At 39.6% G+C, this 72,089-nt stretch overlaps 2 protein-coding genes across 3 annotated transcripts; one reads left to right on the top strand and one right to left on the bottom strand.

The window, feature by feature from the left end:
* Nucleotides 1–2,987: 2,987 nt before the first annotated feature.
* Nucleotides 2,988–11,871, bottom strand: GPR65 (G protein-coupled receptor 65). Its single transcript, XM_032228774.1, has 2 exons — nt 11,789–11,871; nt 2,988–4,581 (listed from the first exon to the last, which is right to left on the bottom strand). The coding sequence occupies exon 2, from the start codon at nt 4,432–4,434 to the stop codon at nt 3,433–3,435; it is 1,002 nt and encodes a 333-aa protein (XP_032084665.1). The 5' UTR covers nt 4,435–4,581; nt 11,789–11,871; the 3' UTR covers nt 2,988–3,432.
* A 14,392-nt stretch (nt 11,872–26,263) lies between these two features.
* GALC (galactosylceramidase) lies at nt 26,264–69,309 on the top strand. 2 transcript variants are annotated; one of them, XM_032232692.1, is made up of 17 exons: nt 26,264–26,536; nt 27,914–27,982; nt 31,314–31,377; nt 32,346–32,459; nt 37,677–37,816; nt 40,885–40,923; nt 49,147–49,277; nt 51,578–51,733; nt 52,355–52,479; nt 54,241–54,368; nt 56,385–56,474; nt 58,348–58,437; nt 59,450–59,594; nt 60,222–60,402; nt 63,404–63,564; nt 67,015–67,091; nt 69,033–69,309. In XM_032232692.1, exons 1-17 carry the CDS (start codon nt 26,405–26,407, stop codon nt 69,174–69,176), a joined length of 1,986 nt encoding a protein of 661 aa, XP_032088583.1. In that variant the 5' UTR covers nt 26,264–26,404; the 3' UTR covers nt 69,177–69,309. The 2 variants fall into 2 exon arrangements, with proteins under 2 accessions (XP_032088583.1, XP_032088591.1); XM_032232700.1 differs by lacking the exon at nt 49,147–49,277 and adding an exon at nt 45,351–45,478.
* The last annotated feature ends 2,780 nt before the right edge of the window (nt 69,310–72,089 follow it).

The raw sequence follows: 72,089 nt of genomic DNA, 5'->3' as shown, positions 1-72,089 counted from the left end.
CCATCATTTGTTGCTCTATTTCAAAAGTGGTATTTCCACTTCTGCAAAACAACTCTAATGCTCCATTCCAGTTCGACAGTGCACTCTGCTGCAAGCATAATTCCCCCCCCCCCCCATTCCATTCATTGCTGGCTGCCCTTGGCAGCCATTTCATCTTGGACCGTTGGCATGTCTGCTTATTTTTTTCAGGATAAATCCTTCCGAAGTAAAGTCTAGATGTGATTCACTTTTCATTAGCAAAGGGCCTGCAGATGTCTTTTTACAAAAAAATGTTCTGAGAGTCCCGAACACTCTGACCCATTTATATGTTTGAAAACACTCTGTCAACTCTCAAAATGACTTTAGCTGAAGCCATGTTTTTTTTTTTTTTTACTTCATTTCTTAGTTGCCATACATATGAGGTAAGGGGGAACTATGGGGTGTGGAATAATTTCTTCCCAGGTGCCAGACACAACAATGATGAGGCCCATGGAAATCAAGGTCACCTCAATGAGAGCATATAACGGCCGGAGGGAGTAGCTGAGCAGCCTGCCAGCTACTGGTTGGTTAACGTGATGAGTGACACTAGGGTTGTGTGGGTGATATCAATTCCTTTTATTATAAAAAAACACAGGAAATATTTAGAGTTGGTTTCACATTTGAACATGCCGATATCAGGTACCCAATAAAATGGATCTTTGAGAAAATCAACCGCCTCAGAATCTGGAATTGATTGGGCCCATTATTCAGAACCATGACACACTTGTGTTTTGCAACTCTGGCAGGTTAGGTCCTATATGTGCCACAGGATAATTCAAGAATTTCATTCTCTGTACATGGATAATATGACAGTTGCTTTCACATGATTGTCCCTTTGTGTCAATGCAGAAAGGCAGAATCATTCTGCCTATTCTAACACAATTTTGTATACTCCAAGGGATACCTCCTACTGTTAGAGCCACTTTCTGTCAGCATTTCTCCCAATATTTGAGATATCTGGGAACTGGGATGAAATTGACAAGAGGTTTGCTGGTCAGTCCTCCTAGTCCAAATGACAAAAAAGAATGGTAAACCTATCTAGCAGTCTGCTAGATGACTGATTAACCTTTGGCCAAGAATATCTCAGCTGACAGAATAACAGATTGGATAATAGCTGGGAGATTCATCCACCACAGCGATCTTTCAGATGAGATAACTTGGGGCAGAAGTTTATCAGTGAAGATTGGTAGATAGATTTACTGTTCTTCCTATCACTTTGGGTTACAAAACACCAGTAGAACTGAGTTCAGAAATAGTTGAAATGATACATTACTGGTGTGGAACATTTCTATGCCACCATTTGAACAACTTGTCACTTGAGGAACCTGTGTACTTGGGTACTTATCACTTGAGCAACTTGAAAATTGCCCCCCTTTGGGTACCCTTCTCAGACACCCACTCTCTGTCCTACTCATATTTGGCCATGGCAACTTTGCCAGATTTTAAAAACAGTGATTAGTGTCCATTTTTCTGCAAGCAGCTGCTATTGCAAGGGAAGAGAAATAAGCTGGAGAATCTTGCTACAGGTGACATGAAGGGAGGAGAGAAAGATGAAAATGGTTTTAGTAGTACCAGTGTACTAATTGTACAGAGTGATAACTCTGTGGGAGAAGGAACTGAGACCCAACAATTTACTAATCTTCTACTGCCAGTACTAGAGGCATTTCTCATCTTGTTTCTGTCCTCATCCTAGCTTCTTGTCTGTACAGTAGCCCTGTATTCTTACTGGATAGTCGAATTTGCACTCGCTACTGATATGTTTCAAAATGTTACTCAAAGTGCTGGCTATTATCTATATGACTTATATGACTCAGGGTATCTCTGAGATCACCAATTCCATAAATGGGACACGGTGGCTCAGTAATTAAGATGTTGAGCTTGTTGATCAGAAAGGTCGCCAGTTTGGAGATTTGAATCCCTAGGGCCGTATAATGGAGTGAGCTCCCGTCATTTGTCCCAGCTTCTGCCAACCTAGCAGCTTGAAAGCATGTAAAAATGCAAGTAGAAAAATAGGCACCACCTTTGGTGGGAAGGTAACAGTGTTCCATGCACCTTTAGCATTTAGTCATGCTGGTCACATGACCATGGAGACGTCTTTGGACAGCACTGGCTCTTTGGCTTTGAAACGGAGATGAGCATTGCCCCCTAACACATACACATTTGTGCGAGGAGAACCTTTACCTTTACCTTATCCCATAAATTCGAATCCAGGAGCACATAGAAATCCTCCTGAAGGACTCCACCTATCAAGAGGTGCAATGTGACAGGGGGATTCTAAAACAAGCAACTTTTGTGAGGGTCCCTTACTTTAGAACAACTTGCCCTCTTTGACAAAGATAACTCCTATTTTTTCTAGAAAATGGTAAAATTGGCTGATCTAGAACAACATAGGGATTTGAGTGCTGTAGAGTTTCTGGAGCTGGGAATGTATTAATTATAATTTTTGAACATAATTATATACTGTATTTTTTGCAATCTAAGTACCCCCTCACCCAATTTTTCTGCCCCTCCCTCTAGCTGTCTGTTGCTCTTGCATGTATAGATCTCAGAAAGTAAGGATTAGTGAGCAGTTCCTATCTTCTCCACTCACTCTTGTGACAGCATTATAGAGCTACCCTCCTTGGGAACTATAGCATGGCTGTTTGAAATGTACATATAAAGGTTTTTCAAAAAGTTGTGCATTTAGGAATTGATCCTTCAGTGACATTACCAGCATGTCTTTAGAGAGGCAGATATGGCTCATTGCCATTTTGCATATTGAAATCTACATACCTGACAAGGCATTCTTTAAAAAAATATTAAAATATTGAAATGAAGGGAATTTAATTTCAAAGCATAGGCAAAATTGTAGTCCACAATGTCTGGAGGTCCCTTTGTTGGAAAAGCCAATTATGCCTCAAAATAGTTGAATATTGGAATATCTTTCAATTTAATTCCATAATTTTTTTAACACAATGATGTAGCGCAAGATCTAAACCAGCCTTTCTGAAAGCCAAATAATTTAGTTTCACAGCATAAAAAAAATGCAAACCATAAGTCCATTCCAAAGCTATAGCCTGGGTTTACAATTTATACAATGGTTTCTAACAAAATGGGTGATGGAATGGGGCTTTCTTCGTATTCAGATTCCTTCTTCCTGACAGAAAAACAAAGGGGAAAAAAATGCAGAACTCAATAATTTTAAAAAAATGTGCGGCAAATCCTCATAAGCAGTCCCTGTGTTGATCTGAAGATGGATCTGGCTCTTGGTTGATGTCAGGACAAATAAAACTTCCCTTGCATTTTATTTTGGCAGAATGCAGCATTAAAGATATATTGAGGACAGAAACCGTTCGATACTCCACATGTTGGTGAATCATATCTCCCAGTGTAGATCAGCAACACTTGGAAGACCGCAAGCCACTTACTTTTGGATTATAAGAATTCTGCAGATTCTGAAACTTTTATGGTTTTGTTTTGTGAAACACTGGATTGCTGTGCTTCTGTCCGGCTGACAAAAAAACTGCATTTGAGTATGTTCCAGATATCTGCTCTTCCAGTTTCATTCACAAAACAGTAAAGAATTGGGTCGGCTATACAATTTATGCTTGTCAAGGCTGTTGTAATTCTATACGGTGCAAATAGATACTTAACAAATTTGCAGCTATCTGGCTCCTCCAAGATACTGCGCAGAAATAGGACGATGTGATATGGAGTAAAGCAAAGAAAAAAGGTTATGATGATGCCTAGTAATAAATGATTGATTTTCTTCTTGTCACAGCCTTGAGTTGCTTGATTATGCTTCACAGCCTGGTATATTTTGAGGTAGCAGAAGATCATGACAGCTAATGGGAATGCATGCCCCACACAGATGCGGTAAAAATTGAAGTAAGCTTGCCATTTTTGTAGAGGATATGTGTCATAGCAAGAAATATGTATGGTTTTATTTGAAAGTTCATAGAAGAAGTTAGTTCTATATAAAATCTGAAAGTTTGACATTATTTCAAAAGCCCAAACTAAAAAGGACATCAGTAGGGCAAATCTTCTTGATCGCAAAGTCTGGAACCTCAAAGGATGAACTATGGCTAAGTACCTATCCAGGGAGATGCAGGTAAGAAATCCTGAGCTGGTGTAATAATTTAGGTATTGAAGAAAAGCAGATAACCTGCAAAGCTGTAGGGAGAAGGTCCAGTCATCCCCGTTTTGAGCATAATAAATCCATAATGGTAGTGTCATTGTGTATAATAGGTCGGATAATGCTAAACAGAAGAGATAAATGCCCAGCTCATTTTTTTTCTTGATTTGACAGTAGGAAATGTAAAGTGATAATAGATTAGTAGGAATGCTGATAATCATCAGGATGCTGTAGAAAGAAGGAAACAATTTTGCATCTAGTTTCTCATAAAAGCTGCAGTTATGATTATAGCCAATGCTCATTGTTAATACTGGCTGACTCAACTGGGAAGGAAAAGCACAGGAGTTTATGTGTTTTTCATGGCTTTCATAGGTGGAGAGCAAGAGAGACGATCCGAGATTCCCATTCTTTGGATTATAACTGTTCAGTTAAAAATTCCACCACTTAGCCTGCAAGATAAAAAGAAAACATTTAATAGGTTATTGAGCTACTTTGAGAAAGAGAATTTTCACAAAATTTCAAAGCATTTTTTAAAGTGATGAAATAATAATATGTCGTCCCCTCCATCCCAACCTGGCAGATGAATTCAAATCCATTTCTTTCCTTTAAAAAAAATGCATTAAGCGAACAAAAGCTGGATTGATTATTGAACTACATAAAGGATTGGCTACATAACAAGGCAAGAAAAATCTCTGAGGAAAAAAACCTAATATACTATATTCTCCTATGCTTTGGCAGTACTCAGAACCATATATAAGAAGAATCAGAACAGCAATGAAAAGCTTTTTAGCTGTGTTGAGTCAAATGGGAGAAGACATACAAGCAAAATAGTCCCATAGGCTGCAAGTTCTTCTTTCTTGAGCTAAAGTTTCTGATGATAAAAGAATACTGTCACAACTATCTCTATAAATAAATCTGCTATTGCTTTAATTTTGACTTCTGCACTAAGCAATGTTTTGGATGATGGCCTAAATGTTTCTTTTCCAACTCAAGGGATACAATGATTCAACTAACTGTTGCTGTACTTCATATACAGGAAATAAAAGAAAGTGTTCAGGAGGGCCAGGAATGAAGGTGTGCAAGGTTTGTAGACATCAATGTGAAAGCATTTGTCACTCCAGAATTGGCCTATTCTGAAACAAATGTACAAATGGTCAAACAAATGTACAACGGGAGAAAAATGGTCATTTCCAAACAGCTGAATATTGTGAATTTGTTGAAAAAAGTTGGCTTTGCTAGGGTAGCATCAATTAATGTTATCTGGAAGCAACCTTGAAATATTAACACAATGCTATTATGGAGAAATACTACTTGATTTGGCTTCTAACAACTTTCAACCTAGTAAAATTAGTTCCACTTAATATAAGCATAGTATACTTTTTCTGGTACTTCCCACCCCTTCAAATCATTGAATCATTGAACAATTAAACTGGAAGTGACCCAAGAGGTCATCAAGTCCAACCTATCCCAAACTAGTGCAGGATTCACTACATCATCCCTGATAAATGACTATCCATCCTTTGTTTGAAAACATCCAGTGAAGAAAACATTCCGTGAGTTAAACTATTCCACTATAGATATGACTATTAAGAAGTTTTTCCTAATATCTAATCTGCACCTACTTCCTTGAAGTTTCATCCCATTCATTCTAGAAGTGAGAGTAAGCTCAAATCCTCTATATTTTGATAGTCCTTCAATTGTTTGAAGAAAGCTATCTCCTCTCAATCTTCTTTTCTGCAATCTAAACATACCTAGTCTTTTAACTCCTCCTTGTAGATTTCTAGTCATCATGGTAGGCCTTCTTTGGAGTTACTCCAGGTTATCAATGCCCCTTTTAAAACAGGGGTGTGCAGAAAGGAACACAATACTCTGTGCAGTCTGACTAAGGCAGGATAGAGTGGGATAAGTACTTTCCACAATCTGAATTGTGTGATACTCTTGATGTTCTTCAAGGTGTTGCTGTGCAACTAAATCCTTCTCACATGTTCAACCCTTGAGAAGATTATCCTCATTCTGTATGTTTCTTTTGTTGTTCTAACATAGTTGCATGATTTTATATTTCTACGTATTATGTTTCATTATATTTCCTTCCGCTCATTGTCCCCCCTCCACCTTGCCAATTATTAACCAATCCTCCTAACTTTGTATCATCAGCAAATTGGGTAAGCATTCCCTCAAATCCATATCATCAAGTTTATATAGAGCAGCTTTAGTCAATTTAGTTGAGTTTCTGGTCTTGTTTTCTTGTTTATTCGTTTTAGTAATCGTTGGAAAATTATTGCATATCGCTTGATACAGAATAGTCTTTCACTTACGACCACAATTAAGATCTGAATCTTCAGTCATTGACCAAAGCTGTCATTAAACAAGGTGTCATTTGATGTCATTCCGGTTGAGGTTGTTAAGTGATCTTTTGGGTCACTAAATGAACGGAGCCAAAGAATTGCCTGCTAGGGGGACTCAGTTCCACCACAAAACCGCGGTCGACTAAAGCGCGCTCGACGAAACCATGTACCTGACATCATCACAGCGTGACGAAAAAAGCACGCTGTGAGCGGTAAAGCTAAAATTAACACGTAAACCTAAACCTAACCCCCCGAAACCTAACCCTAAACCTAACCCTTAACGTAACCCTAAACCTAACCCTAAACCTAACCCTTAACCTAACGCTAAACCTAACGCTAACCCTTAACCTAACCCTAACCCTAACCCTAATGCCTAACCCTAACCCTAACCCTAACCCTAACCCTTAACCTAACCCTAACCCTAACCCTAACCCTAACCCTAACCCTAACCCTAACCCTAACCCTAACCCTAACCCTAACCCTAACCCTAACCCTTACCTTAATGTGAATCGGCTTGCTTTAAAAGCGCTTTTTAAAGCGCACTTTTTTCTCCGCGGTCGTATTTGTCGCGCTGCTGCTGATGTCAGGTACGCGCTTTAATCGGGCGCGCTTTAGTGGACCACGGTTTTGTTGTGCCACAGGGGGACTCAGTCCTGTGTGGAGCTGAATCCCTCCAGCGGGCAACCCTTTTTCTCTCAAAGGGGCTTCCTGGAAAGCTCCATCCAAAATCCAACCAGGATTTTATAAATAGTGTTTGAAGCATGGAATGTTTAGAGCAGGGGTAGTCAACCTTTTTATACCTACTGCCCACTTTTGTATCTCTGTTGGTAGTAACATTTTCTAACCGCCCACCGGTTCCACAGTGATGGTAATTTATAAAGTAGGGAAGTAACTTTATTTTATAAAATTTATAAAACAGATTACATCAAACCTCTACCGCCCACCATGAAAGCTGGAATGCCCACTAGTGGGCGGTAGGGACCAGGTTGACTACCACTGGTTTAGAACATAGGGTGTTTGGAGCCTGTCCCCGGAATTAAAAAGTCTCCTCCTGGTTTGAGAAGGAGGGGTTGGTTGCAAATGCCCTGTGTTTCAAATGCTCCGTGCCAAAATCCTGCTTTGAATTCAGCACGGACCTTTTTCAGCCAGTCCCCAGAAACCACAAGGAATCCTCTCAGCAGGTACCAACCAGCTTGCAGCTTTCAGTGCTAGCTTCCCCTTTTCTGGGGACTTTCTGCTATTCTAAAGAATAGCAATAGTACTTATATTCAGCTTCATAGTGCTTTTACAGCTCTCGCTAAGCAGTTTACAGAGTCAGCATATTGCCCCCAACAATCTGGGTCCTCATTTTACCCACCTCAGAAGGATGAAAGGCTGAGTCAACCTTGAGCCAGTGAGATTTGAACTGCTGAACTGCAGCTAGCAGTCAATTGAAGTAGCCTGCAGTACTGCACTCTAACCACTGTGGCACCTTGCACTGCCCCAGCACCCCGTTTTGGGCCTGAAAAGCCTCCTGCACCAACCTGGAAGCCAAAATGGGGCATGGACGTATGTTAAGGTGACCAGATTTTCAGATTGGTAAAGAGGGACACCATTGACCGGGGGGGGGGGGCGGAGGAGCTAGGCCGCGGTGGTTACTGCCAGCCCGCGGCCTCGCTAGGGACGTCTGGTCACCTTAATTATACATATCCTCTCTCTCTCTCTCTATCCATCCATCCGTCTGTCTGCCTGCCTATCTGTCTATCTAGTTATGCTCTCTCTCTCTCTCTCCCTCTCCCTCCCTCATCTCATTATCATCTACCTCAGTATTTCTCCACCTTGAAGACTTGAAAGTATGTGGACTTCAACTCCCAGAATTCTTTCAAGTCTCCAAGGTGGAGAAACACTGATCTATCTAATAAATATAATTATTTCTCCCTCTCTTTTTCACTCTCTCTCCAGCGCACATACGCAAATGCATAGGACATCCCACCTCACACACAGGTAACTCCGGGCGGCTTACAACATTATGATGCACACCCAAAGTGAATAGAGTCAGGTGCCTGTGATCCCAACCCTCCTTTCCTGAGGGGGGAAGGCCGTGGAACACTGCAAAACTCTTCTTGATTGCGTCACTCTCTGGGGCTTTCACTTTCGCTTGTGACCCCCCCACCTTTCCAAAGCCAAGCTTCATCCGATTCTAACTAATCCCAGCGCCTCTTGCATCTCTCCTTTGCAAGCGTCACCCTGGCCTCTGAGCATGTGCATCTTTTCCCTGGCTTTCCACCTAGCCGCGAGTGGCCCGGGAGCCACCAGCTTTCCTGCCCAACACCTACTCTCCCTGGACCTGTTTTGATGAGCGTGGGGCGACTGACGGTAGTTTGCGCTGGCCGCGCCCAGTCAAACTATCACCAATCACCCCGTGTTATATAGCAGTAGACTTATAAGATTAAGATCTCTTGAATTAGATTCCGGCTGATGCGGCAGACGGCGCGGATTGCAGCAGGGACAGCCGCTGATTGCAGCCTGATTGCGCCAGGAGCTGCACTGGCGGGGACGGGCGGGGCGGATTGGACTGGTCCTGCTAAGGGTGCGGAGGACATGCCTTTTGTCGGTTGAGGCATTGGCTGCCCTCCCTTCTTCTGCCTTATCTCTCCGTCCGTCTACCTTTGCGTTGGGAAAGAGGAGCGGAGTGGGAAAGCAAGACGGATTGCCATTGTCAGTTGCCAGGCTTCCAGCAGGTTGGCTGGATGCCACCCCTGCACTCCCGCCCAGTAGCAGCAGCAGCAGGGCTGGCTCCTGAGTGTATGGCGGAGACACCCACAGCCTTCTCTGGCTCACTGATTCTCCCCAACCCCGCAATTTTCCTCCTTTCCAGCTGAGTGGCAGGAGCGCCTGGGATCTCCCTAGGTCAAAGCCGAGAGGAAGGGGGGAGATTCCATATGAAGGCATCCCGAGGCTCTACTTTAACCCATGCAGGAAGTTTTTTTTTGGGGGGGTTGCATCTTTTCCCTGGCTTCTCCGAGCTTCGTTCCTCCCGCTTCCGCTCCTTCAGCTGGAGACAATTACACACACACACCCCAAAGAATCCCAGGCACACAAACAAGCAGCTTCCCCACCGTGGGCTTTGTTCTTAACAGACAGGGGGATCTTTTGAGAACGGCCCAGGATACGGGAAAAATTATGAAAAAGCATGCCTGTCCTGCCAAATGCGGGAAGTCTGGTCACCCTAACGTATGTGTGTTCCCCCACACCCCGTTTTGGGCCTGGAAAGCCTCCTGGATCAACCTGAAAGCCAAAACTGGGTGCAGGGGCCCTGTGCAAGGTCCCAAAATGCAATGTGAATGCTGCACCCTCTGTTCATACATGTGCGTATCCCCCACATGCACACCACCACCATGCATGGGTGGCAGAGACCCGAAGACCAGCTGGCCAGAAGGAGGCGTGCACACATGCGCAGTGGAGCTGGGCTGGGGCGATGGCTGGCGTGCCCACAGAGAGGGTTCTGCATGCCACCTATGGCACGTGTGCCATAGGTTAACCATCATGATATTGGATAAAGGGAGAGCTGGTTGAGAGCTGGTATGTTTTATGGTTTAAATTATGTAAAAAGGATCTGGGTGTCCTAGTTGAACATGAGCCAAGAACATAGTATATATAGTACATTATGAACAACATAGAATGCAGATCATAGTAAGTAATCAACCCATTCTATTCTGCCTTGGAATTTTGCGTCAACTGTTGAATCAGGTGGTTTAAACTACAACCCAGTAGATTCAGGTTAGATAACAGAAAGAATTTCCTTATAGCAGCAGCTGTCAGTCAGTTCTGTGCAAAGGTGGTTCCTCTTCACTGGAAGTCTTCAAATAATGGATGAAATATTTTGATAGTTTCTGAGCATTGAGCATGGTGGGTAAATATAGCAATAGCATTTAGACTTAAGTACCACTTCACAGTGCTTTACAGCCTCTCTAAGCAGTTTATAAAGTCAGCATATTGCCCTCAACTATCTGGGTCCTCATTTTACCGATCTTGGAAGGATGGAAGGCTGAGTCAACCTTGAGCCTGGTGAGATTTGAGCTGGCAAATTGCAGGCAGCCGGAAGTCAACAGAAGTTGACTGCAACACCACATATCCATTCCTAATTAGGAGGACACCAGAATAATGAAACATGTATTGTAAAGTCATGGCACAAACATGTTGGGGGTAAAGTTTGCTTCGCAACACCACATCACATATTTTGTCACTGCCTTCCTCCTTCCTAACCTCTAAGGTTTCTTCCAAATTGATGAGGTGGATTTTATAGACCGTAAATCAATGTCAGAATACAAGGCTTGCATGATGACAATCTCAGGATCAACCCCTGACATCAAAAAAGAGACTTGGCAAAAATCTCTGACTGGAATCTTAAACAACTGTGCTATTACTCTAAACCAGATTTGTGATCATGTTTCTATGTGCTATTTGAAATTAAAAGAAACTAATTTAAATAAACACATTGCATGCATTCAGTACACATATTTTTAAATAAAATGGCTAAGATTTTGAGATTTTAGCAATCCTATATAAGTGTGAAGTTATCATTTGTCAAATTCACAGAGGTCTTGCATGAAAACTCAGGAATGATTTCAGAATGGAGAGTTGCAAATTCTGGGATGATTTGAGGCCACTTTAAACAAGAAAGTCACGTCTCTTAGAGCTTGGCTCAGATCCTGGGTCTTTGAAATGACTTGCTACTGCCTAAAGCCCTGGGATTTCCTGATGTCCAATCAAGATAGATCCTAATTTCTAGATTTCTTATAGAGCATCCAAATTTGGCTAGGTGCTTCTTCCATTCCACACTCTTGTCTGCTGGGAGACACATGGAAACTCACATGCAGCTTTGAAATAGGTGTAATGGGTGCATTATTTAAAAGAAACCAAACTAAGCTATTGAAAAACTGCCTCCAAGCCAGATGACCACAACGACATAGGTCACAACTGTAGTCTCAAACCTATGATCACGAAAAATTTCTCACCCCTACTTTAGAAAATTTGATGAAATACAATCTGTCTGCTTGACTCCCGGCTCAAAAAAGAAAAAGAAAAAAAAGAAAGGCTCCATTCGCTCCTTATGTTACAGTATATTATTTTATAGTTGATAGCAAGATCTCTTAACAATGCAAAACTCTGATGTGGATTCTGAATCATCAGTGAAGTATGACAAACATAATTATATTTAAAAGTCACAGTTCCAATTAAGGCAATAATAATAACTATACTATACTATAATGGTATATAATGGAGTGAATAATTTTCCTTTTGAACTAAAATTGACTATTGTATCTCTCACCTTTTATGCAGATTAATCTTCTTGTTCCAAAATTTCAGGAAACCATGCTGCAAAGTACAATTTGAGAAATGTGGTTCTGTTTCTTTGCCTGTTTGAGGCTTCTGATTAAATTTGATTCTCACAGAGAACAGGAAACTGTTGTGGGCAGAAAAAAAAAGGGAAGCCATCTAGGGAGGAGAAGTTAAGCTCCCCCATCTCCACCCCCATACTCTTCAACAAATTTTCCATTTTTGCTCAGGAGATTTGAGATTTGTGATTTTGCTGTATAGAGTTCTCCTCATCCAATTTTTTTTACTCACATATTAAAAATAAAGCAACAATACACCCTGTAGCACAATATAGAGTTTTATCAAAATTAATTTACAATTAAAGCTTCTTTATCTACATCCTCTAACCTACAGGATGTTCTTGTGCAATAATAAAACATAAAAACCTTTTTAAAAAATAAAGTTTTATTAATTTTCTATTACATTAAATTAATAAACATCGTATTGTCTGGGTTATTTTGCTTGCTTAATAATACAAATTATATTCCTAACCTTTACCCCTTTTTTCCAGCCATTGATAAAATAAATTCCATGTTTGTTAGTATTCTGTATCTTTTCTCTGTTTAATCTTCAATGTAAGTCCGTCCATTTCTGCACAGTCCAATATCTTCTTAATTATTTCTTCATCTAGTGGCACTTCTTCATTTTTCCAATGCTGTGAAAATAAAACCCTCGCTGCTGTTAATACGTGCAATATTAAATGTACACTTTGTTTATCATTTTTTTTCTGGTACTACACCTAATAGAAAAAGTTCAGGTTTAAGATCTACATGTTTTCCTTACATCTTTTCTAACCTCATGCATATTTTTGTCCAGATTTCTTTTGCTTTAGCACAAGTCCACAATAAATGATAATATGTGCCAGGTTTTGGTTATATTTCCAGCATTTACTAGACATGGTTTTAAACATTTTGGCTAATCTAGCAGGTGGCAAATGCCACCTATAAAACATTTTCTTTCCCATATATTTTGCCATTTCTCAAATTCTATATTATATCCAAAGTTTTTTGCCCACTGTGTCATTATTTCATTTACTTGTTTATTTTCCATTTTCAAATGTAATAGAAAATTATAGCTTCTTGATCAAATTTTTCATTGGAATTCAACAATATCTAATCAAAGATAGTCTGTTCTTTATAAAGGCATACATTTTCGCATCTTTATCATATCTAGATTGTATTTGCAGTTGGGGCCACCATGATAATTAAATACCCTGGTCTTCAAGCTAATTTTCCTTCAGTATTCAAAATATATTTATGTCAAAATTTTCTTAATTTCACCAGATCTGGATGGATAAACGCTTCCATCATTGACAGCTATCCTAGGATTCTCAAGTAGATTTTAGCTTTAATCACCCTCCTCCCGGACGATAATGAATTTCTTACATAGTGACTTTCGAAATATCTGTGGCTTTTATTCTCCTTATACCATAAAAATACCTGCCATCCAAGCTGTAGGTCATGTCCTTCTAAATATAGTAATATTTTGCATCTAAGGGTTATCCATTCTTTCAGCTGTGTTAGAACACATGCTTGATAATATAAAAACCAATCTGGTAATCCAAATCTCCCATTTTCTTTGGATTCTTGTAACATTTTCAGTTTAATTCTAGCTTTTTTTCTTTGCCAAATAAATTTCACAATCAGTTTATTCAGATCATCAAAGAATTTCTTAATTTTTATAGGTACTGTTTGGAACAGGTAGAGCAGTTTTGGTAAAATATTCATTTTCACAGTAGCAATTCTTCCTAACATTGATGGATGTAAGTTTTTTCATTTTTCCAGATCCAGTTTTATTTGGTTAAATAATTTTGTATAATTATCTTCTTTCATTATTGCACATATTGCTGTTAAGTATATTCCCAAATATTTAACTTCCTTGACTATTTAAAAGTTCACTTTTTCTGACAGTTGTTCTTTTTGTTTCTTTGCAAGGTTTTACAATAGCTTTAGTTTTTCTCTAATTATCTTCAAACCTGCTATTTCTCCAAACTCCTCAATCCTTTGTTTGTTTACCAAGGTAAAGAAAGTTTGTTAAATGCTCCAATGCATAGTAGATTACAATAATATTCCAGGATTTTTAAAAAGTTCATTTTCCCCCATCTATTCCCAAGGTTTCTCATTTACTATATTATTCAAAAAATTGTATTTGTTCTGACCAAGGCTTCCTGAGAGCATGAAGCAAACTCCTTGTCCTGACAAAAAAACCCTTTTCTTAATTTATTGTGAATTCTGCTCATTCATATCCAGCAAAGTCTTTGAAGGGAGGATTTACAGTCACAGACCTTGTCTGGCTTGGAGAGCTGACAAGCCGATATCTGCAAAATATGCCAAGGAGTCTGAGAGAGTCACGAATCAATTAAGCAAATTAATTGTCTCCTGCAAACTCCACTCCCTTTTCACTCTTCTTTTACTTCCTCTGGGAAGTAAAAGTAAAAGACTTCCAAGCTGTTCCCTTCATTTGGCTACTCTGCGCATGCACACACTGGGAACAGGCTCCAGCTGTTCGTCTGCCTCACTGATGTCCGATTCTGAAGGCAGCTGATAACTGGCTCTGGCTCCCTTTCTGCCTCAGACACAGAGCCCTCATCAGAGCCTTCCCCAGATTCCAGGACTGGCCCATGTTCCTTCCCAACCTCCTCACTGTCCGAATCTGCTGCCAGCTCTGCTGGCTGCTGACAGGCCTCAACAGTATTGTCGCTATTCAAACTTGGTTTAATATCAAGTTCATCCTGATATCTTTTAATATATGTATTTCTCAAATAGGCTATTATCTGGCACAGTGACTTCTTTAACTGCAGTCCAACACAGACAGATGTGCTTGCTCAATAATGCTCATTGTTAAAGGTCCTACCATTTGTAGGTAAGTCTGAGACCATTTAAAGGAATTAGAATACTATTATTTTACCACAGTGTATGACTAATATGGAAACAGCTTAGTTCTGCTTCAAAGACATTAGCACAATGCCACCCAATTCACAGAAACCAAAAAGAAAATGCTCCACTTCTTTTAAACAATGCAAAGCATCAAAGTTTATATCTGGGGAAAAAAGTTTGTAAAAATCATAGTCTGCTTAAAGCTATTATCAGGTCAAGTCCACAATGAAATATGCTGTTGCCTGGAACATTCCTATTTATTATACTCCATTCCACCCCTCATTCTCTCAAGTCATTCATCATTTTGTAGGCTTTTCCTAACAATTACATTAAAAAAAATGTCCTTCCATCCTTTTATGTTCTCAGCTCTACAAAACCAGTGGAAAAGATACTAGTATTGATTATTTTATTTACAGAGGTTATGGGCTTCTCCAATTACCCAGATGCTGGGTGGCACAATATTGCCCATATCGATAATTTGGATAAAAAAAATACATAACATGCAAAAATTTAAGCCAAGTACAGTATAAACAATTATTTGCACCAAAAAAAAAAAAAAAACCAACTTGAGAGACCGCCTTCTGCCAATTACATCCCTGCGACCAATAAGATCCCATAGACTAGGCCTCCTCCGTATTCCATCGGCCAGCCAGTGTCGGCTGGCAACCACAAGGAGGAGGGCCTTCTCAGCAGTAGCCCCGGCCCTTTGGAACGAGCTCCCCGTGGAGATTCGTACCCTCTCCACCGTCCAAGCCTTCCGCATAGCCTTGAAGAACTGGCTCGCCCGTCAGGCCTGGGGATAAGGATAGTTACCCCTCCCGAATGATGAATGTATGTTGCCTACCATTTTATTATATGTTTCTTTCTTGATGTTTGTATTCCCCCCTTCCCAGTTTTATGTGAGCCGCCCTGAGTCCCCTCAGGGAAAAGGGCGGCCTACAAATTCTAATAAAACTCAAAAAAAAAAAAACTCAAAACTCAAAAAAAAAACAACATTGTGGCACTGTGGTTAGAATGCATTGTGGTAGGCTAATTTTGCCGATTGCCAGCAGTTTGATTCTCACAGGCTCAGCCTTCCATCCAGTGACGTGCGGTGAGGATTACGGTTGGTGAGGCAAGAGCATGGCAGCGGCGAGAAGCACGTCCCCGCCACTGTGTCTGACAGGCGTCTTGCGTTTATGGAGGATATATACGCGAGACGCCTGTCGGACACAGCGGCGGGGATGGAGGAGGCAGGGGGGGGGTTAGGTGGCAGCCTTCGAAGAAAGGGGAGAGGAGGAAAGGGAGAGGGGAGCAGGATGGGGCTCCCAGTGGCGGGGAGAGGAGCACGTCCCTGCTTCCATCCTTCTGAGGTCTGCAAAATGAGGATCCAGATTGTTGGAGGCAATATGCTGACTCTGTAAACCAATTAGAAAAACCAATTAGCTGTAAAGCAGTATGAAGCGGTATATAAATCTGCTATTGCTATTTTAAAACTTGCTCATCCAGAGGATAGTCATAACAATCCTGTCAGATGTATATATTTATTTATAAAATTTATATGGCTGCCAATCTCAAATACATAATTCTGGGTGGCAAATAATTCTTAAAAACAGAGTAAAAACAATATAACAAAATAGCCAAATCATCACCAAATTCTTGAAGATCAGGAGAAAGGAAGCCATCCAAATATGCGGTCCAATGTTCTTATGTATCAGATTAGAACAACAAAAAAAGATTTTAACTTGGAATTTTGTGTAAATGTGTTAATGTGTGGAGTTAAAAAGTAGGAATTAGTTTCTACAAGGAATAGAAAGGAATTTGGGAAGAGTTGGGAAATTTGGGTGCTGCATCTTCAAATTTATGCTGCAGATTTATATGCCATCAAATTGCTTTTGACTGCTGGAAACCACATACAGTAGATAAATTTTCTCCATGACGACATGAAACCCAGATTAAGATCTGTCTTCAAAGGTCAAATTTTCGACAAAGAACTAATTTCTGTAGCTTTCAGCAGAATGCAGATTGCTTCACTTCTTATTTAGATTGCCTAAGACTTGATGATTCATAGTTGTAATTGTGTGAACTGACTTTGTGGCCTAAAAGTTAGGAAAGGGAACAATCATATCCTTTGTTCTTGAAGACTGAGCATTAGGGACGTGCAGTCACTAGAGGCAGGGGAGGCGGGGCCTCACCAGTCTCGTAAGGAAAAGGAAAGAATTTTAAAGAATTTTTTTAAAATAATTAAAAAGGCCAAGGTAGTTGCTGCCAGCCAAACTCCAAGTGACAGTGACTTTGAGTCTGCTTAGTGTTAACTGTAGGGGGAAGCGAGAGAACTATGGGCCTTCTCTGCATAAGGAATTTTTCGCCTTTTAAGAGTTAAGCAAGGGTTAAAAAGCAAAAAATTTCGTATGCAAAGGAGGCACGTGATTCTCCCGCCTCCTGATTTGGGAGCAGTGAATCATGCCTTGCAGTTGAGCATGCTTACGTTGGGCGGGAGGAGTCAGTTCTTCGAGCAACTTCAGGCTTGAGGGACCGCCTTCCCTCCTGCCGCTCGGTTTATTTTTTTGCAAAGGAGCCGGTGCTCCTGGAGGCTTCGGAGCAACAGCCATGACTGCTGTGGGATTTGATTCAGCTGGCTGGGTTTGGGATTCTACCACCCCGGACGGGGCGGAGGGGGAAAGAGACTCTTGGGGCTGAAAACGCGGCATCCTCCCTACCGCCCGAGCGGAAGGTAAGCTGAGTGATGGCTGGAGGGAATGGCGTGCTGCCTTTTTGGCCCTCAGGCACGTGTCAAGTCGCGGGTGGCCCTCTGTAGGCGCTCAGATGGCATGACTGCCTGTAGTAGAAACTTTCGGGGGGTTGAAGTCGAGGACTCCGTAAAAGAGCGAGTCTTTCAAAGCCCGTAAGGTGCGGCGGGCGACGTCCTTGTTTGGGTCCAAGAGTTAACCTCCAAGAGTTGCCTGTGGCTGAGTTTTCCCTCCTTCTCTCTCTTTCGCTCTCTTGCTCTCTCCTTTCAACCGTCCGCCTTGGACAAATCGCTGGCACCAAAATGTCTGCTTTATAGACTGGTGCTTGGAGGTAGACCTCGATCTCAACCAGGCGAACCGCGAAGGACAGGGAGGGAGGGAGGGGCTGCCTGCCTGCCTGCTTGCCTGCCTGCATGGAGTGTGAAAGCGAGAAACTGGTATGACTGAGGGCAGCCAGAGGTGCACGCCTGGGTTTTTTCGGTGTGCTCGGTGTGTGAGGGAGTGAGTATGTAAGTGAGTGAGTGCGGAGGGAGGAGAGCCCAGAGTGGCAGTCACCCACCTACTCTCCTCCCTGCCCCCGCCCTGCGCAGCTGGAGGGCCATGTTAGGGAAGATGCCATACTTCCCAAACTTCCTGCCCCTCTCGCTCGGCCAACGGATGCCAAGAGCTGCCGCCGCGACTGCCACCGAGCGAGCGCTTCCTCATCCAGGGGACCACAGGAGCCGTCGCAGCCGCTCCCCGGGGAGGACCTGAGCACTCGCCCTCTTCTCCCTCATGAAGCGTGCGTGCCCCGGCTGGCGAGATGAGCGGGCCTCCACTTCAGGGCCCCGGCAGCAGGACTTTAAAGTCCCGACTCAGTCCCACTCTACGGCGGACGCCGCCGGGCCCTGCCGCCACTTTAAAGCCCCAGAGGCAGGGCTTTAAAGTCCTGGCGCTGCGTCCACCATAGAGTGGGTCCCGGTCCCGCTCTATGGTGGACGCAGCGCTGGGGCTTCGGCGGGGCTTTCGCGCTTGCCTCACCGGCCATGAAGCTCACTGCACGTCTCTGCTGAGCATAACTATATACTAACATCTCATATTCTGCATTCAGGTCACAATAATCATTTTGACAGTGACTTTGAATTTAACTGGCTTAAACTGGTTTAAAAATCTGGTCCGTTCCCCCCCCTTTTTTTGTACTGTCTTTCCTAATGAAGAATTCTGGAGGCTCAACATCTTGCACATCCTTTTTTATGAATCCTGATAAGCATATCACTCACCTCTAAATCTTGAATATTTTTCTCGTATGGACCAATAGGGCTGCAAATGAGTCTTCTGAAAAAATACTGCTGGGAAGTGGTACAACAGCATTGGCAATTGTCTCATTTTGCCAAGCCAAGGTACATATCTATTAATTACCATAAACAATATACAGAGGAAGCATTTATCTATGAACTACTAAAACTTTTCTTCCTATAGCCTTTAATTGATGAAACGGTGCATCACATGGCAACAATTTTTGAACCAAGTACCTTGAATAGGCTAACTTGCAAAGTGCATCCAAAATCTGGAATCCATGACTCCGAATTGGCAAATTTTATAAAATGACATAAAAAATAATCATAAAACACTTTATGACATAATAGAAAATGTCATAACAAATTTTCCGTGCTGGTGTTTGACTGTACTATACAATTCAACATGGGCTATTTTCAAGGCATGGCAGAATATTAGAAGTTCTGTGATTGTTGAAGGCATTCTGGTAAGAAAATATTTCAGAAACAATGACCCAATGGGGTCACGGGTTGTCTACTATAAAATAAAATCATGTGTTGCTAGCAGTGTAGATATAAAAACTGAAAACTCAGTCTTAGAAAAGGAATTCAATACATTGCACTATTGAAGGTCAGACATAATTTTTTTATCAGAATCAGAAATTTTCACAACTACTTCTAAAGGAGAGTAGAAACCTGTAAAAATAAAATTAACTTATATTTTTATGACATTAAGGCAATTTTCCTCATTCAAACTAAAGCAGATCCTACTTTGTGATATTCTAAATTTCTTTGCAATATAACTTTTGCCAGCACAGCACCACCTGCAGCTCATCACTTGATGTTGCTTCAATGAACCAAATCCAACAAAAAATAATTATCTATGTAGTTTGCTTTGGGTTCACTGAATATGTCTCTTTCTCATTTGACATACAAGTGCTGAGACATGGTAGTAGATTTCTCTCACTCATATAGAGAGAAAAAATAAATGGCCTTCATCTGATACATGTCATAGTTGACATATATGATTAAACTTACTTGAACCCTCCTCCCTCCCAGTAATACATGCAATATATTTGGAATAACTGTGTCACAGGACTTAGGGCAAACAATTTGAAGCTTTACTCTGGAAACAAATGCCATTTATTTTAGTTGTGATAATAATCTAGTCTAGACTTTATTGATCTAGTTCTATAGATTTTGGCTAAGGAGTAGGTCTTACTTTTGCTCAATGGAACATTCTTCGAAGAAAGCTTGCTCAAGACTGTTGTCCAATTAAAGTGATGCTAAGTAGTGTTAAAAACCTAGACCTAGGCATTTGGAATAATTAAATGAGGAAACAAAAATGACATTTTGCCATATAAGTCTGTTTGTTTCATCTTTTATAACCTGCAGGTTATAAAGCATAAATAATTAATCTTTCTAGATAAGAAGCAATTATCTTTCAGTCTTTGACACAAGATCAGTGTGACTTCAAGCCAAAGAAAGATCAAACATATTGACTATTTTGCTTTGGATAGCCATACTGTTATGTACCTTTTATTTAACTATTTTTTTAAAAATTTTAAATAATTAAAATTAATTACTTCACATTTATTTATCGTTAAGTGGCAGTTTACAATAATAGATGGAGAGTTTAAAACAGAAATATTAAAACCAAAATTAAAATAATAAATTAAACATCAGTTTAAAAATGTTTTTTAAAAAAATCAGAGAATCTAAAAAGATGAATCCCCTCAAATCAGTAGAGCGACCTCAAATAGTAGAAACAGCTTGAAACCAACACAACAGCCTGCAGCAGCTTTAGGATATCCTCCTCAAAATATGTCAGTGACCAGTGGTGAGTGATAGGCTCATATAGAAGCAACCATTTGATCCAATAATTTGGGCCCATATTTGCCACCTTTTTATATTTAATGCTGGAAATAAATTGGCAGCAAGTATAATGGCTTCCAGGGACACGTTGGCTCAGTGGCCAAGACGTTGAACTTGTTAATCAGGTCGGCAGTGTAGTTGTTCGAATCCCTAGCGCCGCGTAATGGAGTGAGCTCCTGTTACTTGTCCCAGCTTCTGTCAACCTAGCAGTTCGAAAGTATGTAAAAATGCAAGTAGAAAAATAGGAACCACCTTTGGTGGGCCGGTAACAGCGTTCCATGCACCTTTGGTGTTTAGTCATGCCGGCCACATGACCAGGGAGTTGTCTTTGGACAGTGCTGGCTCTTCAGCTTTGAATGAGCACTGCCCACTAGAGTTGGGAATAACTAGCACATAAGTGCGAGGGGAACCTTTGCCTTTACCTATAATGTCTTCAGTAAAAAGGTTCTTTGGAGATATGAAAGAACAATCGTAGCAGTGAAGTGGAATCAGTTTTTGCAAGTAATTTTACTTCATTCCAGTGCTAGTTACCTTGTAACCTTTTTAAGGCAACAAATGCATTTTTAAAAGAAGTCTCTATCATTGACCTGTTCTTATGGATGATCTATTTTCTCATTTGTGAGAATTATTTGGTCTGTCTTTCACTTTTTGAGATCCCACTGCAGTAATATGCTGACATAATTAGAAAAATAAACACAGTGCAGTTGTGCTGGTACACCAGAAGAGGGGAAGGCCCTCATGGTGTGTGGGAACACTTTGGAAAATTTTGAGATATTTATTCATTATTGTTTAAATAATCAATTTTCTTTCAATAAATTTCCACTATTATTACTAAGCAATTAAACAAATATTGTTGACACATGGAAACAAAGGAATAGAAAAGAGGATGCTGCCAGTAACTTACTATCTTGTTTACAAATGGGATGAAAAAATGTAATGTTTAGGTATATCCCAGGGCAACTGAAGGCATGAAACACGGTACTCTGTTCTTGGCTGGCTTGAGAAGGAAATAAGAGAAGACCATTGGCTGACAGTTTTCTGTACTTAGCTATTAGCCACAAAGGGTATCTATTGAATTGCCGATGATTCTCTACATAGTTTGGGCTTCAAACTCATGTTATCTCCAAATAACCAAAAGAATCTCAGATGCATTTTAAATTCGACTAAGAATGGTTCAGAGGTGGAAAGATTGATCAGCACCCATCAGCACCCTGAACCAGATGGCTTCTCTATAGGTCTTAGAAGGGATGGGAAGTCTTCTAATTTCACACAATCAAAAATATAAACATGATATACTGTACATATACTTGCATCCTAACCTACACATACTTCTATTACTATAGGTAGCCTCATTTAACAGTGACAATTGGGACTGGCAATCCCATTGCTAAGTGTCATGGTTATTAAGCAAGATATCAGGGAAGCTTCTTGGTTGAAAAGTTAAACATCTTAAAAACAAAGCAGAGCAGAGCAGAGCAGAACAGAACAGAGCAAAATGTCCAGATGCCTCCTGAAAAAACATCTTTGGGACAACCATGACCTGGATGACTGAGCTTCTCCATAGACATTTAGCCATGCACTTTGAGATGAACACCCTTCAAATGGTGCAGGACAGAGGTGGGTTCCTACCAGTTCGCACCTTTTCGGTAGAACCGGTTCGTCAAATCTACCGAACTGGTTAGAAGAGGTTCCACCAGTGGACCCGGAAAGCAGGCCACACCTACAGAAGAGGTTCCAAAACTTTTTGAAACCCACCACTGGTCCTTGGATATGATTATTCTACACTATCATACTCATATTTATAAAACTCAGTGCGTCTGTGAAAGGTAAGGATAACTACTGCATTTGTGGTGCAATCAGAACATTGCGTGTGTTGAAGTTGTTTTAACGCAAACCAAAGATGCCTTTTAAAAAACAAGTTTATATCATATTCTTATGCATGCCAGTGCTGTGTGTGAGGTAATTTAAGGTGGCTCTGACAAGTGTCATCAGCATCTTCATATCCGGTCACATGGGCGGCAAGCCACTCCCATCCGGTCACATGGGCAGCAAGCCACTCCCACAAAGGAGGCCACACCCACAGAGTAGGTTCGAACAATTTTTGAAACCCACCACTGGTGCAGGAGTATGAATGGATTTCCAGAAAAATTGCAGACTGCAGGAACCATTTGCGCTTCAGTTTGAGATGCAGACAACACAGACTCATCTCCAATAGCCTGTGCCTGTTTTCAATAGTGAAGGGACATGGGACAAATCCTTCTATTTCCCACCATCCAGACAGAGCTGAAGAAACTTCTTGGATGAGAAGCGAAACATCTTCAAAGAAAAACAAGAAAGCCCAGTTGCCTCCTGAAAAATGGCCTATGGTCATGGTTGATCTATGGGACAACCATGACCTGGATGACTGAGATTCTTCATAGACTGTGAATACAAGATGCTGTGATGGTTGTAAACACTTGTTGGCTGTAAAACACATAAATTTTCATCCTGTGACTATAGGGATGCTATAACTATTGTAAGTGTGAGGACCAGTCATAAGTTACTTTTTCATTTTGAATGGTCGCTAAACAGGGCAGTTATTAAGTGAGAATTACTTGTATTACTATTAATACTATATTATTATTATTATTATTATTATTATTATTTGAATGTTTCTGCTGTATACTAATACAATTACTGACGTTATTTGTACTGTATACATCAATGTTTTCTTCTTACAGAACTGTTCTTTTCCACCCTTTTCTGGGATTTCTTCTATTTTTGTTCTGTCATTCCCTAAATATAACTCATCAGGATGCATTTTAAAATTCTTATCTCTTTCAAGTAATGACGGATTTCACGTTCCAGAGTGTAGTACTGTTGATACAGACCATAACATTTTAATAACCCTTGGCTAGAAATTACAGACCAAGAATTAAGAGAATAACTGGTTTGTGCACATTTATAGATATTACACATGGAAAATGTATGCATTCTAATCATACAGGAGTCATTATTAGACACATACAGAACATAATTGACTCTGCATTAATTCTGGCATTTATGCAAGCCCGAATAACCTTGAGATTTAATCAGCAAGAAAACAAACTAAACCAAACCCACAAACAACAAAGCAAAAATCCAACAAAACCTCAAACCTCTAAAGATTCTATGATTAAGTGTTGGAGATTGAAAAGAAGGACAACCTGAAGATCCCAGCAAGCACTGAACTTGACAATGTAGTATATATTATTTCTCTGCTGTATGTATCACCCCAATGTGTGTTCTCAAGTGGATTTTACACTTACTTCCTGAATAATCTACCACCTGCTCTTTAGCCACCTAACTTGCTTTTTCAGCTCCCAGAGTTTGTACCTCAAGGAGTCATTGGTGAACCATAACCGAAATTAGAAGTGATTATGTGAATAGCCTTACCAAGTCTCCTATTTCAGGGCATCAACAGATTATTAGTGGGATTAACCACCACCAACCTGCACAAGTCTTCTTGAAGTCCAATTTGATTAATAGACCTTTTGGGAAGACTATTCTAATAGGTCCAGGGCTTCTACAGCGATGAGTTGTAACCACTACATAACCATAGCCAGATAATGGGTCATTTATCACAGGATGATCCCAATCATCAAACAGAATCAAATGTTAAACTTCTGTGATTTGTACTGTGTCTTGCTCAGGATAAGCTTAAAGTTATCATTGCTCTGAGATCTTCGGAGCTGTGCAAGGCAAACTAACTCAAAATGGTTGGTGACTCAGCACCATGAAGCTGAAAACATGATAATGAGATCCAAGTATGTGCATCAATCTGAGTAAAGTACTTCTATTATAGTAAAATAGAGGTCTGTCAAATTTAGAAAGGAAATAATTTAGAGTTTGGGATTAAAGAGGGTTTAGAAACAGAACTACAGAAGCTAATAATTAGTGGGAATTGATCAAAGTGGAGACCATAGTAAGCATCTATTGTACATCCTGAAAAGGTTCCTGACCCTAAGCAAAACATTAAAGTCACAACACATCATCCTAAAAGAATCCAGACTATTCCTGCACACTGAAAGAAAAAAAATGCATTCATAATACACTAGTTTAGTTAGGCACTACACACTTAAAATGCATTTTAATGAATATCTGAATTAAGATTCCTGTAAGTGCTTATTGATTGGTTATCTTATAATACTTCAATACCTGATATTTCAAAATCTTTTTTCCCTTTGGTGATGTGTTCAAGGCAACCAGTTTTCTGAAATTATTGTATGAGTTACTGACACGATATGTTTACTTTATTTATTATTAAAGTTCAATGCCACCCATCTCGCCAACACGACTTGATGAATTGTACACACCTGTGCTGATGATTACACATCTGCATTAAAAAAAAACACCATACACCATAGGTGGATAAACTGGTCTAACATTGTTTACCTTAAAATATCCAAAATCATCCGCTTCTCAAAAAGAATTAACTTTCAATAAAAAGACTGAGCAGATGGGATGGACCTTTCATTAAAGTTTCATACTACTGTTTCCCATATGAAAAATAACATTTTTGTGGATTTGTTCTAGTACAAATGTGGGGAAAAAACACAGGGTTGAAGACTGTCCATGAGCAGCATAACCCTTCTCAAACAGCATGGAATAGGACTACATTTGGTGGAGAGGGGGAAGGAGTGAGGGAGGAAGAGGGAGAGAAAGAGGGCAAAGAATTGTCCAAAGTGTGAAGGAAAGAACAAACACACAGAGGACCGACTCCCCACTGTACGTTGTTCCACCCAAGGAAATAAAATCCTCCAGTGATTAGAGCGGTGTAACCAATTCAAAATAGAAAATTTTTATACAAAACTTTTGAATACAAAACTTTTTGCCAGACCAATTCTCGAACACAGCTCTTCTGCCTGGAATCTACACTGTACATCCGACATTAATACAATCGAGCGATCCAGAGGTATTTCACGAGAAGTGTACTCCACTCCTCCACTCCCAATAGAATACCTTATGCCACCAGGCTTGACATTTGGGGCTTGGACGAGCATAGTACACAAAATTGTCTGCTACGTCCTACCTGTCAATGACTACTTCAGCTTTAACCGCAATAATACACGGGCAAGCAATAGATATAAACCCAAGGTAAACCGCTCCAAACTCGATTGCAGAAAATATGACTTCAGCAACAGAGTGGTCAATGCCTGGAATGCACTACCTGACTCGTTACGATCTCAAACCCTCGTAACTTTAACCTTAAACTGTCTACCGCCGAGGCGCCGACCTCACTCCTTTCCTAAGAGGTCCGTAAAGGGGGCGTGCATAAGCGCACCAGGGTGCCTATCATCCCTGTCCTACTGTCCCCATTTATTCTACCCGTTTCCTGTGTTCATGTCCATAAATAAACAAATAGGTATTCATACTTATACCTGTTATCTCGTACATGTTTGACAAACTAAATGAATAAATGAAATTCCAGAAGTCACGCTTTTCCCACCGCAAGGTACATTAATCTTTCAATTCCTCAGGGGCGTTACAGTGCCGATGGTGTATGCAGTGGCTAAAAATCGCAAGGCTACGCAAACCTTCTTCCTTAACACAATCCAGGTTTGACAGTCCCCGCACGTGACCTCGAGTCTACGTCATCGCCAAGGGTGGTGGCAAACAGAGCCGCCCCGCCCCTCAAAGACTTCGCTCCCTTTTCTTTCCGCGCCGCCTGGTCAAGTGATCGCGTGTCACATGACCGTGCTTGAGATCAGGAGTGCGGCTGTAGCCGCCTACAGCAGATTAACCTCGAGAGCAAGGATGCGGTCGGTTGGCTGTCCCTGGACTTCCTGAGCGCGGCGGTTCCTTCGACCTTCCAAGGATGCGGCTTTGGTCTTTGCTCTGGCTGCTGGGCTGCAGAGCGGCTGCTTGGCAGAGCGACGATTACTGGCTGGATGATGCCGTCGGGATGGGGCGGCAGTTCGATGGCATCGGAGCCGTTAGCGGCGGCGGGGTGGGTAAACTGAGACCCCTTGCGGGCTGGGAGCGGGTCGAACAATCTGCGGGTGGTGGTTGCACGGAATCGGAGAAAGGCTTTTCACAGCCTGACGGAAATCGTCCCAGAAAAGAACCTGCGAATCTGAGAACCCGGAGCTCGGGTCGCTTCCTAGTGGGGGCACCAAGATCGCCCCGTAGTCCCGTATCCTCTGGTTATCTTGGGGATGAAGTACTGTAGTAACCACGCCTAAGGCGAATAGAAAACACGTTCTGCACTCAGAGGCGTTTCCTGTTAAAAAAAATAAAGAGCTGAGCTGTCAAGTTAGATCAGATTCTTTTTACAGGAAATGTCTCTAAGGGGATCTGAGCGTGGTTATTATTTAATTTAGCTCGTATATTATATCTACATATTAACTCGATTTGTTGTTCATGTGTTAGATGCATACAATACTGTACATAGATAATAATAAGTAGCTTCCAGGGAAAGTTGTTGTAACTTGCATGGCATGTTTATATTTTATTTTTCCAATGAATTTCCTTACAGAACTTATGATACCTAACAGCCAAATTTTATTGTACCAAATTGAGAAGCCATTTCATCAGGTAGGGGGTATAAATAATTGGGCAAGTATGTTGAACAATGTACTTAAAAGTAAGATATATTCTCCAGTTTTGTTCAGTGACGGCAGAAGAGAGAGAGAGAAATGAACAAACAAATGTATATTTTTGTTTAGAAGCTGGACTTGAATTTTTACCATTTGGATTTCAATGGATGAAGCTTTGTACACTGGTTTTCTAAAATAACTACATAGAGAAAAATGGTGTTTACAAATAAGAACTTGAAGGCAGGAGAAAGAAGTGATTGGTGTCAAGAATGGACACACATGGATATATTTCATTGTGAGCAGTAAAGTATAGGAAGATAATGGAAACTGATAAGACAAGTGGGGTAAAAATAAGATTTTATTTGGTAAAATAAAGGCACACTCAAGTTGAAACCTCACTTCTAATTATTTCTTATTTCTTGGACAAATCCTTTTGGTTTTCTTTGACAAGAAATCGGAAGAAATTTTTACTGCCTTCTTTGGCTACCCCCCCCCCCGCCCCAAATTCCATGTCAAATTTACAGATCTGGGATTTTCTGTTGATCACCATGTTTGAGCCTATGTAGTATTTTGAGATCATCCATGGTTGGTTAGCTACTGCTATCTTTTAAATTCAGTATTTGCAGAGGACATGTAGAGGCTAGGAGAAGTTTTTAGGAAGACAATAGAAATAATGAAAGAACCATGGGAAAATGGGCATGAAAAATGATTATCTGATACTTCTGATCAGTAGTATCATTATGTATAAGTATTAATTCTAAACATTTTTCTTCCTAATTTTTTTCTAGGCTACCTCACGCCTTTTAGCGAATTACCCAGAGCCTTATCGATCTCAGATTTTAGATTATCTTTTTAAGGTAATTATTGCCTTATTGTATTGACTTAAGGTGGAACTTTCATTTTTTTCCTTAAACTTATTAACAAAAAAGGCTGTGATGCAAACAAGAGTGGTGGAAAAATGAAAAAAAGTTTCATGTGTTCAAGTTCTTTCCTGTGCATTCAGTATTTCACCATGATATTCATTTCTCTTCTTGATTGATATATGGAATATAATTGCAGCTACCTGGTGGCGCAGTGGTTAAATGCAGCACTGCAGGCTACTGCTAGATCAGCAGGTCAGCGGTTCAAATCTCACCGGCTCAGGGTTGACTCAGCCTTCCATCCTTCCGAGGTGGGTAAAATGAGGACCCAGATTGTTGGGGGCAATATGCTGACTCTCTGTAAACCGCTTAGAGAGGCCTGAAAGGCCTATGAAGCGGTATATAAGTCTACTGCTATTGCTATTGCTATTGCTATTCTGCTACTTATTCACTCTGTTACTATGGCTTTTGGAATTAGTGCAAAGATGTAAGTTGTAATTATGGCTGAATGTAAGTATGTGTGTGCGCACACATGCATATACAGTGTGTATGTGTGTGTAGAGGAAGGGGGGATATCAATCAGTCTTGTAGCCCAGAATCTTAACCATCAAAATGATTCAGAGACCCAATAATGAATGAGAAGGATAAGAATTTGCTTATAAATCTGCTTATAAAACTATGTTTAAGTCTCAGAAATTATGCAAATTTACATTCTTGTATCTTTACATTAAATAATACAAGTACATAATTTATATCGGTTTCCTTGTTTGTCTCCTTTATGTATATTGTCTTTTTTCTTAATCTTATGGTTTTTTTCATGGAAGTTGCTTTAGAGCTACTGCTTGTTTTTCTCCAATAGTATTGGATTATTTACACATAGTCCTCGCTTACCGACCACAGTTCGGTGACTGTTTGAAGTTACAGTGGTTCTGAACAAGTGGTACGACTGGTCTTCGAAGTCAACATATCACCCATGTGGTTACATGATTGTGATCTGGGCACTTGGCAACTGACTCACACTTAATGGCAGTTACAATGGCCCTCAGTGTCAAGTGAACAGCATTTGCAATCTTTCTTGCTGGCTTCCCACATGTAAAGTTAAATCTCTCCCACTCATCAGAAACCCCCTCCCACGCCCCAAATTACTCATATGGTGCTATGGGCACCCATGCAATTTTAACCCTTCCTTTCAGATTAATTCCAGTTCATGATGATTGGAGAGGAGAGATTCTGCCCTTGGCCCCATGAGGTCCCACATGATTCAGTACTTTCTCCTCAGACCGCCCCATTGGATTTGGTAGAGAGGGCATGTTGCGGGTCTCATTGGCTATGTTTAGCAGGACCCAGGAGACATCCATCTCTGCTGTGGCGCCTGTTTTATGGAATATCTTTCCCCTGGAAACTAGTTTAGCTCCATCCTTTTGTTAAGGTCCTCAAGATCTAGTTATGTTAGGATGCCTGGAGCTCCCAGAGGGTACTGGAGACTTGCGAAGAGGCTCTTTTGTTGTGGTTGCCATTTTCATTCCATTCATTGTCTATGGTTGTGTAAGAAGAGCCGAGGTGGTGCAGTGGTTAGGGTGCAGTACTGCAGGCCACTTCAGCTGACTGTTATCTGCAGTTCAGCGGTTCTAATCTCACCGGCTCAAGGTTGACTCAGCCTTCCATCCTTCCACGGTGGGTGAAATGAGGACCCAGACTGTGGGGGCTATATGCTGACTCTGTAAACCGCTTAGAGAGGGCTGAAAGCCCTATGAAGAGGTATATAAATCTAACTGCTATTGCTATTGCTACCTTTGTTTTTTATGATATTAATGTAAAATTATTATAGTTGTTTTATCTCGTTGTGTGCCACCCAGAGTCACTTTTGGTGAGATGGCTATATAAATTAGATAAATAAATAAATAAACAAATAAAATAAAAATAAAATGTATCTTCCCGTACCCAGCAGTAGCTACCTACCTGCCTGCCATCTCGTGGGTTTAATGACCCACAATTTTTACCTAACGACATCAGGGACCCCCGTTGCTAAGCCACATGGTCACATTATGTTGTGCATTACAACCACATTGGTTAGCAATCAGAATTCCATTCCCAATCACTTGACTGTCATTAAGCAGGGACTAACTATGGAAAAATCAAATGTAGTCTGTTTAATTTTCTGAGGTAATCCAGAAAGAAAATGTGAATAGAAGCAGAGATTAGATTCAGATTGTACTTAAACCAGTGATAGAAAACCTTTTGGCTTGGCATATCAAAATTTTTGAAAATGCCTAACTCTACTTTGCTGGCATGTCTTTCTGTCTGTCTGTCTGTCTGTTTGTCTGTTTCTCTCTCTCTCTCTCTCTGTCTCTCTCTCTCTGTCTTTCTGTCTCCCTGTCTCTGTCTCTCTCTGCCACTCTCTGTCTCTCTCTCTGTCTCTGTCTCTCTCTCTCTCTCACACACACACACGATAAACATTTCTCTGTCTTCCTCCCATCTAACCCACTCTAAACAGCGGCATTCAGTAACAGTGCCAATGCTAGAACTGAAATAAACCCACATACCTTGTCTTCAGTCCTGGTGCCACTGCTGTCAGTCACTCAAAGTTGAGGGTCTGGAGGTGGTGGAAGAGTATGACTCTCTGGCACAACTTCTAGAGAGCACAGGAGAGCACACCCATTCTTGTGTGACCTCTTCAGTCTTCAGACTGTAGGGTTTTCAGAAAGTCTTTGACTTTTGCAAAAGGATGGGGCATGCTTTTGAGAACAGTTGATGTTGAATGTTGGTAAACACTGGTGTGTTCACCAAAATACCGTGGCATGTAACTGTTCTAAGCCATAGAATATTGACATACCATAGTCGTGAGCTACAGAAATCCAGGCAATATCCTAGAAGACAGCAAAATTATAAATGCTAACTCTTTGCTTCCATGTAATAGTCTTATCGAGTTTGCAGTTGAAATATGGACTTGGGTATTGGGATATGTAAGTCATAGTTAGATCTTAGCCTTCCATGTGAATTCATTCACTGGAATGATGTGTGAATCCTACTTAATGGGTTGATATGCCTGGCTGAACCATCTGAAACTAAAAATGAATGAAATGTTTTAAGAAAGTTGACTCTGATGAAAAAGAAAGAAGGGAGAGAGGGAGGGAGGGAGGAAGGAAGGAAAGCCAATGTAATGTGTGTGAGTGTGTGTGTGTGTGTGGGGAAATTGTGTAATTATTCTTTTTAGAATCATGAGTTCAAGTTAATTAGGAGAAAACTTATTAAAACAGATGTGATAACAGTGGAATGTTGTTTACCAAACAGAAACATTAACACTTCTTTCTCATTCTCTTGTTTCAAGCCAAATTTTGGTGCCTCCTTACAGATCCTCAAAGTAGAGATTGGTGGAGATGCACAGTCTACAGGTATTTGAATTTGAGTTTTGCAGGAAAGATTTATAGCATCTGTAAATGGGATCCCTTGGGGTAATAGTGCTGATATTTGTTGTTATGCAAATGAATGGTTTCTTTGTAATCCTCTCCCGCATTCCTTTCTTGCATATATTCTAGAAGGCATGCATGTAAATCCTGTAATAGCCCAATATGTGCTAGGTTAATATTGGATAATGTATTGATAGGTCCTTAATTCTAAGTGAAACTTGCAAACCTGCTCACTTAAGTTTTGCACGATATAACATATATTTTCTCTATTTCCCTCCATATAAGAGTTTATTAACTTCACTAATTGAACAAAATAAGGCCACTATCTCTGTTAAAAAAGCAAGTAAATCTAGTACCACATATTAGAATTGTGAGGTTGCTTCTTATATATAACAAGTTTATTTCAGGTACTTAGAAAGTGGAAAAACAAGTTTAGGATGTGGTAAAGCAATTTTATTAAAAAGACCAATGTAGATAATTGAAGAACTACTTAAACATCCTGATGGTTGCCCATCAGGATGTATAACTGCCCATAATGGTGATTGTTTACCTAAGAAAACTCTAAATCCATTCTGAAATTTGGTATCATGCTTACAGTTGTTCCATTTTTAAAGTTTCATTTTGAAACGTATGTCTAAAATATAGGAGTGACTGTTCTTGGCACATAATAGCTTTCTACTGAGCAAAAGCTTTGTAATCTGTTATTGCTAGCTAGTCATGCAATTATGTTTTTAAAATGAAGGTTATAAAGGTGAATGTGATGTAGACAGATACCTGTATTAGTGCTTCTGCCCTTGACATTATCTTGTGGGCTAAAATGGAATAATGTTTTCATATTCAGTTTCATTACAAAGATGTACTTTCATAAGTTATTGGGAAATACGCTGGAGTAAAAATAGTTGAAGGTCTTGCATTAATGAAATACAAAGATGATTTTTATTTTCCATTCCCAGATGGCACGGAACCCTCCCACATGCATTATGAAAATGATGAAAATTATTTACGTGGCTATGAATGGTGGCTGATGAAAGAAGCTAAAAAGAGAAATCCTTTCATTAAATTGATTGGTAAGAATTGCAGGCCTTTGCGATATGATACTTTGGTACCTTGATTGTATAATTTGAAATCAGCTTGGTGATTCATTTTTAATTATCATCTCTTAATGCCAAGTGAGATATCCAGTTTATGTTATCAATAATTTTATTTTGTACTCACCTGGATTTCAGACTAAGCCAAATTCCTAGTTGCTGTCTTTGCATCCTGGCTGGAAAAGCGTAGGAACAGAAACAGGTTAAAAAAAGGTTGAAGCTTTCATCACATGCTTGCAGCAATCGTCTTACATTTCAGGACCTAGCCTCTTCTATTTCCCGTTCCTGGTTGGGAAATAAACCCTGTATGGGAACATAGGGACATTATTTGGAACGGAGAAGTAGCCATAAGCACAGATCTTGTCCTCTTGGCCATTAAGCTGGTTCAAAATAATGTGTGACTATGGCAGTAGCAATCTGCAGCACCACATTCTGAGATAAAAGTGTTCTCTAGAAGTTATAATTCCCTATTCCTCTGAAAGCCATATTATACCCATGTTGCAATTCATCCCGAACCCTGTGATTTGTTGGAGGATCTGCTGATTAGATTGCATACCCTTCACAATGTTTCTTGACATACATGGAAGACCTGGACTGCACGTGTTTACTGGTTTCTGGACCTTAGCAAAAAGTCTAGCTTTGTGTTGCTTTGTATGTAAAACAGGTAGTCCTTGCTTAATATATTCCTTGTTAGTCCTTGTAGTCCTTGTTAAACATATTCTTAACATATTCAGAATTATACACTAAATGAATGATACTTATGTCTGACCTTTGAAGTTATGGCCATTTCAGAGTCAACATTCAGGTACTTAGTCTCCCACCTGCATTTATGATCATGGAATGCGCTCCATCTTTCTTCTCCTATTTCTTTGACTGACCCATGCTCCACCCTTGCCACCCGGCAATCACTGCCCCTGCCGCCCTGCAGCATTTGCTTCACTGCCTTTGCTGCCCTTTGCTCCACCATTCTTGCTGCCCCAGCTGAACTTTGCTGTCTTCTTCTTCTTCCTGTTGCTGATGAGGGACTGCTGGCAGTGTGACATCATCTTTCTAAGGTCATGTGTAGCCCTCTGAGATCTTGCAAGGCTTCTAAGACACCTGCAATCTTGGCATGGGTAGTGGAGTGCAGGATGGCCTAAAGAGCAGAAATAGAGAAGAGAAGTGAATGGGAAAGTTGAAGTGGAGGCAAGCCCAGCAGGGAAGAAGAAGCCTGAGGTTCTACAGTTGCATGGTACTGGCTTAACAAGCACAACCGGGGCTACTGAAACTGCTAAGCAGTGTGGTCATGTGATGTTTCACCTAACAACTGCATTGCTTAGCAGCAGAAATTCTGGTCCCAAACAGGGTTCTTAAGCAAGGACTGCCTGTAAGTAAGGAGATCCTGTGTGGACTTGCTCCAGTTGGGGTTCTTCTCTTTGGCCTTCAGGTACTTCAGCCTGCCTCTGATATCTCCTTAGGCATTGTGACTCAGTCCACTGACACAGTAGAGCCAAGCTTGGCTCATTATTCATCACTTATCCCTTCCCAAATCAAAACAAGTAATTGGAGAAGGCAGTAAGCCAGAATATGCTTTCTAGGGAATCAATCCTATTGCATCAGATTGGAATTTGCCTCTGATCAGATCTCTCCCCAGTCATTGTAAAGCTTAGAATGAAGGAGTCTATACTTTTTTTTAAAGTGATACTTGCTGATGGGTAATAGTAGAAGGTTTATTAATTAAGTAACCCTACAACATTAAAAAGTGTAGTCTGAGCCTGTTTTCTGGGAGTAAGTCCGAAGTGTGCTGTTGTGGATTGAATTTTTATTACTTTATTATCACTTTAGATTAATAATATCATCTACTTTTTGTTTGGCAACAGCACTAGGTTTTTCAGACTAGGCTTCCCTTTAAAGGCAGATGGGCAGCATAAAAATTAATAAAGTAAAATAAAAATGAACTGGAATCAGTGATAATTGTGCTTCCAAGGTCTTGCTGCATTTGTGAGAATACTGTCAGCAGCACTGTGGCAAACCCTGTCACAATTTCATATGTGTGTTCGCCGTAATTCACATAGAAAATGCACATACTTAGTCTGGTATCATGAAATCACAACCCTCCTTTCATCAGCTTGATTCTCTTAGGCTCCCTTGCCTGAAGATGCTGCTACTTCCAAATGATTTGGGGGAGAACAATTCTCTTTTAATAACATAAAAGGACCTTAATGTTGAATGACCCTAATGTTGAAGTAGTTGTTAGAGCTTTGTGTGCTTTGAAAAAGATTGAGAAGTGCTTGAGACTTTGCACACTGCTTTTCTTCCTTGTTTTAAAACAATCAAGTCTTTTTTCTGTCTTCTGGGAAAGCTTAAATAAAGATATTGTTGCTTTAGGATTTACTTTAATCCTTAAAGCACCATCTCTTTTTCAAGATTGTGGAGGAGCCTGGAAAAAAAAGTGCTTTTGTTAGTAACAATACTCCTTTAATTACATTTATTGTTATACTTCCTAAAGGTTTTTTTTAAAATTTAAGTTTGCATTTTGCAAGTAGTGGTATTAAAAATAAAAATGGTCTGCTTTTCAGGTAAATATGATTAATGAAGCTGATAGTATGTGAGAACAACTAATTTGGAATACTAATCTTTGTTTAAAAACCATTAGTTCATCAAACTTAAATTACGGAGGTGAACAAATGGTCCTTGTAAGTCCTTGAAGTTATGGCAGTTGCACCACCCTGCTGTAATGTGACTAAAATTTGTGTGCTCGGCAGCTCCAATAATTTCATAAAGCACTTTCAACTCCCCACACTCGCCATCCCCCATCTCTGCCCTTTGGGCTGTCCTGCACTCTGCTGCCCTGCACTCCACCACCCCTGTTGTCCTGCCACTGTGCCTTTCATTTCCTTGCTGTCCCCACCATCTTGCTTATATATTGCCTAACTCCTCTGCAGCACCTCCCATCCCAGCTGCCCCTCACCATTTTCTTCCTCCTGCTGCTTATGAGGGGTGCTTGTTGGAGGGGCAGTGGAGTGCAAGTGGCCGAAAGGCCAGAGGAGGAGAATTAGGTGGGGAGGGAGTTAAGTTGCACTCTGTGATCCTAAATGTGGGTGAACTACCAGGTGCCCATTTTTTGTCAAATGACTGTGGGGTGGTGCAATGAATGTAACTTCGAGGATCATTCGTCTATAATTTTGAACACTTACTGAACAAATGGCCATTAAAAAAACACCACTTGTATAACCCCTACAAACAAAAGCTTTTTTTTGGAAAACATTATAATATATAAAAATGGGAGTCCTGAAATTAAAAAAATGAAGAAATAATATACATACATAGATATGCCAGTCTTAAATACACTCAGCTTGGAATCCAAGAAGTTAAAACTGTCGACCTACAACAAGTAATCATCTAACAAAAAAAAAAATATTTTCAATAACTACATCATTGAATTACATCCACCCGGAGTCCTCTGGGGTTGGGCGGCCTATAAATTTATTAAACATTAAACATTAAACAAACATCCGGCATCAACTGAATTAACTTTTATTACTGTTGTTTTGCTCTCTGTTCATATCCTTCTCCCTATCCTCTTGCATTTCCCTCTGATTTACTCAGAAGTATCCTCTGTTTCTCAGGCAGATCTCTGAAGACTTATTAGCAGTAGCTGTTCTGCTGGCAAATAGATGCTACTCTATGCAATCTACTGATTCTTTTATTAAATCAACTGTTTTCATCACCAGTCTTTTGCTTATTACTTCTATGTGTCTGATCCCACACTTTAGCTATGTCACTTACCACCTGACACCTCTTATTCTTTCTCTGTTTCTAGCTCATCTTCATTTTCCTGACTTCTAATCAACTCATTGGCCAAGGGGCATATGAGAGAAATGAGGAACCACAAAGTAGGTGGGGCCTCATAGACATTTTGTGTTTGTTTGTTTATAGAATTTATAAAGGTAAAGATAAAAGTTCCCCCGCACATTTGTGCTAATTGTTTCTGGCTCATCTCCGTTTCTAAGCTGAAGAGCCAGTGTTGTCCGAAGAGGTCTCTGTGGTCATGTGGCCGGCATGACTAAATGCGTTGTTACCTTCCCACCAAAGTGATTCCTATTTTTCTACTTGCATTTTTATGTGCTTTCGAACTGCTAGGTTGGCAGAAGCTGGGACAAGTAATTGGAGCTCATTCCATATGTGGTGCTAGGGATTCAAGTCGCTGAACTGCCGACCTTCTGATCAACAAGCTCAATATCTTAGCCACTGAGCCACCATGTCCCAATTCAAGGCTTCCCAATTCAAAAATTATTCTATACTGCATACACACACACACACACACACACACATGCACACATACACAGAAAGACAAAAGGAAACAATTACAGAAGGTGATAGTGATACAGAAGAATCAAAATGCTCCCATGTGGACAAAACCTCTCTAAAGGACCCCACCATTCGAATTATTACAGGACCTGGGAGAAACAATGGTTTTCAGAGCTTTTATAAATAAGATAAAGGAAGGGGTAATGTTTAAAACAATAGCATGCCTTTCAGAGGTGGTATTCAGCAGGTTCTGTCCAGTTCTGGAGAACTGGTGGCAGAAATTTTGAGTAGTTCAGAGAACCAGTAAATACCACTTCTGACTGGCCCCGCCCCATCTATTCTCTGCCTCCTGAGTCCCAGCTGATTGGGAGGAAATGGGGATTTTGCAGTAACCTTTTCCTGGAATGGAGTGGGAATGGAGATTTTACAGTATCCTCCTGTCACACTCCAAGCCACGCCCACCAAGCAACACCAAGCAGAACCGGAGTAAAACAATTTGAATCCCACCACTGATGCCTTTTTATGAAGCAATTTTCACAACATGGCAGTTTTCAACAAATGTAATCAGGGCTCTTCAGCTTGTTTTTAATTCTGTTAACTGTTTTATCCAGCTTTTGCTAGCAGTTATTTTTACCACTCATTTTTCCATTTCAGTGAATTATCCTGTTATTAATAATGCAAACCATAACACTGGTATTTGTAGAAAAAGGAAGTAAAAATGTATAGACTATGATTATTGTAGGCGTCCTAGAACATGTGAACAAATTAATTTCTTTCTATAACTCTGACCATTTAGTACTTTTCACCCTACATTATGGACAGTAAAAAAAACATTTCAGTTTTGTGAATTTGATGTGTTAAGTATAATTTTCCTTTGTGTTTGTGTTTTTTATGCTCTCCTTGCAGGCTTGCCCTGGGCTTTTCCAGGATGGATTGGGAGGGGTGAGAATTGGCCTTATGATTACCCAGATGTTACAGCATATTATATTATCTCCTGGATTATAGGTGCTAAAAAATATCATGATTTGGACATTGACTACATTGGGGTTAGTAGAGGAGTTTTTTTTGTCACATTATGTTTTTTGTTAAAAATTAAATGCAACTTGTACCATATGGCTTATAATGTAGGTATGTTTACCAAGTGTTTTTTGAAAGTTTCCCTTCTTTCTGCATTAAGCAAGTCATTTGTGGGCGATTTGGTCAAAAGACATAATTGGGATGGTAAAATAAAAGTTAATATAAAAGGCAATTGAACTAGTAACGTGAATTTGGAGTTATGCTAACATGCATTTCATCCATAAGTAAAAAATAGTTTAGCTTACTATTTGGACTGATTGCCGGAAAGAATCTGCATGCCACTAAGGCATGTTCTTTCTTAAATGCTTAGAATTATGTAGATTATATGCAGTGGATTGATTCAAAGTAGCTTTTTTTAAAAGTTCACAAATGCTTATTTGTTTCTTTATTATTAAATTTATATTCTGCCCATCTCACTAAATGAAGCAACTCTGGGCTTTTCAGTTTGTTTACATAGAGACTGGATTTAAAACATACCATTTTTCCAAGTGGAGATGGCCAGATAACCCATGTTCTCCTGTTAAAACCGTGGTACAATATTTGCCCATTCTAATAGGTTAGATAAGATGGGCGCACTCCAAGATGGGCACCTCCTTTAAATATTATTACGTGATGGGACTTTGGAGTCCTTCCTTCACTCCAGCCCTCATAGCTGAAAATAGCTTTTCATCTAAATTCAAGGGACCCCTACCCTTTCAGCAATCAATCAGAATAGAACAGGGACCTTGGAGGTCTTCTAGTCCAAACCCCTGCTCAAGCAGGAGACCCTATAGCATTTCAGATAGGAGACTGTCCAGTCTTTTCTTAAAAACCTCCAATGATGAAGTACCCACAGCTTCTGAAGATAAGCTGTTCCACTGATTTATTGTTCTGCTTGGCTAGGGTGGGGTTGAGCTGGGAGAATGTATGTTTCGTCTGGCACCTGTGGAGTAGGCTATTCTTTGATGATGTTACCTAGTTTAGGTAATGAAACATCTGCAAGAAAACAAGCAAGCTCAGAGAGCACCAAGGACCCCTGATGTCAACCCTCCGCTACAAATATTTTCCTTTATTAGGGTATTCTTTTTTTTTAAGTTAGGTTTCATGGATTGTCGTGAGCAACCTAGAGTAATTGCATGAGATCGGTCTCAACATTAATCCTGTAAAAACATACCTACCTACCTACCCACCGTATTTTTCAGAGTATGAGATGTATCTTTTTCCCACAAAAAAGAGACTGAAAATCTGAGTGAGTCTCATACACTGAATACAGCATTTTTTTGCCTCCTGAAATCCTGTCCCCTTCATCAAAATGGGTGTGCATGGCAGTCGTGGGTTCCGGATCCCGGTGCAACAGGCCGGGCGTCCATCACATGCACAGCATGCACACAGTGCACACATTCATACTTATCACCATTGACATTCTGCGATGTTCCAACTGCTCAGCGGAGCATTGCGCAGGAGCCGTACAGTCCGTGCACGGAAGTCCCAATTGGCTCAAATGCAGGTAAAGACTGCAGGTGGGCGGGTGGGCCCTCAAGCACCGTACTGGAACAGTACCTGGTGCTCCCAGCAGGCACTGGTACACCTGTACCGGAGTGTACCGGTTGTATCCCACCACTGGTGCATAGTCTTTAGAAAATGAGTGAAAAACAGGCTGTTTTTTGCTTAATTTTGCCCCCCCCCAGCTGCCAGGAGCACTCTGAAAGTCTCCTAAAGGCTATCATGCCCTTTTTTTTTAAAAAAAAAGACAAAACCGGGCCCATTTTTGTGAAAAACGGGGCATTTTTTGTTTGTTTTGCACCCCCCCCAAGAGCATTTTATAAGCCTCCTAAAAGCTATTCATGTCATTTTAAAAAAAATGGGCCCATTTTTGTGAAAAACTGTGCGTTTTTGGGAGGTCTGCAGAGTGCAAAACCTCTTTTTTTTAAAAAATTGCCTCTTCAAAATCTTGGTGCGTCTTATATTCCAATGTGTCTTATACTACAAAAAATACGGTAGATATGTACATAATTTAGATACATGGCATAAGCTTGAAACTCGTCTAAATTTGTTCATTATATGGTAACCTTGGATTTTGTGTAATATCTGAAAATGAGTCTTTGAATTAGAGAAAAGTGCCTCTGGATATATAATAGGCTGGAAGGCTATCCACTAATTATTTGCCCATCATAAAAGATTTTTAAAAATGCAAGATTATAGTCGCTCACAAGACTTTTCTTTGGAGCTAGACAATGTGTTAGAGACTCTAATGTAGAATTTAATTTGACATTTTTGTAGACAACGTGTCCTTGTTTCTGAGACTTTATCAAGGTCAGTGATGATGTAGCATGAGTGTCTATGGCAACAGACAGTTTTGATTTTTATTTTAAGCTTGAGTCCCTGATTTTACATCCCAGAGAAGAATATCTATATAACATTCAAAAATCAGTGTTTAAAAAAGATCCAATATTAATAAAGCAATATCAATTATTTTCTAGGAAATAAGTAACTCAGCATGCTTTAGAGTAGTCATTTATATTTTGGAAAATAGTAAAAAGATATGTTAAACAAAAATATAAAAAGGATCTTCACTGGCAGAATATTCCTGATTAAAAAAAAAAAACATTTTCTCTCACTGAAACAGGGCTTCACTGCTAAACTTAAAGAGTACATATTTTTAATATGTTGTGAATGACCTAGGGAATTATTGTCTGACGTTGGTGACCTTAAGAAGTAGGGATTTTAACTCTAAGCATTCCCAAGCAAGATGCTGTCTGAGGAATTCTGGGAGTTAAAAGTCCACTTCTCTTAAAGTTCTCAGGGTTGAGAAACATTGACCGAGTCATGTAGATTTTAAAGGAACCCTGTGGCTGAGATATTCAATTGTTCCATTTATGCTTCATTCTCTAATTATTAGGGTTCCAATTCAAGTTATTGTGCTTTGGGGTTGGGAACTGGATTTAGTGGCATTTTCTTGTAATTCAGGTTTGAGTCTTGATGGCAGTTTAATTTTATTACTAGTTTTTAAGCAACGTTATAACACTTTTAAACTTTTTTCCCTTTTTTCCCCTTGAAGATTTGGAATGAACGAGCTTTTAACAGCAAATATATCAAGGTATGTCAACTACTATCCTTCACTTGTTTAACCAAGTAGGAATCTTGATCTTGCTTTAACATGGAACAAAATTATGCAGCAGAGCAAGAATGTGGGGTTACTTTACTTCAGGTAAACAACTAATAACCATTTGCATGACTTTTTAAAAAAAATATTTTCTTTTAATACAAACATTTCATCATTCATGAAACAGTGTCATCTGGATACAATTTTTTTGTGTCATAATAGTTAAAGCTTACCGTATATATATTCTTATTTTAATACTTAACATATCAATTTTTGTAACATTTCTTGTAACCATTTGCATGACTTGATGTGTACTAAAAATATGCTTGCATTTGTTGCCTATCTGCTTTACATTTGCATGCTCTCTTATTCACTATTAACATCTTAACATCTGAGCTATTTTGTGCTATCCATATAATACAGACTGGATGTTGAAAGTAAAATGTAATGCTGTTCATTTTGTGTGACATTTGAGCTGAAATATTCTCAATTTGAGGGCCTTTACTAGTTAGTGTCTGCTCATTATCTTAATGGTTCAAAAGGTAGCATTCTGATCCCAAGTTGTTTAGGATCTTGACTACCATAGCTAGAAACATGACCTAGGCATAGTAGCTAACTAGCAGCCAGTGCAGGAACTTACCCATCTTAGTTACTATACTAAACAGCTGCAGTTTGTTGACCAAGTATAAGAACAGTTTTATACTTGATACCTTGGAATTATCTATGGATGCGGCTGTGCATTCATAAACAATTATAGCTTGGTTGTCCCTCTCCAGAAAAAGCATTTAGGTCAGGTGTGTCAAACACATGTCGTCATGGCAGTGTCATGTGATATAAGGATACTTTTTTCCCCTTTGCTAAACTGGGCATGGGTGAGGGCAGCGTGTGATGCATCTGGGAGTTTGACAACCCTGATCTAGGTGGTATATTATCTAAGTTGCAGGGTTAGGGTTAGAGTTAGCGTTAGGGTTCCGGCAGGTACTACTGCCGGTTTGCTTGTGTGCGTGCTTCGCATGCACACGCTTGATGTGAGCTGCACGCGCATATGCAGTGCAATTAAAATTGTTCTGCGCATGTGCAGAACTGAAAAACAAGATGGCACCACCGGGGAACTGATTCAGGGTGTGGCAGGCCTGGGTCACTGCCGGTTCCAGCGATCCAGGCCGCCAAACAGCAACCAGTTTGGCCAAACTGTTAGGGACCCACCATTGCTTAGCCATGGCTAGAGCTTGGGCCTTTAGTGACTGATGAATCTAGGGACTTTTATCTAGAATCTAAAAAAGAAGGCATAATACTTATTTCTTTATAATATTCATGTATTACATAATTGATTGCTTAATTTGAAGGATGTTACAGAACTTAATCTAGAAAAAATGATTAGGTTTTAAAAGAAGTATTTCCTACTTTGATTACCGGAAGATACAATTTCTGTTTTATAACACTTGAACATTTAAAGATGTCTGTTAGTTTCTATTATGGAATTTATTATTTGCTTTTGAAAATATACAGTTTAGTGTACATATCTAAATAACTAGGGTTCATCAGGTTTTGGCTAATTTAGATAAGGTTTACTGCTGATTTAAAAATTAAGGAAGGGTATGGATAATATAAAAGAGATGAATATTTGATGCCAAGCGACTAGACCTGAAGGCTATATGCACTTGCCTAATTCCTAAGGGGAGATCTCTGTGAGTTGAAATGTGTGGGAAAGATTTGCTGTTTAATTTTTTAGTAATTGCAGCTGGCCCAGAGTGTGGCAGCAGATGTGTACAATGGCATTTAATAGGTCACTTTTGTTGAACGAGCTATGCTGGTTGCCATTTGCTTTACGAATGCAATTTAAGGTGCTTGTTGTGATATAAATATTTCTTTCATGAGCTCATATTTTGTTAAAACTCAGGTTTAAAAAACTTCTTGTAGGACCCATCACAGGTTACATCTACAATTGAAAATAAATTATTCTTTCTCCTTTTATTTTAGAACAATTTTTCATTGGAGTCAAGGCAGACCTACATTGCCCAAAGCTATTCAAGTGGCTTTGGTGTACATTTGCAACTTATATTTTTATATAAATATTTATATTTCTATATGCAGGTAGTCCTCACTTACCGTCCACTTGTTCAGCTGCCGTTTGAAGTTACAGTGGTGATGTACAGTGGTACTTATGACCAGTCCTCAAAGTTCTGGCTGGCACCCAATCCCCTTGGTAATAGGATCACAATCCAGGGGCTTGTCAGTCAACTCATACTTATAATGGTTGCAGTGTCCTGTGATCATGTGATCACAGTTGTAACCTTCACTACAAGTTTTCCATTTCCTGGACAGAGTTGATTCACAGTCTGGGTAGGTCCTCCTGGATTTATGCTTGTGGAGCAGTTGGCAGCTGTGGCTATGGAGCAGTGGTGGGTTCCAGATCCCATTCCAACCGTTATGGTAGGAATGGGCCCAGCGTTGTCCACATGGACACACACATGCAGTGCGTGCATGCGTCTTATCATCCAGTTGCGCCTCTGCGACAATCCAGATGCTCTGCGTAGCGTCGCACAGGAGCTGTATGCACTTTGTGTGTAAGTGCCGAAGACTTTAAAGACAGGTAAGGAACTCAGGCGGGCTGGACCTCCGGAGCACAATAACAGAGCGGTAACCGGTGCTCTAAGCAGGTTACGGTACGCCTGTACCGGGGCGTACCGCCTGCAACCCACCACTGCTACGGGAGACCCTGGACATTAGTGCCATAGATGAAACAGAATCCCTCCAAATTATCTCAATTTCATTTTTTTTAAAAAGGCTTGTTTGTCATAGGAAAATAAATAACATATATCAACAGTCCACCAGTAATTCATGTATTTATTTGTATCCCAACTTTATTATTTTTAGAAATAACAAATTTATCCTTTCAGTATTATACATGATCAGATCTTTACAATTTTGCACCTGGACCAAAAAAAAGATATTTTAATAGTTTCTGGACACTGATGTAACCCCACCAAGTAGATCGGACCAAGCTTCAACTGTACAGGAAAGTTTTTATTGAGAAAAAACTATAATAACAAAATCTTCTAAGTGTGATTGGGCTATGCCTTCTCCCTTGTTAATTTCTATGTGAATTATGGAGGTGTGTATCTAAGCCACTTATACATAGAGCTAGTCCTTGCTTCCTGATCACTCATTCAATGATGTTCAACTTTGCAAGGGTACAGAAAAATGAGACATTACTGGTCCTTAAAGTTGTGGGCATCTCTGCAGTCCCAATTCAGCTGTTTGGCAACCAGAATGCATTTTATAATGTTCCTAAGTTACATGATCATCATTTGTGGCCTTCACAGCCAGCTTCCAACAAGCAAAGTCAATGGGAAAGCCAGAAGGAAGTCACAAGTAACCTTCACATGACATCACATTTAACGACCTGTGGTTATTCACATAATGACTGCAGCCAGAACTGACATTGTAATTTGGTGCAGTCACATGACATTGTGGTTAAACAACTGCTCTGCTTACAACAGAGTTGCCAGTGGCTAATTTCCCCATTGTAGTTGGTAAGTGAGGACTACCTGTATTTCTGCCAGTTTTAAATTTAAGCCATGTATTTCTCCTTGTTGCTTTAGTAATGGATCTAGTGTATCTCTCTCAAGGTCATCTTCCTGGCTCTGTACATCTGGGGATGTAGCCAAGGGAACAGACTTAATTCCCTGCTGAGCCTTCCTCCCAACTAGGACAGTTGCTCTCCAACAGGGATTTGTAACAAGACTTTTTTTTTGTTGAGGCAGAGTCTTAGCAGTCATCCCTTGCTCTAGCCTATAAAGTCTATGAAAAAACATTGTCTTTCCTAAAATGGGAATTTATTGGATAGTAAGTAAAATAAGTTTAATATTTCTGGGGAATGTCTGTGTAGAACACTGTTAATAATTTAGTTTATCTTTTAATTTAAAACAAGATACTTAAAAGAATTCTCAAATTTTTGAGTTCAATATGTGCTTCTTAATAGCCAGGTTAGGTATTAAATTCATATTAAATGGTCAGTGCTCAAATTCTGAAATAAGAATGGGCTCTGGTTAGGTGGCATTGGTATTAATGCCATCTGAGATAGTCCATGGAATGCATACTTTTTTCCCCTGTTGATTACTTATAAAATAGATTTGGGGAGTAGTGTTTTTGAATCACTGCCTCTTTTTTAGTTGTGATATGCGTATTAAGTAGCCAATCTCATACAAGTAACGTTTCTTATTAACTGATTATCACAAAAAAGTGCCAGTTTCTAGTGAGGACTATGAAATCTAGGCAAGCAACAGCATATATTATTTTAGCTTTTTAATTATTAATTTCAGAACTTGATTACCTTGTCCTTATTTGTTCCTTTAAGCTAATGTCATGTTCCTTATATGGTGAAAAATATTCTTCAAGTAATATTATCTGTTACCAAGGTACTTCGCAAAACTTTGGACAGAGTGGGTTTAAACACCCTTGGCATCATTGCTGCAGATGGAAATTGGGACTTTGCCAATCAAATGCTAGTCGATCCTTATCTATATGATGCGGTTGAAATAGTAGGGTAAGTGTGGAAATACAGAGGAACAGTTATTCATCTATTATATATAAAGCTTTGTATTAATTAGAATTTGGACATCAGCTTGATTATCCTGCTTTTATATGCATGGGCTCCAGTATCATTTGTTTCCAGCCCTGCACCTGACACTAGCTTTACTTCCAGATGAGTATGGTATTTGTTGTAGCTTAATGGGGATACCAACATCATTTTGCTACCTTCTGGAACTATGTGAGTTTTGTTTTATATAGTATTTTCCACGGATGTTTCTTAAATAGTAACTTTCTTTCCTTTGGATAACCTAAGAACCTAAGGCTTCATATCAATACAGAATTCTCAGGACCTTCACTATCTGCTGATCTTTAGGGGAAATTTTGAAAATTGGTGGCATAAAGTCTAAGAGTTGTTGATATACTTGTATATATATATAGGATTGTGTGGAATATTAAAACACTATCGATTATCTTTTTAGGGAGCCAATAGAAGAGAATAGGAACTCTGAGGAAATTTCTTGTGATTGCTTGGTCCTTTTCAGAGATAGTGTTTTTACTGTATTAAGAATGTACTTCTTGGGAAAATGCTCCATTTTTTGTTTTATTTTATTCTATTTGTGGTGGTATTTGTAATATCATTTTGCTTTTTGATCTGTATCTTAGTTGCTTTGATTGCTAGAGATCAGGGTGGATTTGATTTAAATCAACTCGATTTAAATCACGATTTAAATCATTAGTAAAAAGACTTGATTTAAATCAACTTGATTTAAATAATAATTTTTGAAGAGCAACTGTCATCTCTGACCTACTGTTGACTCACCGACAGTCCCATTCACTTTAATGTGGATGCTTGCTAATAGGCACTGCCATGATGGATCTGAAATGACAGGTGCTCTTTAAACTCATTCTTGCTGGTAGTTAGAATCTTTAATATTATTATTTGCAAACAAAATGAAAGTTTCCTATTCAGAGTGCTTGGATTCATGGAATGAGTTTACCAAAAATGTAAATATTGCAGAATATACAGCTTCGTGCTACATAACTAAGCTCCATTTCATGCTGAATAAACTAAATTATTAATGTATCTTAAATAGAAAACTATCTTTAGATAGATTTTTACTCCAAAAGCATTTTATTAAAATAAATATGACAAAAATAAAAATACAATTTAAATAATAATATATATATAATTTAAATTTCAAAAAATCCATTTTTTTTATATTTTTTTAAAAATCATCTATTTTTATCCCTTCCAGAGATGCAGGACTGTGTTGTACATTATGCATTTAAATGTCACCTTTCCAAAGTGAACACGCTGCCTGGTGATTATCAGTGACAATTTTAATGTCTGGTTTACTTACCTGTATCATCTAATCTTATTCTCTATGTTTTCAGTGCTTTGATTTTATGGCTATCTAATGCATTGTCTAGGTGTGCTGCATTAATTAACTCATTGACTAACCTAAACCAGGGGTCGGCAAACTTCAACACTCAAAGAGCCACAAAGGTCCTAACTGGAAGCCCCCTATTCAATTCTTGAACCAACCGGAAGTCTGTTTTCCCCCACCATAGAGTTTCCTCAGAGCACGGTGTCCTTTTTCCTCTGCTGACTAGAAGTCTCCTCCTAGTATGGCATCCTTTTTCCTCTACCTATCCTAACTGAAAGCCCTATCAATTGTGGAGCTGGCCGGCGACAGGGAGCCGCAGCAGAGGAATGAAAGAGCCACATGCGGCTCCAGAGCCAAGGGTTTCTGACCCCTGATCTAAAGCCATTAGAGTGTAGCTGTATGCACTGAAAAGTCCATTGCTCAGTGGATAAATTTTAAGACATTTAAAATGGAACAGTGTTTGATTTCTATTAAAAATGATTTTTGTGAGAAATGATGGCACTTTATTAAATAATAAGGTTATTGTAGAATTCAGATCCAGCATTATCCTGAACCTATGCACTAGACGTGCAATATCATGTTATTACTAATATAGAAAGAAATCTGGTTAACAGATAAGATGAAATGAAGACATAATTTGACTCTCTCTCTCTCTCTCTCCCCCTCTCTCCTTCCCTCCTTCTCTGTAGAAAAAATATTTTCTCCCATTCAGAAAACATTTTCTTTTCTAAAAGTTACAAAATGCGATAGGGTATCATAACTTTCTAGAATTTCCCCTGTTCCCCTGATGACTTAGCTGCTCTGTTTTTTAGACTGTTGCATACCTTTTCTTGGTCTTTATAGTATCTTATTTGCTTCCAATATTTCAGTGTTTTATCAAGTCTCAGATTCATTTGTCACAGTCTATATGCACATTATAAATTTGGCTCAAATTGCAATCCTGTAGATAATCTCAAAACTTGAAACTTATTCTGGGTCTCATCTGATAGCTTTGCAGAGAATTGGCCATTCAAAGTTGGTTAATGGTCTTCAGTCAATAAGTGTACAAAAGTGCTCTGTGAGTTTTTATTGATATTTTTCTTTCATAATCTAAAATTCAATTTCACTGAAGATCTTTGTTACATTATTGGGGAAATTGTTTCATTGACAGCGCTACAGTACTTCCATCAGTGGAAGAGAGAAATTATTTTCTCTTCCTCTGTCTCCACCCACCTCCCTGTGCATCATTAGCATCTATTCTCTGGGGCTTTTTCAGGAGGCAATTGGACTTTGTTGTTTTTCTTTGAAGATGTTTTGCTTCTCATCCAAGAAGCTTCTTCAGCTCTGACTGGATGATGTCTGAAGAAGCTTCTTGAAAGAGAAGCGAAATGTCTTCAAAGAAAAACAATGAAGTCCAGTTGTCTCTTCAAAAAGCACCTATGGGACAACCATAACCTGGATGAATGAGAATCTCCATAGACATCTGTTCTCTGGGCTGGAAAAAAATTATGGAGTAAATTGGGGCACACGGACCACAGAAGGGGGAGAACATTCTGTGGTGTGAACAGATATTGGATTTTGTCCTGATTTGTTTATTCTTCGACATGTCTTATTCTGAAATGAAAGGTATTTGCCTGCAAAATTTTTAAAATTTTGCTGCAGGAGAGGTATACCTTTGTTTGGAGAATGAGGCTTTCCTCTTTGTTTCCCCAGCCTGTCCATGGCGCTTTCTTATTTATTTATTGAATTTATATGCCATCCGTCTCACTATTCAAAGCAACTATTATGAACTTTGTCCATTTAAAATTTTTAGAAATGAAGCAATTTACTGAAGAGAGTGGCATCTTGCTCTATTTTCCCCTTTGGCAGACAAATGCTTGCATTTATGGTAACATCAAGAGCTGTGGTGGTGTAGTGGTTAGAATGCAGTATTGAACGCTAATTCTTCTCAAGTTTGAGTCTCACTGGCTCAAGGTTGACTCGGCCTTCCATCCTTCTAAGGTCGGTAAAATGAAGACCCAGATTGTTAGGGGCAATATGTTGATTCTGTAAACCGCTTAGAGAGGACCGTAAAGCACTGTTAAGCGGTATATAAGTCTAAGTACTATTGCTATTCACATTTATGCATTTGTCATAGAGAGAGATGCCTGTTTTGTAGCTAGACATCAGCAAAATAAATTGCACATTTTGGCTTTTTAAATATTTATTTCTTACAAGTGATGAGCAGAAAGATGGCTGGCATACAAATTTAATACATAAATAAATGAATAAAAATGAGTAAAATGCTACTTTTCTTGTCTCTTTATTTTAAAAGATTTTAAGGTACGCTTTGGATAAGCAAGACCTTCAGCGAGTGCAGATCATAGCCAGCGATGACCTCTGGGAACCAATAACATTTTTCATGCTCACTGACTCTGAGCTCCACGAAGCAGTCAGTATTATTGGGTAGGGCATCTTTACAAAACTGATTTTTTTCCTCAAAACCCCTTGTATTCACATCTCAAGCTTTTTCAGTTCTGATTGAATAGTGGGGAATGGAAGGATCATATCATAACATACAATTGCAAAGAATATAAATCCTTCCAATCTCAACCATTCAGTCAGACCTGAAGAAGCTACTTGGGTGAGAAGCGAAACATCTTCAAGAAAAAAAACACCCTTTGGGGCAATCATGATGTGCATGACTGAGAATTTCGGTAGACATATGCTGAGGTAGCACCTCAGTGGCTCTCCAGTGAATAAAAGTTGCTCCACTTGTCTTTTGTACATGGTTATTATAATAGTTGGCATTCAGCCCTGGTTTCCTGCTGGCTATTTACATATCTACATAGAAATCAACCAAGTGCTTCTTCCAGCTATTAGATAAGAATAGGGATGATTTAATATCTTATAGAAAAGATTTCCAGACAAAACTATTCTGCTGACATTAGAAGTGAAAGATTGAAACTCATCGGATGCTCTGGGAAGGAGATTTTGGAGAGAATTTAATGGATATGTGTAATGACCGGCATCTTAGATGATGGAAGGCAGTTCTGGTTGTTGAAAATTGGCTTTTTAAGGAAAACACAGGGATGTCTGATAAACCTAACATGGGCTAGACAGTGTCACTGCTAAAGGTTTTTTGGTTCTGGTGTGCTGGTTTCAGGAGAGTTTAAATCCTCTTGAAGCAAAGGAGGGGAAATCCAGGTTAGACTTGCCAAAGTTGAGGAGGAGGAGGAGGAGGGAATGTCTTTCACAGATGGTCACTAACAAGATTGAAGATGATGAAAGAAAAATGGCTTTATCAACCTGAGAGAGAAAAAGAACAGCTGCCAGCTGGATTGACAAAGGAACATTGATGATCTTTGCTTGCATAATGAAAACAGTCTTGTTGAGGAATGTGGCTGGAAAATGAAAGTAATTGTTGTGTATTTGTTGAAAAAAAGAAAGAAAATCCTAAGATGGTCTTCTGCTCTGATTTCCCCCCCCCCCAATCAAAATGAACCAATGGAAATCCCCAGTCACAGTGATCTCTAATGTTTGCTGGTCCCTATTTTTAAAGAGCTTTGAACATAATTGTTTAAGATATTAAGTCTCTTATGTTTTATTGGAAGGATTTATGTTGGACTGACAAGACTGTCCATAGCAGGGATTTCTGTACCAGGTGTTAGAATTCAGAATATATTAGTTGTTAAATGAAGATAGAGGTTTCAGTTATTTTGCATCACTACATTTCAAAAGGAATCTAGACTTGGACATCAATACTTTGTTAAATAAATCAAAAGCATTGAGACATTTAGGTCTCTAAATTCTGCTCAGTAGTAATGAGAGTAATGCTGCCACATTGGTAAATAAGTGTGTAGCATTTAGGGTTCCCGAGGCTGAAGATGAAAGGAATGTCCACTCACGGATAGCTGAATCAACCAAAGTTTATTGAGCATCCAGAATTAACATGAGAATCAACAGCAAAATTATTAATCATGAAACATCATTCTTATAGTGTTTTCAGCTTCTTTGAGCTTTACGTATTATCTCATTATTGGCTATCTCCAAGGCACAATAATTGGTTAGTCCTTACATCATTGGTGTTCGTGAGAATGTTCACGTTGTAATAGCTGAGTAAATCAGGTGTTATCGAATAAGTGAATAAAATGTTGCAGGTTATACTTTGAATCTGCAGATTGCTGCAGTTTCTACTTACACGTGTAACCTCAGTTCTAAGGACCATCCAGATGATTCACTGTAAAAACCCTACATAAGTGAAACCCTGGAAATCCTTTTTAAAAATCCTGTCTTTCCTTTGATCTTACCAGACAGCCATGAAGAAAACTGAGGCTAAGACTTGCCAACTGCAATCCAGGGATTATCATACTGATTTATTCTTTTGGTTTTTTCAAACATTTCTGACTTTTAAAATGCTGGATAAATGCTGAGCGTTCACATTGTAAATGGTAGCCTTTAAATGTTATTCCTGAATTCACGCGTGAACACTTTTATTTTCTATGTCATGGATTTATTATTGCTGTAAAAGTAAATGCTGAGGAGAATAGATGGGATCAAAGAGATTGCTGAAGTGCCCTTGAAAGAGCTATGAGTAATTTAAGACCAGTTGAGATTCTCAATTTTCCATATAATCATCAAAAATTGAAGCCCTGAGGAAATACCGTTATTAGAAAAGACACCATGCCCTCCATACTTTTCTAGAATGTTACTTAATGAAATGCATATACATTGGAGTTAAAACGTATAAATTTTTCCCTGTCTAGGGCTCACTACCCAGGGACAACAACAGTGAAAAGTGCTCAATTAACCCAAAAGAAACTCTGGTCTTCTGAAGATTACAGTACTTTCAACAATGAAGAGGGTACTGGTTGCTGGGCTCGAATCCTGAATCAAAATTATGTAAATGGGAACATGACTGCGTATGTATCGATACATCTGGTGATATAAAAGTGTATTTCATGACAATAATCTGTATCAAATAATATTGTGAAAACCTTGCTTAATTCTTTTGGCAGTGACAATTGGGTTATTTCATTTACTAAAATTATTTCATTTTAGCAAGTGAAATAATTATGTGCATGAAACTTGGACCAACTATCCCCCCCCCCCCATTGTTCATAACAAGAACATTTATACTGCAGATATTCCCCCGTGAGAGTCCTTCTTAATATATGACTTATGTTGTGCTTGATCGATCAACATATAGTAGCTCTTGGGATGAATTAAATAGGTGGATGTTTGCTTGGCCACTTAATTGTCTAAACCTCTGTGAAGCCCTTCCTTTCGATTTTTTGGGCTATTACCATCAAGTGAAAAGTTTCAGAAGAGAGTGAAAGGCAGGCAGATAAATACCACTCTAAGCTTAGTCTGTGTCAATATTTTCACCTTTGGTAACCATCTCCATTTATTCATATATTTATTTATTGAGATTTTATTAATGATTGCTGCTATCTCTTGTAAAATCACTTGGAAGATTTTGGTTTACGAATAGTGGAATATAATTAATAATTTCCTTTCTTTCTCTTATTCCTTGTTCTTAGCACTCTTGCTTGGAATTTGGTAGCTAGTTACTATGAAGGATTACCCTTTGGAAGGTGTGGTTTAATGACAGCACAAGAACCATGGAGTGGACATTACACTGCAAATTCTCCTATATGGGCCACAGGTACATTTTAAAAGTTAGACCAGTGGTGGGTTACGACCAGGCATACTGGTGCCTGCCGGGAGCACCAGGTACCGTTCCGGTGCTCCAGAGGGCCCACCTGCTCGCCCATGCTCCTTACCAGTATTTGAGCTGTTCAGGGCTGTCGCACATGGAGCGTACGGCGCCTGCGTGATGCTCTGTCGAGCAGCTGGAGCATTGTGGGCGGTAAATATGCATGCACATACTGTGTGCGCGCACAAACATGCTGCACACATTCATGTGGTGGATGCCTGGCCCTGTTGCACTGTACCAGTTGCAATGGGATCTGGAACCCACTACTGAGTTAGACATAAACATTTCCAGTTATCAAATGCATGTTGACCCATTGAGTAGCATATTGAATATCTATTGTTTTGAATTATAATATTTGTTGGAGTATAGCAGAATCTTCTAAATGAATAATACATAGCTTTTATAAAAGAATGTGCATGGAGTAAAACAGTTTTCTTTCAACAAGTGTGCAAGATTTTGCACAATGGAGTAGTTTCATAGGACTACTGTCAATTTGAAATGATTTCAGACATTTTGTCCTATCAAAATTGAGGTCGTAGGCTCACTCTGTTTCCCATGCACAGATTTCTGACTCAGTCAGGTTTTGAATTCTAACTATTAGGTGTACTGATTCAATGCTTACTTTTTAATAAGCTCATAACTATGAAAAAAAGTGTGAGTTGTATGATAATATAATGCTGTTCTTACTTTATTGCTTAATCATTCAAAATACTTTTTCATTCAGAAGGTGGTCTGTGCGAACATTTTGGTGATCCACGGAAAAAATATTTGCATTTTTTATATTGCACTAAATCAGGGGTCCTCAAACTATACCTCCTGGGCCAGATACATGCAATGTATATTTGTGTTGCTGGAGAAAGTCTCCCCCTTCTGAATCTTTTTGTGTGGGTCAGAGGGGGCCAGAAATTCCAACTGGGGGTCTGCTTCAGCCTCCTGGCATGGGGCTTTAGGCGAAGGCTAGACGAAAGTGTTGCTGGTGCCGAAGAACCTTGTTCCAGTGGGACTACATCATGGTCTGGAACTGGCTAATCATCTCAGCTCGCTGAGCCTCCAGGTATTGGCACTTGGTCTTGCACTCCCACAGGTCTTCTCTCTGCTTGGAAAGCCTGTGCTTGTAGTCCTCAGTGAGGTGCTTCTGCTGAGCCTCCTTCTTGGTCATATCCAATTTGACCTGAACCATTTGTTTTGCCAACTCTTTCTCATGGTGGCTGCTTAGCTCCAGCAACTGCTTCCTGTTGGGACTCTAAGGAGCAGGCAGGAGAGGAATGGCAAATAGAGGCTGGCAAGGCGCCCCTTGACATGAGTGACATTGAGTCACATGACCACCTTGCCATGCCCACCCAGCCAGTCATTAGGCAAATCATATTAGTGGATTTAAAATTATGAATTTAGTGGTCCCTGAGTTCCAAAAGGTTGGTGACCCCTGGTCTAAATCACAGTAGTTTTATTGAGTCACAGACTGATATTGCATTCATGATCCTATACATTATGAAGGAGCTCTTCTGAATTAAATCCATAACCATCTGCATTCCTATAAGAAGTCATTCCTTGAGTTGTAACTACGTATGGGTACTGCAGTCAGAGCAAGTTGATTACTTACTTGTAGGACAATTGAGCTATCTCCTTTCTTCATGTAATTTTATGTTGACCTTATTATTTTTTCTTCCCATTGAACCAGGTTTTAGTGTTCTTTTTTTTGTTTTAACACAGCGCATACAACACAATTCACCCAACCAGGCTGGTATTACCTGAAAGTAGATGGGCATCTGGAAAAGGGTGGAAGCTTCGTGGCTCTAACTGATGGGCTAGGCAATCTGACCATCGTCATTGAAACAATGGTAATGTTATTTAGCAAAGTCTAATGTAAAATTGATTTCACACACTATAAAAGTTATGGAAGCATAACAGTACAAATGCTATGGAGATATACTGTCTTTGAGTTGCTCTTGGCTCCTGTTAATTTCATGAATGCATCCATGGAGTTTTCATGGCAACAATATGAAAATGAATTGCTGTTGGGTTTTTTCTCCCCCCCCCTCTCCCGACTTTCAGTATAGTCTGTATCCCAAGTAGTCTCTGATATTCTCCAAACCAAGTAATAACAGTTTAGTTTTTGAGCCTCCACAAAATCAGTCAAATGCTGCCATCTGCTGATATATATTGAAAATAAATGCTTCTCTATGAGGAGCATTGTACTAGTGTCTTTTCAATTGGTCCACTATAGTACCTAAGACTGAGTTGTGAATGAGAAGTGCCTTCTTTGAGTCCCAATTCTGATAGGGCTTCGAGAAGAGATCTTAGACAAGCAAATTTGTCTTCTAGGGATATATTATATTGATTTATTTTACAGGGTTGTAGTATAAATTATTGGTATAGTATGTTTAAAGGATTAAAAAAACATTTTGAAATGTAATACGAAAGTCAAGTTATTCATTTATATATTAAACAAATTTATATTTGTTTACATTGAACCACATCCTTATAACTGGAGTTTTTTCAGAGACTGAATAGATAATAAGTTTATAATTGTGGTTCATTATATTCTTTAACAATTTTGTAATTGTGATCTTAAGGTCTTGCATTATGCTCTAAGGATTCAGCAATGCAAATCTAGTCTGTTTTTACTGATTATGTTTGTGTGTATGTGTCTGTCTGTGTGTGTGTGTGTGTGTGTGTGTGTTTTACTGCTGTGTGTTGTTGCTGTATTTCCACTTCCTGATTTGGCATGTCAGATAGAATACCCTAATTCCTGGAATCTGCTCACTCCCAGTCATTCCCAGTCACAGTTGAAGGGGATATCCTAGACATAAGTTGCAAGCAGAATTATTATTGCAGAGTATTGTATTGTGGCTTACAGCCTCTTCAGAACACTGCTCTTAGGAGAGAGACAAAGACCGAGACAGAGATGGGGGTGGAGAAACCTTCTCGCCCCTATTCCTGTGGTCAGTATTTCATGGAGGGCCTTTTCAGTAGTAGCTCCGACCCTTTGGAACGAGCTCCCCGTGGAGATTCGTACTCTCACCACCGTCCAGGCCTTCCGCATAGCCCTTAAGACCTGGCTAGCCCGTCAGGCCTGGGGACAAAGATAGTCGCCCCTCCCGAATGATGAATGAATGTTGCTTATTATTTTTACTTATGTGTGTCTATGTCATTGTTTGTATCCCCCTTCCCTGATTTTATGTGAGCCGCCCTGAGTCCCCTCAGGGAAAAGGGCGGCCTATAAATGTTAATAAATTCTAAATTCTAAATTCTAAATGGTCACCAAACATAGCTCAGTTCTCATTGAGCTATTCTTGAGATTTCTTTCTCTTCTGTCCTTTTCTTTTCACCCCACTTTTTTTTAAAAAAGTAATATATACAGCACATCAGCCAGTTCTGACAGTTCTGGAGAACAAGTAGCAGAAATTTTGAGTAGTTTGGAGAACTGGCAAATAGGCTGGCCCCGCCCCCACTGTCCTCCATACTCCCAGCTGATCTTCTTTTGTTGCCCTGAACAGAAGAAGAGAACTGGAAAGCAGGTTAGTGAGGTGCGGAGGGAATGGGTATTTTGCAGTATCCTTCCCCTGCCGTGCCCACAAAGCCATGCCCAAAAAGCCATGTCCACAGAACTGGTAGTAAATTTTTTTGACTCCCACCACTGCAGTATATACATACATACATACATACATACATACATACATACATACATACATACATACATACATACTGATTTTCCAGAATTTGATAATTATGCTTTTATGTGGGTGACACTCTTTATCTAAATAAGCAATGTCATGTACAGTCTGGATGATGGAAATAAAAGGAATGACATTTTGAGGTGATGTTTGATTGTGCAATTTATTCTTTATTTTTAGACTCACAACCACTCACGATGCATCAGGCCACCACTTCCTCCCTATGTTGTGTCACCCCAAAAGGCAGTTTTCCACTTGAATGGATCCTTTGTAAGTAATTGAACTGTACCTAAATCACTCTGTCGGGTGCCTTAGAGAATAGATGATCAAAACAAGACCAGGCAATAGCTTGTTTTGTTTATCTATAGCAATTAGAATGATTGGCATTTTTAAAGTGACTATGTAGTTGAATGTTACATATAACTAATTGAGGGACAAATTCCATTCCTATGAACCCTATCTTATTGTCTGTTGTCAGAAGTTGTCCATGAACAAATAAAAGTGGTGCAGTTCAGATTCATGGTACTGCAGTGTTTTGCCTGCCTGTGGTCTAATTATAGTACTAATTTCTGCTATGTAACTCAGATTTCCAAGAAAGACTTAATTTGAACAGGGAAATTCTGGATGTTTGTTCCTTCCATTAAAAAATAATTATTAGCTTATTAATGGGTTTTAACATATTTAAGTAGAACCATCAGCATCAGAATTGATGATAAATGAACCATATTTTAATTTATTTTGAAGTAAATTATAATTGTTTTTATTGTTCTGATTTTAAATAGCATTATGAGCTCTATTTATAAATCTCAGTCATGCATTGGAATGGAAACAATATTGAATAAATATTGTGGGTTCAGCTTGAGTATTATTTATCTTGACAATTATAGTAGTTGTAATTATAGTGTAAGTTTTTCTTTTATTTTAAAATGGGTAGCAATACATTTTGTTAGAAGTCACGGGCTCATACTCTTAATCAATTGTTAGGTAATAATACTTTTAGAATTTCTGAGATTTTGAAAAGGTTTTTAAATAGAAATAAATACTGTTAAAATTTTTGTTATCTATGCAGTTTGCTACTTTTCCCCAGCATTCAAAGTTTTTTTTAAAAAATTGTTTACTTTTTTTTAAAAATAAATAAATTTTGGGTCTAATAATATGCTGCATTAGTAATAAATTTCAAGGAATGTTGGTAAATATGTAATTCCTTATTGGTCAAATATTATAGCCATGGTGAATGAGATCTTTTTAAAGGCAATTAATTTAACAATACATTGATATCCTTAATCCTTATCTTTCAAAAATGTGGAAATGTTCAATCCTGGAAGAACTTTGGATATATTGTGCTTGGATTGTGTCAAAATAGATAATCATCTACACATGGAAGAATAGTTCAGTTCTAAACTATGAATGTTGAGTCTATGAAATATGTCAACTTTCAAGACTTTGAAGCAGCTTTCTGTCAAGAGAGAGGCAAGACTAGAGAAGTAATTTCATATGAAGTAGATTAAATTCATTATAAATGAACATGAATATTATAATGAATATTATTATTATTATTAATAATATTAATACAATTGATATTAATGCAATTAATATTGTTATAAACACCTTGATTATTATTTCCTAAAATGATTTGTACCCAGACAACACAAATAAATAAACCTATTAAAAAAAATGAATTGCAACATTGAAAAATTAAAGAAAGTTATGTAATTTCAATAGTCTAATATTTATCTATATAAAAAGGTGTTTAGATTATTGTTATTTTGAATTCCTAGTTTAGAGTTTTGTTTTCTTTTTATTTTCTGCTGTTGTGCCACTGCCTCCTGTCTAAACCACTACAATAGAACTGTGGTGGCTAGACCAAAGGTCAATTTAATCATATCCAATGGCTCACAGTGGCTAAAAAGATACCAGTGGGGAGCCCACAAAGAGGATATGAGCAAACCGGTATCTTATTGCTCATGTTCTATTTATTAACTAGTAATTAAGAGTCTCACTAATTCTGATGCTAAAATGAATACACTGTCATCCTGGCTAGTAGATATTATTAGTCGTCTTCATGTGTTTAATTTTAAAATCATCTATGTTGGTGGCTATAAAGTACCTCAAGAAAATTAAATGTAAACATTTTCTTCTCCAGAACAAATTGAAATCTCTTCAGATGTGGTATTCCAAGCTTGATTTTTCTACTGCCAACTATACATTATTTCAGTCACTTGGGCCTAAAACTGTAAGTACACCATAAGTTAAAGGGTTAATATGACTATGATGCAGTTAATGGATATTGCTTTTAAGAGTCTATTGGAGGAACTAAAGGTATGCAAAGGAAGAACATTTGCCTGCATGCCATCTTCTACAAAACTGCTTCTATAACAAAAGAGTAGTGCTGTTTAGGAAAGGTGTTATGAAGTTCCCATGTCTGAAATGCATGCATCTTGTCATAGCAGGCAACATATTCCTGCTTTTAATGAGGCAGCTATGAAATATGAGCACTCTAAATGTTAAAACTATAAGCCCTATTTATTTTAAATTGATCACAGGTGCCCAACTCCAATGGACTCCAGGTGGTGTATAAAACCAAAAATTTAATCTATCTATAACTCCTTACTCACTCCTAATAAATTGCTGATTTGGGAATGTAGTAAATCACTTGGAATGATAGTTTGCAGCTGAAACTCATTTATTTGGAGCTCTCTGTATATATCCTTCTTCCTCTTAGTTTGCCCACAACAACAACCCTGTGAGGTGGATCGGGCAGAGAGAGGGACTGGCCCAAAGTCACTCAATTGCTTTCATGTGTAAGGTGCAGAGGTGGGTTGCTACCGGTTCGCACCGGTTCGAGTGAGCCACTAGTAGCAATTGTGACTGGGTCGCTGAACCGATAGCAGTGGCAGGGTAGCCATGCCCCTGAACCGGTTCCTGGGTCGCTCATGCCGTTGCCAGCATAGTTTTTTTTGTTATTTTATAGTGTGCGGAACAATTTACAAGCGACTGCTCATGTGCAAGCAATGTGCGGCTTGCGCATGCAAAGTGAACTGGCAGTAACGCCAGCAGGAGCCCACCCCTGGTAAGGTGGGGCTAAAACTCACTGTCTCCTGGTTTCTAGTTTGGTACCTTAAGTGCTAGACCAAATTGTCTCATTCTTGCCAGTGGTCCAAGAATGAATCCTTTCCAATGCTCTGAAAGACTTCCCTGTATGTACTGCTACTACTTGGTCACTTGTTCTCCTTCTTGCTGTGCAGATCTCTGAAGGAATATTGACGCTAATATTGGGCTTGGATGAAATCTATACTTTGACAACTCTAACCACTGGCCATAAAGGCTCTTTCTCAGAACCTCCTCCTTCTCAACCTTTTCCGTCCACTTACAAAGATGATTTCAATATCCGTAAGTCAACATCAAGCTATTTTGAGAGAATTCCTTATTTGATGATCCTAGGATCCTACTAATCCTTTTTGTCAAGGATAGGGCCGTCATCGACAGTATACATTCTCTAGCATTCCCAATAGTAGAGGAACAGAAATCTATAATGGTAAACATAGAAATCAATACAGTGTGAGAATCTATTGACAACCTTAAGTCTAATCTCTTGTTTGGACAAGGATCCAAATTAAACCATCCATGATAGATAACTATTTAGCTTTGCTTGGTGATTATTGCTGCAAATAGTCCATGCATTTGTTCATTGGACTTTCTCTCTGCAGCCTTTTAGTTTTGAAAGCATCTCAGTTGGTGTAAATCACAAAAAAGTGAATACTGAGATTTGAGCCCACTTGTTCCCAGTCACATACAGATTTCAGTTGACTGTTCTTGGTGGCCTTTTTAAAAAAAAATTAGCTTGATAACATTGAAGAGATCAGTTAAGACAATAAAAACACATTTTTCAGTACATATGACGATAAAACATTTATAATGTGAAGGTTTTTTTGCAACTAAGAAATTTCTACTTTTGTATAATGTGAACAACTATGACTGTGATGGATTGAGCTAATAAAATTTATGTTCTTCAAATAGGCAACCCACCTTTCAGTGAAGCACCATACTTTGCTGATCAAACAGGAGTGTTTGAATATTTTATGAACTCTTCTGATCCAGGGGAGCATGTCTTTACACTCCGACAAGTGGTTACTCAGAGACCTATAACCTGGGTTATGGATGCAACGAACACAATCAGCATTATAGGCAGCTATAAGTGGTATGTAGTACATGTGTTGTAGTACATTTTCAGTTTAGCCCAAATTTTATTATGAAATGTGGGCATAGCAGTGAACTTACAGTTGCAGAGAATCTTTTGTTGATAGCTTGCTTTATTGTGGCTATTCTTTATTTTAGTTTTATTTCATTCATTTTACATAGCTCCCCATTTCACATATCAGTGGTGGGTTTCCATTTTTTTAAATTACCGGTTTGCGCATGCACATGCGTGCGAAGCTTCTGTGCATATGCAGAAGTGTCCAGGCAAGTGGGCGGAGCCTTCTGCCATTGCCACTACCAGTTTGCCCGATCCAGGCCGAACCGGGAGCAACCCACCTCTGTCACATATGTGACTATGGCATCTCATCAAACTCATATATAGAAATAATGTAAAATAATTAAAACAAATAACTTCAAGGCCTAATTTTATAGCAAAGTCTTCAGGGACTTCGTAAAGGCCAATGAGATTGTAACCAATCTATTCTGTCACATCAGAAAAAGGTATCCTGAGTCCCATCAGATGGAACTCCTTTGTAGATAAGAACCATAACAGGCCATTTCTGCTGAATCTGAGATGTTGTCATGTTTATGTTAATCTTATGCTACATGATGTTTAATTTATGATTGTCACCTAGTGTAATGAGTGTAATGAGAAGCTGATGAGTAGAAGCCATTGCTAAAAGAGAACTGAACATATTTCCTATGACAAAAGTTATCCCAGCTATTGGTAGTATTCTTGAAAATAGGCTTGTTACAAGGATATGACATATTCCGAAGTATAAATTATTTGATCTCTTGAATTCTGGAAACAAAATTGCTGTAAATAAACTTACTTATTATAAGACACTGTGGTGCCCTTCAATTTTAAAAATGAATCTACAGAGTGGCTTACAAATAAATTAAAAAGGACATTCTGATATATAATTATTCCCTATTGCAGCAATCTTTCCCCTGATCTTATCTTTGATATTATTTCTTCCTTAGCTATACCCTACTAGAAAAGAGTATACCTGGGAATAAAATGGAGACCCATATAGCTAGGAGCATGGTAGCCAAAGAAATGGAACATTGTGTAATATTGTTGATTATCCTTTTAGATTCAGTTCTTCTAAAGAGACTGATAGTTGCATCTCTGTTTCTCTCAGAGGTATTTCCAGGGGTGTTTTTAGGTGCAGTATTTCTGTAATTGTATAATATTTGTAATATATTATAGCATTTTCAATATATCATTTCAATAGTCCTAGATCGACCATGGTATCCTTCTGCGACGACTGCGGGAGATAGGGGTGGGCGGCACTGTTTTGCAGTGGTTCTCCTCCTACCTCTCGGACAGGTCGCAGTCGGTGTTGGTGGGGGGGCAGAGATCGTCCCCGAGGCCCCTAACTTATGGGGTGCCGCAGGGTTCGGTCTTATCCCCCCTACTATTTAACATATACATGAAACCGCTGGGTGAGATCATTCGGAGGCACGGGATAAAATACCACCAATACGCGGACGATACACAGTTGTATCTGTCCGCCCCGTGCCAACTCAATGAAGCGGTGGACGTGATGAACCGGGGTCTTGAGGCCGTTAAAGACTGGATGAGAGCAAACAAGCTGATACTCAACCCAGACAAGACCGAGTGGCTGTTGAGTTTTCCTCCCAAAAATTTGACCAACGTACCATCACTCAGGCTGGGGGGACAAAATTTATACCCCTCAGACAGGGCCCGCAACTTGGGAGTCCTCCTGGACCCACAGCTGAGTTTCGACCACCATCTTTCAGCTGTGACCAGGGGGGCATTTGCCCAGGTTCGCCTGGTGCGCCAGTTGCGGCCCTACCTGAATCGGGAGGCCCTCACAACAGTCACTCGAGCCCTTGTGATCTCTAGGCTGGAATACTGCAACGTGCTCTACATGGGGCTGCCCTTGAAGAGCACCCAGAGACTTCAGCTAGTCCAGAATGCGGCTGCGCGAGTGATCGTGGGCGCACCACGGTTCGCCCACATAACACCGATCCTCCGTGAGCTGCGCTGGCTACCTGTCGATCTCTGGGTGCACTTCAAGGTCCTACTCACCACCCATAAAGCGCTCCATGGTAGTGGATCTGGCTATCTGAGAGACCGCCTTCTGCCAATTACCTCCCTGCGTCCCATCAGATCGCATAGAGCTGGCCTCCTCCGTATTCCATCCGCCAGTCAGTGCCGACTGGCGACTACTCGGAGGAGAGCCTTCTCTGTTGCGGCTCCGACGCTATGGAACAATCTCCCCGTGGAGATCCGCACCCTCACCACCGTCCAGGCCTTCCGCATAGCCCTCAAGATCTGGCTAGCCCTTCAGGCCTGGGGATAAGTCTTTACTTTAGCCCCTCCCAAATGTCGAGTGAATGTTGTGTTTTATTGTTTAATTTATTCTCGCTCACATTTCTTTTTGTATTTGTCCTACACTCCTTTTCCCCTTTTATTGTAAGCCGCCCTGAGTCCCCTCAGGGAAAAGGGCGGCCTATAAATGCATAATAAATATAAATATAAATATAAATAAATATAGATAGCATTGAATGCATCCCAAATTAAACTTAAAAAACTCTTAAAATATTGTGAAGTGTTGGCTTTGTTGGAATCAGCATTTTAAAATCTTATAAGATATCAGGCAGTTTTGAAGGTAGATTTTGTCTGGGTTCTACAAAAATTGCCAATGTTATTTACAATGTGTCTTACTTCATCTTTGCTAAAAATAATCTAAGATGAAGCAGTTTCTTTTGGGAAATCTTATATGGAATAACCTTTAGCCCTAAATAAAGCATTATTATACTTAGAATATTACTTTAGATGTTTAGGGGAGAAGCAGGAAAAAAATATCACTCCCCTGACATATTATAATTATGAACTGGATCACCCTTCTATTTCAAATTCTGATTTCAAAATAAGCAAGAGAAAGACTATTCAAACATTAAGGCAATTAGTATCTATTACCCCCCCCCCATCAGTCCAATATTTAACCATCTTCCATTTATTCTTGCAGGGCAAATATCATAATAAGCTGTGATATTTATATAGAATCAAATAAAGGAGGAGCATTCATTGCAGGAAGAATTAACAAAGGTGGTATATATATTGCATCTGCCAAAGGAATTTTTTTCTGGGTTTTTCCTGATGGCACATATCAAGTTACGGGAGATCTCGGTGAGTTCTTACTTTTTATCTTTTGTAGCATGATGGGGGAGGGTGTTGGGTGGGTGGATTGTCCTCTGTTCTCAGAAACTTAATAACTGCCCTGCAAATCTTTCATGTTACTTATTTCAGAATCTTACACAACCTAGCGTCTCCAGATGTTAGGAAGGGTAGAGGTTGTACATACTGCTATGTAACAAAGACAAATTGCTTGTTTGCCCAATCACACTTGGCCAATAAAGAATTCAATTCAATTTTATTCTATTACCTCCTACTGTTCTAAAGAGAGTCGGAAGTTGGTACCTTCTTTTCTCCCATTACAACATATCCCTTCTTTCCTCCCCTCTCTCTTCTTACTTTTCCATGTTTTTTTTCCTTTGTATTGTATACTTGGATAAACTAATACTCGTAGGATCCCTGCTCCAGAGTTTGTCGGGTGTGAGTCCCTGTTGATGAAGCTGGACCTTGGTGGTCAAGTGGGTCTGTTGCTAATGTACCTACCTCCCAACAGCATTGCAACAGCCCTCCCCTCGCTCCTCGAGTCAGTAGCCGAGTTGGCGGTGGAGTTCCCCAGGCTTATGATTCTGGGGGATTTCAACCTGTCTACACTTGATGAACGCTCTGATGGGGCACAGGAGTTCATGGCTTCCATGACAGCCATGGACTTGACCCAAGTAATTCGAGGTTCGACTCATTCAGCGGGTCACACACTTGACCTTGTATTTCTGTCGGAGCAGTGGAGATGTGATCTAGAGTTGAAGGGCATTAAAACCTTGCCCTTGTCATGGTCTGATCACTTCCTACTGAGGCTTGACTTTCAGAAGCCAATCCCCCACTGTAGGGAGGAGGAACCGATTAGGTGGTTCTGCCCCAGGCGCCTGATGGACCCAATGGGGTTTCAGACGGCGCTTGGAGAAATACCTGACACTATCGTCCACAATCCGGTGGAGTCCTTAGTCGCTGCTTGGAATATAGCGGCGGCGGGGGCTCTAAACCGGATTGCGCCTTTGCGACCTCTCTGAGGTGGCGGATCCAGGAGGGCTCCTTGGTTCACTGAGGAACTCCGGAGTTGAAGCGCCAAAAGAGACGCCTAGAGCGCCGCTGGAGGGCCAGTAAATCTGAGTCAGACGAGCACTGATGAGAGCCTTTATTAGAGCCTATCTCGTGGCAATACGGGTGGCGAAATGTTCGCATTTTGCCGCCCTTATTGCATCCGCCGAATCGCGCCCAGCCGCCTTGTTTAGAATAACCCGCTCCCTCTTGAAAGGGAGGGATGCGGGTGACCCTCTACAGGGTAGAGCTGAGGAATTTGTTCAGTATTTGACGGATAAAGTCGCTCGGATTCGGACAGAGCTGGACTCCAATTGCACGATACCAGCCGAGGTACCGGGGGAGGGTCTTGAGCATGCTTTATGGATTGAGTTTCAACAGGCTTCTCCTGATGAAGTGGACAAGGCCATGGGAGCGGTGAGTGCCTCCACTTGTATACTGGACCCGTGCCCCTCCTGGCTGGTCTCGACCAGCAGGGAGGTGACACACGGCTGGATCCAGACGATTGTGAACACCTCTCTCCAGGACAGAATCTTCCCACCCCTCCTAAAGGATGTGGTGGTGAGACCCCTCCTGAAGAAATCGTCTTTGGACCCAGCCATTTTGAGCAACTACCGTCCAGTTTCCAACCTTCCCTTTGTAGGGAAGGTTGTTGAGAAAGTGGTGGCCTCGCAACTCCGACGGTCCTCGGATGAAGCCGATTATCTAGACTCTTTTCAGTCAGGTTTCAGGCCTGGTTACAGCATGGAAACTGCTTTGGTTGCGCTGATCGATGATCTCTGGTCGGCCAGGGATAGGGGTCACCCCTCTATCCTTGTGCTTCTTGACTTCTCAGTGGCCTTCGATACCATCGAGCCTTCTGCGACGGTTGCAAGAGGTAGGGGGGGGAGGCACCGTTTTGCGATGGTTCTCCTCTCGGACAGGTCGCAGTCGGTGTTGGTCGGAGGGCAGAGATCGACCCCAAGGACCCTCAAGTATGGGGTGCCGCAGGGTTCGGTCCTGTCCCCCCTCCTATTTAACATCTACATGAAGCCTCTGGGTGAGATCATACGCCGGCACGGGATTAAGTATCACCAATATGCAGACGATACGCAGCTGTATCTGTCTGCCCCGTGCCAACTCAGCGAAGCAGTAGAAGTGATGTGCCAGTGCCTGGAGGTTGTTAGAGTCTGGATGGGAGCAAACAAGTTGGCACTCAATCCAGACAAGACCGAGTGGCTGCTGATGTTCCCTCCCAAAGATTGTCCAACTGTTCCATCTCTCAGGCTGGGGGGTGAAATTATACACCCCTCAGAGAGGGTTCGCAATTTGGGAGTCCTCCTGGACCCACAGCTGACTCTAGAACACCATCTGTCGGCTGTGACCAGGGGGACCTTTGCCCAAGTCCGCCTGGTGCACCAATTGCGACCCTACCTGGATCGGGAGGCCCTTCAGACAGTCACTCACGCCCTTGTGACCTCAAGACTGGATTATTGTAATGCGCTCTACATGGGGCTGCCCTTGAAGAGTGTTCGAAGACTCCAATTAGTCCAGAATGCAACCGCGGGAGCGATTGTGGGTGCACCAAGGTACACCCACGTTACACCTATCCTCCGCGAGCTGCACTGGCTACCTATTAGTCTCCGAATCCGCTTCAAGGTGCTGATCGCTACCTATAAAGCCCTACATGGCATCGGACCTGGGTACCTGAGAGACTGCCTCCTGCCGATTACCTCTCTCAGACCAATTAGATCGCACAGGTTGGGTCTCCTCCGGATTCCATGTGCCAGCCAATGTCGGCTGGCGATTCCCCGGGGGAGGGCCTTCTCTGTTGCAGCTCCGGCCCTCTGGAATGAGCTCCCTGTTGAGATCCGGACCCTTACTACCCTCCCGGCCTTCCGCAAAGCCACCAAGTCCTGGCTGTTCCAGCAGGCTGGGGGGAGCTGAGAAGCATCTACCTCCACGGAAATTGTGAATGTTGGTTTTGTTTTTAATATGTTGTCTTTGTCTCGTTCCCCCCTTTTCCTTGTCTTTTGTGAGCCGCCCGGAGTCCTCCGGGAGTGGGCGGCATACAAGACAAATAAATAAATAAATAAATAAACAAATAAATAAATAAACAAATAAATAATGCAAAGTTAAATCATAATAAAGGGTGGAAGTTGGAGCAGTTTTTTTCAATATTCAAAACTGCACTCAAAATGTGATGTGTATCACAAACATTACAACACCAAATAAATTACAATATTGAAAACTATCTTCTATTCTTAGCTTATTTTTAAATGTATCACTGTATTTAAATATAATATACTAATTATAGTGTATGCTTTTAATTTTGTTTTATTTAATTGTGTTGAAATTCAGAGTTTGGGTGGCACATAATTTCAATTAACTTTCTAGATAGAGAAAGCATTTTAAAATGTTATTATTTTGTAGCTGGTGTTGAAATCTTGATGAAAGGGTTATCTGGTGTGCGAGCAAACACATGGCATACACTCACTCTGATTCTCAAGGTAAGCATTGAAGTGCTATTCAAATACTGGTAAGCTGATTAACTCCTAAAGAGGAATAAAGGCCTGCTATCTCATTAAGCCATAGGTATTAAAATTCAACTACCTGACAAGCTGCAATTCAGTAGTATCATGCTGGGAAAGTTCCTTTGTTGAAGAATAGCCTCTTAGAGATTAGTACAAGAAATCCCAGCAAGTTAAAACCTGTCTATCCACATATTTTCCAAGAATTGCCCTTCCTAAAGCAGATTTTAAATATAAGGCATTCCTTGGGATGCATTGTAGTTACATATTTTCCTGTTACTTCTAAAATCTGGACTGTACAATATAGAGTTATTTTTTGGACATGTGTGTATTTGTGTGTTTGATACAAAGTGAATAGAGGAAATAACATGGACATCCTCCACTTAATTTAGCTTGTTGTTCCAAGCAATAGACTCCTATTATCATATGTGGTGGACATGTGCAGAAGCAAGGAAATATTGGACTAAGATAAGAGTATGGTTAAAGAAAATGTTACAACAAGAAATAGAATTCAGACCAGAGATATATTTACTACGTATTATCCCAGAGAAATTCAAAAAAGAGGATACTTATTTGATTATACATGTAACTACAGCAGTAAGAATTGTATTTGCCCAAAATTGGAAATTAAATAAGCTACCAACAGATGAAGAGATAATAAAAACTATATTAGATTGTGCAGAGATGAATAGATTGGCAGTTAAAATAAAGGATAAAGAGAAACTGAGTACTTCAAGACATGGGGAAGATTTTATGATTGGCTAGAGAAAGGAAACTAGAAAAGAAAGTAGGGAGAAGATATAGAACCCAGACGATGCACTATTAAATGGAAAAGGGGCGGGAAGAAGGGGAAAACAGAAAGGAAAATATTAAATATATAAGTATATATCCAAAAGTGAGATATAAAGGGGAGGAAAATATAGTTAGGATAGATTAGCGAAAGTAAGGGAATAAGAAATGATATCAAATTATGTTTGGGTTTGCGGAAATACCATCCCAAGGAAATATAAACAGAGATCTGAAAGAGACACCTACAATAATAGAAAAGAGAGAGAGGAAGAGAGAATGAAAGGAAGATGGGGGAAAGAAGAAAAAGGTAAGGAGCGGAGGATGGAAGGGAGAGGAAGAGAAGGAGAGAGGGTAGCAAAGGAAGAGTAGGAGTAGGAAAAAGGTAAGGGAAGAAGGAAGGGGAAGGAGAGGAGGAAGGAAGAAAGTAGAGATGGGAGGGTGGGTGAAAAGAAAGGGGAAAAAAGGTGGTGTTACAACAGGAGGAAGGAATGGTAAATAAAGCAACCCAAACTGTATATTACAACCTATTAAATGAAATAATAAATGTATAAGAATGATAAATGAAGAATAACAATTATGTGAATGTATATTTAAAATGATATGTAAGAGAATAAAAACAAATTCTGGGAAAAATTTAGCTTGTTGTTCCTGTGACATTAAAATGATACAAATTAATTCACCTGGAAATAACGCTGAAATAGCAAGTTATACTAATTTCCCCTAACTATCTACTTCCCACTCCCCAGTTCTAATATTCTAAATTCCAGAGGTCTCAGAAAGGGTCAGGCTGGCTGGGGAATTCTGAGAGTTGAACTCCGTATCTCTGTAGAGTATCCAAATTATGGATAAAGATGCATGGTGCAAATATAGTTCAGTGGGAGGGGTGACCTTTGGTTATAGAATGTGGCCATGATTTGTTTTCTGGTTTCAATTCAGTGTACATGTTTTGTGAAATTATTTTCAGTGGAGCACTTGCAATGCAGATCTCCCTCAAAATGGAAGATCTAGCATTTGCCTCATGGGCAAATAGTTTCCAAATAGTTTAGAAAGATTTATTTTCTGCCTCACGATGTGCTTCATCAAACAATATTGACTGAATACAAATTTGTACTTTTCCCTTCTTTTTGACAGGGATCGAATATCGCTGGCATGTTGAATGGCTATCCTCTATGGGAGAACGTCACCACACACATTCCAAATAATGGCTGGGCAGCTATTGGGACCCATTCTTTTGAACTGACACAATTTGATAATTTTCATGTTGAAGCCAGCTGAGGTTTCCATCATGCATTGTCAATTCTGAGTGTGCCTAGTCAAACCTTAATCTAATAATTAATTATGCTACTGGAGATTTTTGATTGTTTCCTGCTAATGTTAATATACATTCAAATGTTCTTTTGACTACAAATTGTTTCTTTTCTTCCTTAATATCAGATCCTTGTTAAAACATTTTTGTGCAAGCTGTAAATGGAAATGTGACATAGTCATATCTGTTACAATTAGATATGACTCTGCTTTCAAAATTTCTTATTTCAATAAGTCCATTTTGTGTGGATGTAAAATTCACCTTGCAATCAGATGGAATATCTCATATTTGTTATGAAGTATGAAATAATGAATTTAAGTGGATGTATATGTCTTCTACTAGGACATAAGATTTTACTCCTAGTTTTCTAATGTCTTGTTAGAGTGAGCACAGCATGACTACTATTTTGAGACAACCCAAAATGCAGGACACAGAGGTTTGTCTTACAAACAGTGGTTTATATACAAGACTTTTATATACAAGGATACAGGACACACACACAAACACACACACACACACACACACACAGAGAGAGAGAGAGAGAGAGAGAGAGAGAGAGAGAGAGAGAGAGAGAGAGCGAGAGAGAGAGAGAGAGAGAGAGAGAGAGCACTAGGCAACCAATCAATCTCCAACTCTACATGGAGAACTACTATGAAGATAATACACGAAGAGATTCACGGGGAGAGAGAGGCGGCCTTTAAAGTACCTCTCATTGATAACAGTATAGCAAATATATTGAAAATACCTATTATTAATCTTATGTTGGTAACCCAATAACCCAGATAGTTTTATAGGTTTTTTCTTTGTGTTTGACTATACATTGAAGGAGGAAAAAAGTTTATAGGTGGTCTTTAGTGAAGTTCAAAATTATGATGGACCTCTCCAGACCTACTTACAACTTGTTCTTGCAGTTCTGATGGCTGCAAGAGCCAAGGTGGCGCAGTGGTTAAATGCAGCACTGCAGGCTACTGCTAGATCAGCAGGTCAGCGGTTCAAATCTCACCGGCTCAGGGTTGACTCAGCCTTCCATCCTTCCGAGGTGGGTAAAATGAGGACCCAGATTGTTGGGGGCAATATGCTGACTCTCTGTAAACCGCTTAGAGAGGCCTGAAAGGCCTATGAAGCGGTATATAAGTCTACTGCTATTGCTAAGTCTACTGCTATTGCACCACCTCTAAAATGTGTCACCTAATCACATTTTGGGGTCTTGACAACTGGCTTGGATTTATAGCTGTTTTCAGCATTTGGTGGTCACGTGACCATGATTTTTGGTATTTTTTGCTGGTTTCTGGCTTTTACTTCTGATTTCTAGAAAAAAACCTCCATCCATTGGTAAAAGCAGATTTGCTTAATAACTGTCACATTTATTTAACAAATGACACAGAGGAGGATGTAAAATTGGACACTGTCACATGTCATCTGATTAACAATTGCCATGACTTACCACCATAATTCCAGGCTCATTTATGTTATAAGTCGAGGACTACCTGTGGGTGGTGAAAATTCACAAGACATTGTTTTATCTCATGTCTGCAGGCCAGTATACATATGAAGATACTATTGCACAAGGACGTTACGAGCAGTAAAATTGTAGAATTTATAATCCAAAGAATCGCACAAGCATCAATATCTCTGGATGGTGTACATACCAAGGCCCCAGCTTTCATGAATAAAAAGCCATGCATAAAAACAATATTTCACATACATTAACTTGCAAGTGCCAATGTTCCTTTATGCTTTTTGGTGAAATTTAATATTGAAGAGTAAAATAATTTGCTTATTTATTGATATTTTATTATTTAACTAGTTTCAGTTTTTTTAATTCATTTTAAAGGATACACAGTAGGTGCTCAATACAAAATAGTGGAGAATAAAACTAATACAAATTGACAATTTATAAGGTAGAGCAAATAGCCCTCTATGAGAATGTACTAAGTTGTCCTGAATATATAATTGCAAAGGTATACTAAATAATTATAATTGGAGAAAAATATTAACACAATTCCATAACTGCTCAACAGAAGTATATAAGGTTCTGATCAATGTTGGATCAGTTCATGTTCATATTTTGACAAATGAAGCTGAAAGATGAATAGTCTATATAAGACAAGTTATGCCAGGAAAGGTTGGGGTTGTGGATTCATTTTCTTTGCTTGTTACTATTGATAATCAGAAACCTTTGCAGTGCTGTTGCAAATTATACAGGTTGTACACCTGGATCTTGTTTTATGTTTTCTCACCTTTTACCTACCATTGAAGGAACCCTAATATGTTCCTGTTTCTGCTAGTGTTAAGGATTGCTGGCTTTATAGAAAGAATAGGTAACTTTTTAAAACTGTGCCCCTTTATAAAAAAATAGTTCAATTTTGGGTCTCTTTTTATTTTATTCTAGGCAGTGTCAACTTTCAATATTCAAAAAACTGGAAAGCTAACTGGAGATGCTACTTCGAAAGTTGAGTCTGATAAAATTGTGTTTATCCTCTAGATGTTGGTACAAAATATCCTTGTTAAGTGACACACAGATATCTGTCTCGTCTAGTTCAAAGAGTTCTGAGACAAGATATTACAGTTGATAATGTATTTGTTTACAGAACAGTTTGTCTATTCCAGACATGATTAAACCAAAAGCCTCCAATTAAACATATTATTTAGACCAAAACAAATGTTTCCTAGCCAGGATATTAAATTAAATTTCAAACTTTAACAGTGTAGCTTGTTTGTAAGTTATTGATAACCAGTTAGGCAAAGACAAAAGTATGGTTATTCAAAGTTCCTGGTATGAGTGATGATTTATGGCTTAGTTTAAGACAAAAGATGATCAGATTGGCCAATGGTAAATATACTTACATGCAGTTAATAAACTAATAATAGGATAAATGCTT

The sequence above is a fragment of the Thamnophis elegans genome, chromosome 1, assembly GCF_009769535.1.
Source record: "Thamnophis elegans isolate rThaEle1 chromosome 1, rThaEle1.pri, whole genome shotgun sequence".
In the NCBI taxonomy this organism is placed as follows: Eukaryota; Metazoa; Chordata; class Lepidosauria; order Squamata; family Colubridae; genus Thamnophis; species Thamnophis elegans.
This window is presented reverse-complemented; position numbering and strand designations above follow the sequence as displayed.

Bases quoted from the DNA above. Each gene is read 5' to 3' on its own strand.
- GPR65 (XM_032228774.1), bottom strand. From the start codon at position 4,434: ATGAGCATTGGCTATAATCATAACTGCAGCTTTTATGAGAAACTAGAT.
- GALC (XM_032232692.1), top strand. From the start codon at position 26,405: ATGCGGCTTTGGTCTTTGCTCTGGCTGCTGGGCTGCAGAGCGGCTGCT. The intron at 49,278-51,577 runs GTAGGGCATCTT...TTCCCTGTCTAG, and splicing joins GAAGCAGTCAGTATTATTGG to GGCTCACTACCCAGGGACAA. The intron at 51,734-52,354 runs GTATGTATCGAT...CCTTGTTCTTAG, and splicing joins GTAAATGGGAACATGACTGC to CACTCTTGCTTGGAATTTGG.